Genomic DNA, 72,089 nt, shown 5'->3' with positions numbered 1-72,089 from the left:
GTGTGAACTTATGTGCAAAATTTAACTTTTAACCGCTTTTATCATTTATTTTAAGGAATGTGAACATCGCTTAAAACATGTCTTTGGACTGCGTCACATGAAATGCACCCGCAATCCGAAACATATTTTATTTGACGTTTTGGGATTTGGATTTGGGTCGCATGAAATGCACACCCAAGTTTAAGAAAGTAGATTATTAAACACGCGCCTAAAGAGACTATCGTGTTATTATTTTGGGAAGGCCACGAAATTCGCTAAGCGGCCCTCCTGAATTCTGAGTAAATTTAAAACAAGTATTTACTGAGGGCCCTGCAAGTTGCATTTTTTTTGTTTGTCAAAGCTCGTCCCATTTATTATTTTAAAAATGAATTTGCAACGTCATGAAAATGCATCTCAGACCACGTCACAGTCAATGTACCCGTGATTAGAGACACATTTCGATTTCCTTGAGATTTGGATTTGGGTCACATAAATGTGCACCCGAGTTTAGGGAGATAATATTATTAAGGCGCGCCTAAAGCAACTAGCGCATTATTATTTTTTGGTAGGGCCGTGAAATTTGCTAAACGGCCTGTCCCGAGTTCTAAGCATTTAATACATATATTTTGTGAGGGCTCCGCAATCTGTACATTTTTATTTTTGGCGAAGCTAGTCTCGTTTTTTTATTTATTTTTTTTTTTAGAAAAAGGACAAGGCTAAAATGACTACATTTCTTTGCTACTTCGCGAGGTCATGGATCGTAGATTAAACTTATTTGATGAAACGAGTATTTTTTCCGCGGGATTAAATTACTACTATGATTTTAACATTACTACTACATGTACAAACAACTATTAAGACAAACATTGAGATAACAATAATCTGAGCATGAAGAAACAAAATGCCGAATAACTACTTAACATGACGAAACAAAGGAAATACATTCACGACCAAATTTCAATATCATACGGAGTTAATTAACAAGAAATAGCAACTTACAAACATCATATGAATATGTCTCGCTCATTTGCATACTATTCGCATGAACTAGGATTGTATTTCAACGAACACATGTACATGTTACTAAACAACAAATATGAAGGACACGGACAGAGATGACCTACTTGATATTATCGTCCGATGCGTTGGACCCGCGACGAAACCTCAGACAACAATCTCGACGTACCGGACCTCGACGAACCAAAGACGACCTCAACGGACCTCACCCCGGACAGAACTTCTGGGCTACCTTTTCGTACGTTTTCAGTTAAGCTTCAGCTGGTGTGTGTGTGTGTGTTTTTCGGTCAGCCATGGCAAGGGGGGAAGGGTCGTTCATGGCTGGACGTTGCAGGCAGTCGTTTGGACGTAGGGGTGCGACTGGATGGTCACCTTGGGCAGTGACGACGGGAGGGGCTGCTCATGGTAGCTTTTGGACTGGTGGGGATGATAGTTTGATATGAGGTCGTTTGGGCAGTGTGGTGCAGCAGCAATGGTGGACAACAGGTGGTCGCCGGTGAGTGACGTCGGAAAAGCTGGAAGGGTCGACGGGAGGGTCTGTTTGGTGTAGGGTTTGGTTGCGACAGTAGGGGTGGTGGTCGACGATGGCGGAGTTGGGTTATGGGGTAGGTTCCGGCGTCGGGGAAGGTGGGGGAGCTGAAGGTTTTGGTTGATTGATTATGGCGGGGTAGCGGGCAGCAATGGTGGTGTTTGAACTGGTGGTTTTCGGACAAGTTTTGGGTTAGGGTCGACGGAGTGATGGAACTAGGAGGAGACGGGGTGGTTGCGGATGGTAGTTTTCTAGGTTTTTCTCTTCTTCTTCTTCTTCAGGAAGAAGATGTACAGTAGTTCCTTTTCTCCCTTTTCAAAATCTTCAAAGTCCAATCCGTTTTTAGTTTTTTCCAAAAGTCCCCGTTCAAAATTTTCAGTCCGTGTATTTGTGCCCATTTGCCCAGAAAAATGAGCCCCACGCGTGGTGGGGTTCGAGGCTTGTGTTCCCCACGCGTGGTGGGGTTCCCCATGTGTCATGGACTCGGTTTATTATGGGCTAGGCCCGAAAATTAGGCTTAAAACCGGGTAGTATGAACCCGAATATTATTCTTTTGCCCGGACCCGAGAAATAGGAACACGTTGCTTAACTAGTCCTATGTAAGCAAAATAACTACTAAAATAAGACTAATTATTTAAAACAAAACCATATCTTTTTTAAATATTTTTCAAGATTTAAAATAGCTACCAAATATTAATAAAAACTATTTTTTGTAATTTTCGTTTTTTTATATATATAAAGATAAAATATGAAGTAATATTTTTTGTATTTTTCAAAATTATAATGACTGCAAAACATTAATAGAACTATCTTTTTTTGGTAATTTTCGAAATTATATAAAGCACAAAAATAAAGTGCAATTTTTGTATTTTTTCAAGTTTATGAGAAATACATAAACTAAAATTTATATATATTTTTTTTGTAATTTTTCTTTTGCGAGGAAAATAAAGTAAAAATAGTCAAAATAACTATATTAGACCCATTTCACATATTCACGCTACAAAATGTGAAAATTCTCGGGGAGGGTCAAAAATCCGGTGTCTACAGCGATAACAGTAGAACAATCCCTACGACGTAAGTATCGCTATATCGCCTCTTTTTTCCTTTGTAGTTTGAGTTTTGGAAGGTACTTCATAGTTAAGAAAACATCTAATTTCTGTATTTAAGCTTTTAAATATCAAGAAAGGTTGATAAATTTGTTTCCTAATAGTTAGAACTCACGGGATGGTGATCGGAAGTCGTAAGTTCGATATATTTCACCTTTAGTGGACTATTTTGTAGTCCACTCGTGTTGGCCTATTGTTCTGCTGATTATGGAGTTTAGAAGGATGAAGGGCATGGAGAAATGCCATATGTGGTATGGTAGTAGGTTGGTCGCTCGTCGTTGTAATTTCAGGCTAATTAATAAATTATTGATTGGGTATGTTATGGTATATTTGGGGTTTTTGTTGTATTAAAGGTACCGAATTGTAGTTGGATTGTTTTTGAGTTGTTGATTGTATTGTGTTTATATCTCACCTATAGCAGGCTTGAGTAAAATCAGGGGAAATGATGTCCGGCTTATTTTAGATTCAAGTTATCATTTGAGATACGTGATATACTAGCGCTATCTAAGTTGTACATGTATTTCTTTGTTATAGGGTTGGCACGCTAGTTGTCATAAGCTTGTTGTTGAGTTGCATTGACGACTTAAGGTATGTTAAGGCTATATCTTCTTTCCTTTTGGCATGATCCATATGATACAAACGAAACGAGCAAATGTACAACTTTCATAAATACCTCTATTCAAAGAAGCACTAGGGGTGCCTATGTTCTTGATTCTCCCATGTGTCTTATTATTATATCTTCCGTTCATGGGTCTCAGAGAAATACGTAGTTGATAAAGTTTATCCGAAGGCACATTGATCATATTGACTTACTTCTTATTCACTGCATTCATTTATACATGTACATTGACCCATGATCAGATAGCGTTATATACGCGTATATTATATGTATACGGGGTATGAGGAAAGGTTATAACATTATATACGCACCACCACCGGATCAGCTGGTATACGTGGATGATTTCGCCCACAGTGGCTAAAATGATATGATGGGATGACCTTAGAGGCTTGATGATGTTATGTACGTATATACATATGCATGGTATGGTATTTATACACACATGCATGATATTTTAAATTTATATATATATATATATATATATATATATATATATATGACATATTGATGGAATATTTACATTATAGGGCTATTCATACTTACAGTTTGAGTTATTTACTCCATATTTCTTTTATGTCTTTATATACTACTTCCATGCCTTACATACTCGGTACTTTATTTGTACTGACGCCCTTTTAACTGGGTACGTTGCGTTTTATGCCCGCAGGTCCCAATAGACAGGTTGACAGTCCTTCTAGTAGGCTATCAGCTTAGCGGAAGGTGTTGGTGCACTCCACTTGCTCCGGAGTTGCCTATTTGGTCAGTATGATCTGGACATGCATTGACTGGTATGGCGGGGCCCTGTCCCGACCTTTAGGACGTTTATATACTCTTAGAGGTTTGTAGGCAGATGTCAGGTATATGGATACTTGTATGGCCTTGTTGGTCTATATTTCGAGTTTACAAATTATCGTGTCGGCCTTATGTCTAGTATGTCACATGTATAAGTTTCTATATCATGTTGGGTCGTCCTATGTCTAGTATTCCCTTATATTTTATTCTGGTTATCTTATGACGACCCTTTTGGCCCAATTACCCATGATAATATGATAAGAAAGACATGTTACATTGGTACTCGGTTGAGTAAGGTACCGGGTGCCCGTCGTGGCCCTCCGATTTGGGTCGTGACACACATGCTCGAAACACAGGCCGAAGTATCCTTCATTGCAATCGCAGAAAAATCCTCGCGATCGCGAAGACCAAGCTGCCCCTGCCCAGAAATTCTTCATCGCGTTCGTGATACCCAAGTCATGTTCGCGATGCACACAACCCCCAGCACTTCACATTCATGGTCAAGCCAGTCGCGTTCGTGAAGGCTAAGCCTTCCCGCCTTTCTGCCTCTTCCTTCTTCTCATTCGCGAAAAGGAGCCAGGTCATCCATCACTTTCGCGAGGCCCTCCTCGCATTCGCGAAGAGTAAACCTTTGCCCCCTTCACCAGCCTTCTTTGCGATCGCGGAACCCCTTCGCGATCGTGAATCACACCAGAATCAGCAAAAATCTGCCAACTTCTATCTTGCTCCGGGTGATCCGAACCTCACCCGAGCCACCCGGGACCACGTCCAATTATACCAAGTCCATAAACATAATCCAGCCCTACTCGAAGTCTCAGGACATAAAATAACATCAAAACCAAGAATCGCACTTCAAAACCAAATTAATCAACTTCCAAACTTCAAACTTCTTCCTACTAACTCCGAACGGACGAATCTTACTTAGAAAACTCGGAATGACACCAAATTTTACACACAAGTCTATATGACAAAACAAACCTACTCCCAGACTCAAAATACCAAACAGGATCCAGTAACACCAAGGTCTACTTCAAGTCAAACTTGGAAAACTCTAAAACCTTCAAGATGTCAACTTCTAACAATAAGCGCCGAAATGCTCCAACTCCACCCGAAACTCGATCTGAACATACTTCCAAGTCCAAAATCACCATATGAACCTATCGAAACCTTCAAATCTTGATTCCGAGTTCGTTTACTCAAAGTGTTAACCCAAGTCAAACTTGGCTACCTTAGGCCACTATTATGGAACTAAGTGTTCCGAATTTAATTCGAACCCTTCCAAAATCAAACCAATTGTCCCCACAAGCCATAAAACAAGAAAAATATGTACAAAAAGTCATAAATAGGAGAATGGAGATCTAGAAAGCAAAATGACCGGTCGAATCATTACATTCTCTACATCTTAAACAAACGTTCGTCCTCGAACGGGTTTGGAATCATACCTGAAGTGCTGAAAAGTATGGATACCTGCTCCTTATATCCTCCTCGGTCTCCCAAGTCGCCTTCTTGACTAGTTGACCCCTCCACTAGACCTTCGCTAATGCAATCTCCTTGGACCTTAACTTGCGAACCTGCTTGTCAATAATTGCAACTAGATCCTCTTCATAGCCCAAGCTATTATCCAGTTGAACTGTGATGTAATCCAACACATGGGACATGTCGGCATGGTACCTCTAGAGCATAGACACGTGAAATATCAGATGAACGTTTGATAGACTAGGAGGCAAAGTAAGCTTGTATACAACCTCACTGACTTGCTCCAAAACCTCGAATAGACCGATGAACCTCGGACTCAACTTGCCCCTCCTTCTGAACCTCATGATACTCTTCATTGGCGAGACTTTTAAAAGTACCTTCCCGCCCGCCATAAATGAAAAATCACGCGCCTTCTAATCTACATAACTTGGACTATACTGAGCAAAACCGCTCCTTAATAAACTTTACCTTACCTAGGGCATCCTTTACCAAATCAACACCATATAACCTAGCCTCTTTGGGCTCAAACCAAATGATAGGGGAATGATATTATTGGCCATACAAGGCCTCAAAAGGATCCATCTCGATGATGGACTGATAACTGTTGTTATAAGAAAACTCAGTAAATGGTAAGAATCAGCCCTACTGCCCCCTCAAAGTCACTCACATATGCTCTGAGCATATTCTCCAGAATCTGGATTGTCTGCTTCGACTGCCTGTCGGTCTGCAGATGAAAGGTCGTACTGAGCTTAACCCAGATACCCAACTCACTTTATGCTACTATCCAGAAATGCAAAGTGAACTGAGTGCCTCAATTTGAAATAATGAAAATAGGCACGCCATGCAACCAAATGATCTCCTAGATATAAATCTGGGCCAACCTCTCAAAAATATATGTAGTCATCAGCGGAATAAAGTGCACAAACTTGGTCAGTCTGTCGATAATTACCCAAATGGCATCAATTTCCTTAACGTCCGCGGCAAACCAACCATGAAATCTATAGTAATACGCTCCCATTTCCACTCCGGTATAACCATCTGCTAAAGTAAACCACCTGGCCTCTGGTGCTCGTACTTAATCTGCTGGCAATTTAAACATCTCCCCACATACTCAACTATGTCCTTCTTCATCCGCCACTACCAGTAATGATGCCTCAGGTCACGATATATCTTTGTAGCACCTGGATGAATAAAATACCATAAACTGTGTGCTTTCTCAAGAATCGACTCCCTCAGCCCATCAACATTAGGAACACATAAACGGCCTCGTAGTCGTAGAACACCATCATCCTCGATAGTAACCTCATTGGCATCGCCTCATAGTATCGTCTCTCTAAGAACTAGCAAGAGTGGTTTCGCGCCCCCTTTTTCTCGCGAAATCGGGTTTCGACATTTCTGGGATAACTCTTTTCTAAGAGGATAGGGAATTGAATTTGAAAGAGTCGCCACCTAACAGATTAAGGTGCGTTAGGGCACCTAGAGTAGATAACTCATGTAACTAGTTTACATCACCAGAGACCGGGTAAGGGCTAGAAATTACCTTGAGGGGAAGGTGTTAGGCACTCATCGAGGTCCACAACCGTGGGTCCCGACCGAACTTAAATTAAGCGAATTAGTCTGAAAAGGAGAGAAAATAATTTGGACAAATACAATATTCAATTTATATTTAACAAGGGTATAGGGGGTGGTCCTAAGTCTTTTTAGCCTACAGGATCATTCCATGCAATACTTTGTAGCTCCCTCAAGTCGGGGTGTTACTCATAGCAGTAGCGCACGGGCTATCATCTCCTTACTACCCAATTACTATCTTTAAGTTGTTACTTAAGCGTTCTAGTAGTTTCTAGCTCGTTCCTAATGCATGCACTACCCGTCTCTTACCTATGGCCCTGGAGGTATTAGGACCTCTATTTGGGATAGTTCTAGACCAGCCTATGTAGCTTAAAATGTGAAATCTAGGCGACAAACAAAAACAAATAGGACTTTCAAATAAAGAACAAGTATGGGCTCATATTGACCTCCACATATAAGCAACAAAAGCACATAATTGAATCAGCAAACTTTATTAACTTTGGAATCCTATAAGCAAGATATCTACGTGAGAAAATAGAGTATAAAGGCAGTTTTATTAAGGCCAGCATTAAGACCTATTTGTTTGCCTACTGATTTTATTCAGCATGAATCTGGGCACTTCAGGCAGTAACATGTCATGATTTATAAACCCAGAATCGTTATTAAGTCCTATAGATACGTTGTCTAAGTGATTGATAATAGTGATTGAATTCAGAATCGATTAACAAAATCCTTTAGGCATGATTTCTATGAGCGTATTAATTACAGACCTATATACATGGTTTATAGGTGTAGCACTGATTTTAACTCGTAAAGATAGATAGATTTTTATTTCCTATAGGCACGCTTTCTAATTGCTGGATTGATTTAAGTCCTATAGGCATGATTTCTAGGTTTGACATTGATTTAAATCCTATAGGCATGATATCTATTAACTGTGTACGGGCAGAAATGAAAGAAATTGCCAGGAATGACAGTTAATTCAAACAACAAGATCCTATAGGCATGATTGCTAATGCACATTTGTTGAAAACATGTATGGACCCTATGAGCAGGATTTCTAATGTACAGAATTGAACGAAAGTCCTATAAGCAGGATTTCTAGTATGCAAATACAGAATCAAGATGGTCATGAAAGTCCTATAGGCAGGATTTCTAAACACAACATAATACTCACACAATTCAATCAGCATAATGAAATCCTATAGGTAGGATTTTTACCCAGTTTTAACAAAAGATATATATGAAAGAAAAACCTCAACTTTACTAAATATCCCCAAATATGTTATTACATAGTTATTACAGACCAGAATAGCCGAATGAATTACATAATGGTATCAGTACACTATAGGGAACCTTCATAGGCCCAAATAAACTTGGGAACCAGGCCTTCCCACATAACAGCTTTGAAGCATAGTAGCGATTCATCCACATCACATTAAAACCAGGCTTCTAGTGTGTCAAAGTTCCCAAAGAGCCTCAGGACCCCGGGCAATGCTCACATCAGAACCACACATTCAAAAAAGAGTTCATAAAAGATTGAAAAACTAGCCCCCAATGTGTCAGAGTTTAAAGGAGTCTCAAGGACCCTAGACAGTGCTCACAATGGGGTGGTTGAGAACCTAAGGGACTAAGAGTATAAAAAGAGAGAAGGGCCAGGTTTTTAAAAGATAATTGGATTTAAGAAAAAACAGGATTCAGAACATAGAATTGCAGGTAGAACTACACTAAGGAAACATACAAAATTCATGCTTACACACATAGTTCAAATAGGTTGAAGTCTAGTTAAACTAAATACTCATGCTAGTATTCAAAACAGTTATGGTTTAATCACAACAACAATTAGGCAGAAACATTTGAGTTAAATAAACATGACATATGAGTTAAGCAACAAGCTAACTGATTATATGTCTATAGTGCAAAGTTCAGAACAGGTAGAGGATTAACAAGTAATACAAGAAACAAGTCAAACCTTAGGCTAACTCATGAAAGGATTCATATTAAGAATAACTTAGTCTTAAGTTAATAGTGTTACTAAACGAGGTCACATAATCATGTGAAGGACAGAATCATGCTGAGAATTGAAACAACTAGTCAAGCAAAACATAGATGATGGAATTTGCAAAGGTTAGTGCATACCAGTTAAGTGAGAAAGCAAGTAAGTATACCACATCAATGAGGTTCCAGAATAATTTTGGCCTTGGCTTTCAGCAGGCCAAAATCAAGAGATACTCAACACAAAAATTAGAACAAGAGAGCAAGAGAGAGCTTAAGTTTTTTTTAGTGAGAATTAGAGATTTCGAGTCTTGTCTAGAGGGAGTGAGGAAGGGGTTTAAATAGTACTCAATGAAACAGACAAATAAGGTAATAGGTCAGTCATAGACAAATAAGGAATGAAAATAGAAGTAGAATCAATTCAAGGTCAGCTTCAATCAATTAACAGAACATAATAACATAAAATCAGACAGGTACTATTTAAAATAAGGAAGATATCAATTAACAAACAGAATCATGGTAAATAAGGAAAGTATCAGTCACATATGAGGAAGGAAAAAGTATCGGAAAATCAGTAAAAGATTTCAAACCTTAATTTCCAGTATACCAAAAATCAGCAGTAGAATAAGGTACATAATGTAGACATGAGAATTCAAAAAGGAAAACCAGAATCAAACAGATTTTGTTTGATTCTTGAAGAATCAAAACCCCAAATTTAGGGCAAGTAAGAAGCAACAGTAACAAAGAGTTGTAATAAAATGCATAGAGGTACATAAACGATAGTATTAAAGAAAAGTAATTAAGAAATCGAAACCCAAATTAGATCTAGAAAGATCTGAAACTCTAGTTTTGGGTAAAACACCAAATCCACCAGAATAAAAGAGAATAACGCAGATTCGTACCAAATAAACATATATAAGAGTTTATTAAAGGAAACTCATAATCGAATCAGTTTTATTTCAAGTAAAAGAAAGGGTTTGAAACCCTAAATTTAAGTAAATCACATAATCGGTAAAAAATCAACAGATCTATAAATAACAGAGCAACTATAGAAGAAGAAAATGCTTAAAAAACAGAGTTTGAACCAGATTTGGTTCAAATTAGAGAGGATCTGAAATACTAACATTTATGGCTTAGCCAATTAAGAGAGATATGAGAGAATCATTACAAATAACGTGCTTGGACTTGGAATTGTCCAGATTCAAAAGACAAATACGGATTTAGACGTAACCAAATTGGGGTACTTGCCATATTTAGGCAAGTACCTAAGTTATTCTAGAATCGGATGCCAAATAAAGGAAGAACCCTAGAATGGTTAGGGAGTAATGGGAGAATCCCATTAGAACAGGGATTCTTGGGGTGCTTGGGTGAGACGACAACTTTAGGGTTTGAGAGGGTGAGGGGTGAGACGAGAGTGTTTGAGGACGGCGGAGATGGGATAATGAGGATTAGGGTTGGTTTGGTTAAGTTAAAAAAGGCGGATGTAATGTGAACCGTTGATCTTAGAGATCAACAATCATGATTTAAGGGGTTTCTAGGTCGGGTGGTTTAATTGGGTAGGGGTAATTGAGTATTGGAATGGTGTATATAATTAGGCTAGGTCCAAAATTAATTAGAAAGGGGCTAGATTTTAAATACCCAATTAAATCAACAAAATAATTTATAAAAATAATTAATAAATAATAAAAATGTGATTTGTGCGTGAAAATAATTTAAAATAATTACTTAATATTATAAAAATATAAAAATTCATTTTAAGTATATATAATATAATATGGGCTATTATTGCAAAAATGTGCAATTATAGCCTTAAAAATGCAATTAAAATATTTAAGCACTATATGGGCATAAATGATAATATTAGATGATTAAATCATCGTAAAAATAATATGAGGGATAGTTATTGGATATTTGTATAAAAATGCAGAAATAAATGGATTTAAAGCCTTTAAAATTATAGAAAAATTATAAAAATACTTGGGCATATTTGTAAATCTAATAATAATGTATGTGTACTATTTTGAAGATATGTACGCATATTTAAAATATATGAGGGAAAAATTGGGTATCAACAAGTAGATCATCATGCCGACGAGCCTTAATCCACTCAAATAAAGAAGACTGAGCCACAACACATGCAAGAACTCGACTGGGCTCAGAAATATCCAATCTCACAAGTCGATTAGTTAAGAACTGAATGTCCAAAGCTAATGGCCTCTCCTTTGCTGAAATGGATGCCAAACTACCCATACTCTTGTCCTTTCTGCTCAAGGAATCCGCAACCACATTCGCCTTGTTTGGATGATAAATAATGGTAATATCATAGTCCTTCAGCAACTCAAGCCACCTACCTTGCCAAGATTAAGATCCCTCTACTTAAATAGATGCTGCAAACTGCAGTGATTGGTCTAAACCTCACACGACACTCCATAAAGATAATGCCTCCAGATTTTGAGAGCATGAACTGTTGCAGTCAACTTCAAATCATGCAAATGGTAATTCTTCCCGTGGGGCTTCAGTTGACGTGAAGTATATGCAATAACTCGCCCCTCCTACATCAGTACACAACCCAACACAATGCATGAAGCGTCACAATACACAATATACATCCCTGAACCGGAGGGCAAAACCAATACTGGTGCTGTAGTTAATGCGGTCTTGAGCTTCTGAAAGCTCGCATCGCAATCATCATACCATCTTAATTGAGCACCATTCTGTCACGACCCCAATCTCCCTCTATAAGATGTCATAATGGCACCTAGTCTCTATGACTAGGTGATCACAGCTGACTCAACCTAAGGAAGAGTGGGCGCTAATACTTTTACCCAATAGCGGTATCGGGGTCAATTTTCTACAGGGAGCTTCAATTTGGAGTTGAGTGTTTGTGTGGTCTAGGACTATGTTTTAGCTCCTAATTGATCTTCTAATCATTTTTGGTTTTCTTTTGATTATCAACTCAATATATCAACTACAAATTTAAAGCTAAGTTATACTAAGATATTAATTCTAAGTTGTATGCAATATAGAGAAAGACACTAGGGTCGTGGCATGTACCTAGGTGGTCAACTAACGGGTAAAGATACCTAATGCAAGAATGATGAATATGAGACTTATGCTATAACCATTGCACTTTTGCATCCACTCTCACACCTCTCGGTACAGAGAGTGATTTTGCCCAATTGACTCTCTCGAGACCAATTGGGTAGGCCAATTTGCCCAAGCAACTTATGGTTCAAATTGGGTAATTACTCTCTCGAGGTTTAACCCGTTAATTGGGACTACCATTCTCATGGGTCCATCCCAATTCCTTGTTGGAATTAATCTTGGGGTCGTAGACTCTCTTTCTCAAGAGGAGTCAAGACTCACTAAGCTAGACTTAGTGTTTGCAACCACCAAATCTTAATGAAAACATAAGATTAATCCAAATAACAAATGCCCAACATCATTTATGCACTAAACAATCACACCCTACCCACACTAGGGTTGAGCCACAACCCTAGTTAATGGGTTTAGCTAGCCATAATAGAAAAAGAATTTGAAGAAATAGAAGATGAGACAACCATATTAATTAATTGCTAATGTTAAACTACAATAATCTATGATGAAACTAAGCTAAAAATGCCCAAGATAGGCCAAAATATAAGTCTCACGAGCTCAACTGCTATCCGCCCAAAAACAGAACTAAAAAAAACTCTGCTAAAAAGTAAAATGTTCTATTTATACTACACAGGAGAAATTGGGCAAAAATACACCTGAGGGTCTGGCGCGGACCGCGTACAAATGTCACGCGACCGCGGAGGGCAATAAGTCTTCAAGTCTTGCTTCTGGAACTGAGGTATGCGGACTGCACAGATATGTCACGCGGCCGCATAGGCTAAGACGCGCGGACCACATAGAAATGGGATGCGGCCACGTAGTAGATTTTACCCAAAACTCAACTCTCTGAACTTTTACCCACGCGGACCGCACTAATTTGATGTGCGGCCGCGTGGGCTTTTGCCTTGATTTTCTGGGTCTCTGACTTCCATCAGTGCGGACCGCGTGGAATTGATTACGGACCGTGTGGCTTGACTTCAAACTTGCAAGGTCTCTGAACTCTCCTGCGCGGCCGCACACCAAATCAGTGCGGTCCGCGCAGGTCATCTTGTTCTGTTCCAGCCTCTGAACTCTCCTACGCGGCTGCACACCAAATCAGTGCGGTCCGCGCAGGTCATCTTGTTCCCCACTTTAGTTGTCTTTTGACACTTGACAGATTTCACTCCTTTTTGAGCCGATCTTTGATATTTATCATCTTGTTGCTCAAACCTGCAATCACGTGTAATTTGTAAGCATTTTGGGACTAATATATGGCAATTAATGCACAAAGCTCAGGTAAGAATGAGTATAAAACATGTAGAAATCACAGTTATCAACTCCCCCAAACTTAAACCTTTGCTTGTCCTCAAGCAAATAAAATGAGACCTATCCCTCAATGGAAAACACCCAAGTAATACTTGTTTATCCTAAAGTAACCTCAACAAGCATCAATTGGGACTAACAATTGCCCTCAATGCGAATGCATCATTAACATATTTAAACTTTGAAAACTTGTGGATCAAGTGCGACACAAGAGCATCAAGAGTTGACACATTTCATCAAGGAACCTTTCTCAATTTCTTTGGTCATTGTGGAACCCAAACTCACACATCCTCGACTTTCCCTGAGTGAACCTCACCTTTTAGAGTATTTGCACACAAATCGAGGTGAATGGACTTCTCTCTCATCTCTCACAAAGAAAAGGCCCTAAGTCCGGCTCTAAGTACCATATGCTTGCCCCTTATGTAAGTATACACTAATGTAGGCTTCCCTCAACTCAAGATCATATAGGGCTTTTGAGGAGTCATTGTGAAGGCTTTGGGTAAAGGTAGGACGCGTTTTTGTTCAAATGGGTTCAATCTTCCCTCAAACACTTCTTTTGATTTATTTTGGCACACTTTCTTGACTCAATTGAGTAATTCACTTCTTTTAAGGGGTTAGAGAGACACATTGTCACTCTTTCTTTTGCAATTCAAACCCTTTCTCCTTTTTGTCACTTTTCCACACCTTTTTCACTTTTTTGTTGTCCTTGGATTCCCTTTTTGGTTCTTATTCATTTCTGTCTTTCTTTTTGTCTTTTTCTCTTTTTCATTGCCTTCCTTTTCTTTTTCTTTTGCGCTTTTTTACCACGTTGATGCCTTTCTTGTCTCTCTCCCCCAACTTAGACATTTGCCATTTACTCAAGGGAAGATTTGGGTGCCAAGAGAGGGTTTCGTTAAGAACGGGTATAAGCTTGTAGCTTGGGTCATGAACGAAAAAAGTTTAAGGCTAAAAAGGGTTGAACTAGGGATTATTTCATTGGTAGGTCATGGAAATTGTTCAAATTTTGCATTTTGGATCATGGAGAGCCTATAATCACATCTCAAGTCAAGTTCCACCTATGATTTCGCCTCAACAAACATTCAGGGCAAGTTCTAGACCATCGGCTTGGCACTTGGGTTCAAGATTCGAATTCTCACAACACACACTCAAGGATTTCCTAAGACGGAGTCGAGGGCCCACAACGACCTTAGGTATGATTCAAGCGCACAATGGCCCAAAATGACCACATGATGATTGTTTGGTCAACACAAGAGTCTCAGGGCCACAACTTTCACCATCCTAAACACAACATAATGTCTTTGACCATAGGATCAAAGGAAAATGTGCTAGGCCCAAGTGAAGCTTTGCCTGATGTACGGAACTACAAAAACTTGAAAATCAAAAAAGAAAAATCAAAAACGGACTCAAACCCTTAAGAAGGTTGTCACGCCATCTATCATTGGGAAGAACCACCCGGTTCGCACAACACTCTACCCTTGGAAAGAATCGTGGCATTAAGAAAACCAAGGGCTTATTGCAAATGCCAAAACAAAACAAAAAGGCTACAAACCTGACTTTGCAACTAAAACGAATTTTTTTTACGAAAAATAGAAAACCAAAATGAAAACCGAATGAATATGTACAAAAGGGGAGTAGAATATACAACCAGGGGGAATGAATATATACATAGAGCATCTGGAATGAATAGTTATATACAAGCCATCTATAACTACGAATGTGCAGAAAGTAAAAGAAAGTAAAAGAATATATACAATAATCCAACAGTCAATCCAAATAGTAGGGCCACACCCCCACGAATAAAAGCTAGCATTGTCTCCAATGCTGATAGCATCAAGAACAAGGATATAGTTAAGGACAATGATAGAGATGATAGAGTTTTGGAAGCTCCAAGGCCATTTACAAGATCTCAAGCTAAAGAGTTGCAAGCTAAGGTTGCTAGATTTCAATGGCAATTAAAGATGCTTTTAATTGTAGAGGAAGAGCTCAAGCCCAAAGGAGATGAATTGTCCAAGTTTTACAATTATTTGGTAGTCCACATTGAAGTCCAAGAGGAGGAAGATTGGGTTATCAAATCAACCCTTGAAGTCCACCAATAGGGCTCAAAATGACCTTAAAAGAGGTCCAAAAGGGGTGTTTCAAAAGGAGCCCAATTGGAGTCCAAACCAATGGCCCAAACCAATAGTTTTAAGGCCCAAATCTGCCCCAAAAGGATTTGGCCGCCCCCACTTAATTTTGATGGCTTTTGTTACCCCTTAGGAGCCACCTACCTAAGTTTGATGGCTATTGTGACCCCTAGCAGCCCCCTACCTAATTTAGATGACTTTTTAGCAACCCCCTACATTATTTTAAGTGCTTTTAACTCCTATAAATAAGGAGTTCTTCTCATTCATAAGACAACATTTATTGATTAAGTATATCATACTTTGAGTGTTCTTTTGAACCTTTGTTACTTGTGCTTTGAGATTTATCTTTCAACCTTTACTAATTCTTAGTTCAAGGTAGTAAGATTACTTCTCTTTTATGATATCTTTCATTCTTTTGTGGTATTCTTAGAAGGCGATTAATACTAGTTATTAATTGTTGTCTCAAGTTACTCGTAAAGTGGTCAAGATCCGAATCTATTGTTTTGATTTGCTTTTTAAGTAAAGGCGTTTGTTTTGTTCCATAAATCAAGACGTTGTTACTTTGATCTTGTCAAGGCTATAGAACTTACGTTCTTGGAAGTTCTTGGAATTCTTTCCTTGATTTCTTCCCATATCCTTTATTTTTATCTCTTTAATTCTAGTTGTTTAATTCCTTGTTGTTATTGCTTCCGCATTTACTTCTCAAATTCTTACTCTAATTTGGATTCCCGACCTAGTTGTTATCAAGTGGTATCAGAGCGTTTTTATCAAGATTTCAGTCTTGGGATTTCTTGAATACTAAGAGCAAAGAAAAGAAAAGAAAAGAAAAATTAAAAAAAAATGAAAATCAGTTTTTAGAACAAAAAATAGAATTGCGTGCTCTCCGGGATATTTCTTTTGTATCTAATTTGTTACCAAAAATTAACAAAGGAAACAAGAAGAGGGGATCCTAGATTTTCTTACTCTTTCTAATCTAAACATATATTCCTTTCCTTTTTGTTCGCGTCATGTTTCAACCGAGCCTAATAGTTCTAGGATTTGTTTTTTTTTCATTAGTTCCCCAAAAATCTGAATTTTACTACTAAGAATTTCATACGAGTTGGGTTTAATTATAAATCTACAAAGTATTTTGTTCAAAGGTTATTCCGAGAAAAAAAAAGAGCTAAGTTTTGTGATACAATTTACACTTTTTTTAAAGATGTCGCGTACAGGTAGTGATGATGAACGAAGGGTTCTCCAAGAAGCTGAAATCAAAGCAAGAAATGATTTTACCTTGCAAGCTATGCATCAACAATTTGAAAGGTTGAATTTGCAACTCCAAGAGATGAGGGATACCATTGCTGATCAAAATGATACAATAGCTGAACTTAGGAGGGAAAATAATGTTAGACCCCAAGCTAGGAGAAATGTATCCCATGCTCCCATTGTAAATCAAGAAAACCCTATAGATGATTTTAATGATATTGATTTTGATAGGGTGGGAAGAGATAGGAGGGGACAAAGAGGTAGAGTAGAAGATGATAATATAAGTAGTATAAAGATGAAGATGCCATCATTCAAGGGAGCAAGGGACCCAGACTTGTACCTTGATTGGGAGAGAAAGATTGAAGCCATCTTTGATTGTCACAACTACTCTGAGGGTAAGAAAGTTAAACTTGATGTTGTTGAGTTTTCTGACTATGTGCTATTTGGTGGAAAAAGCTTGCTAGGGACAGATTGCAAGAAGGACAAGCACCAGTTGCTACTTGGGCTGAGATGAAGAGGGTGATGAGGAAGAGATTCGTGCCATCACACTTTCAAAGAGAGCTACAACAACGTCTTCAAACATTGAAGCAAGGGTCCATGTCTGTGGATGAGTACTTTAAGGCTATGGATATGGCTATGATCCAAGCTAATTGTATAGAGGAAGAAGAGGCTACAATGGCTAGGTTTTTAAATGGTTTATATAAGGAAATAACTGATGTAGTAGAATTACAACAATATGTAACAATAGATGAGTTAGTTGATTTGTCTGTAAAGATAGAAAATCAAAATAAAAGAAAGCAGACAACAATATGTAACAATAGATGAGTTAGTTGATTTGTCTGTAAAGATAGAAAATCAAAATAAAAGAAAGCAGACTAGCTCGTGGAAAGGTCGGACAAGCACCATCTCCAAGAAGCCATGGCCATATCATGAGATGAAGAGTTCTTCTAGACCTCAAGAAGACAAGGGTAAAGGTAAATTTGAGAACAAAGAGGGAGGTAAAACCTTTAACCCTAAACCTTTTACACCTTCTAGTTCTATTCAATGTCATAAATGTAAAGGAAGGGGTCATATGATGCATGAATGTCCAAGTAGAAGAAACATCATTCTTAGAGAAGATGGAGGATATGAGAGTGAAAAAGGTGAGGGAGAAGAAGAGGGAGATGTGAGTGATGAAGATGATGTAGAACTACCTAATGAGGGCATGATTGGGGTAGTTAGAAGGATTATGACTATCAATTTGGCAAGCAATAGTGAAGAACAAAGGGAGAATATATTCCATACTAGGTGTGGGATAAAGGGAAAAACTTGCTCTATGATCATTGATAGTGGTAGTTGTGCTAATGTGGTGAGTTCATACTTTGTGGAAAAATTGGGACTTGCATGCATGAAACACCCTACTCCATATAGACTCCAATGGTTAAATGATAGTGGTGAACTAAAGGTAAACAAACAGTGCATGATTTCATTTAATGTTGGTAGATATGAGGATGATATTCTTTGTGACATAATACCTATGCAAGCTTGTCATATCTTACTGGGTCGTCCTTGGCAGTATGACAGGAATGTTTTTCATGATGGAAGAAAGAATAGATATTCTCTTGAACTAAATGGCAGGAAATTTACTCTTGCACCTTTATCTCCTTCTCAAGTGTTTGAAGATCAAAAGAGATTAAGAGAAACAATGGGAAAACCAAGGGGAGAGATAAAAACTGAGCTTGAGGAAAAAGAAAAGAAAGAAGGCCAAGAATTAGAAAAAAAGAGAGATGGCCGAGAGAAAGAAAGAGAGGGCAGCAATTTGAGAGAAGAGATAAAAAAGGGTTTGAATGAAAAATAGACAGTCTTGGTGAGAGGAAAGAGGTTAAGGAAAGAAAAAAAGAGAGTTTTTATATAAAAACCAAAGAGTGCTTAAATGCAAGAAAAGAGGGGCTGCCCATAATACTACTTATTTACAAAGAGACTTTGATTAATTCTGAGCTGCTAACTTCTTCTTTGCCAAGTAGTATTTCTTCTCTTTTTCAGGATTTTGAAGATGTCTTTCCAGAAGATATTCCTAATGGATTGCCACCTTTACGTGGCATTGAGCATCAAATTAATTTTGTACCTGGATCACAAATCCCAAATAGGCCAGCCTATAGGAGTAATCCAGAAGAGACAAAAGAACTTCAAAGGCAAGTTGAGGAGTTGCTTGAGAAAGGTTTTGTGAGAGAGAGCATGAGCCCTTGCTCGGTTCCCATTCCTATTGGTACCAAAAAAGGATGGAACTTCGAGGATGTGTGTGGATTGTAGAGCAATCAACAAGATTACGGTAAAGTATCGCCACCCTATTCCTCGTCTTGATGACACGTTAGATCAATTACATGGATCCAAACTCTTTTCTAAAATTGATCTAAAAAGTGGTTACCATCAGATTCGAATGAATCCTGGAGATGAATGGAAAACTGCTTTTAAGACCAAATATGGGCTTTATGAGTGGTTAGTTATGCCTTTCGGCTTGACTAATGCACCTAACACTTTCATGAGATTAATGAATCATGTTTTTAAGGATTTTCATGGAAAATTTGTTGTGGTGTACTTTGATGATATCTTGGTCTTTTCTAACACTTTAGAAGAGCATGTAGGACACCTAAAACAAGTTTTTGAAGTTCTTAGAAAGCAATTTTTATTTGCTAATCTTAAAAAGTGTACTTTTTATGTGGATCGTGTGATTTTCTTGGGTTTTGTAGTTAGTTCTAAAGGAATTGAGGTTGATGAAGAGAAAATCAAAGCAATAAAAGAATGGCCTAAACCTAAGAGTGTAACTGAAGTTAGGAGTTTTCATGGACTTGCTAGTTTTTATAGGAGGTTTGTGAGAGACTTTAGTACCATTGCTTCTCCTTTAACTGAATTTATTAAAAAGGATAAGATTTTTAAATGGGGAAAAGAACAAGATGATGCTTTTAACTTGTTGAAAGAAAAGTTATGTTCTGCTCCATTGTTACAATTGCCTGATTTTTCTAAATCTTTTGAAATTGAATGTGTGCTTCGGGCAAAGGAATAGGTGCTGTTTTGATGCAAGATTCTAAACCTATTGCCTACTTTAGTGAAAAGTTAAGTGGAGCCACATTGAACTATTCCACTTATGACAAAGAGCTATATGCTTTGGTAAGGGCTTTAGCCACATGGCAACATTACTTGTGGCCAAGAGAGTTTGTCATTAAAACTGATCATGAATCCTTGAAATACTTGAAGAGTCAAGGTAAGCTTAGTAGAAGGCATGCTAAGTGGGATGAATTCATTGAAACGTTTCCTTATGTAATTTCTTACAAACAAGGGAAAGAAAATGTTGTTGCTGATGCACTTTCAAGGAGGTATGTCTTAGTTTCTACCCTGACTTCTAAATTAATGGGTTTTGATCAAATCAAGGGACTTTATGCTAATGATGTTGATTTTGGCAAAATTTTTGCAGATTGTAAGTTGAGTCCTTTTGAGAGGTTTAACCTCCAAGATGGCTTTCTCTTTAAGGAAAATAAGTTGTGTATTCCTAATTGCTCTTTACGTGAAGTATTTGTAAGGGAAGCACATTGTGGAGGGTTTATGGGACACTTTGGAGTCCCAAAGACACTAGACATACTGGCCGAAAATTTCTTTTGGCCTGGAATGAGAAAAGATGTTGAAAGAATGTGCGCACAGTGTTTGGAATGTAAACAAGCTAAATCTAAAGTGTTACCACATGGTCTTTACACGCCATTACATGTTCCTACTTCGCCTTGGATTGATATTTCCATGGATTTTGTGTTAGGTTTGCCTAGAACAAGATATGGTAAGGATAGTATATTTGTTGTGGTAGATAGGTTCTCCAAAATGGCTCATTTTATTCCTTGTTTAAAGACTAATGATGCCTCACATGTTGCTGATCTTTTTGTAAAAGAGGTTGTCAAATTTCATGGTATACCTAGAACTATTGTTAGTGATAGGGATGCTAAGTTTTTGAGCCACTTCTGGCGTGTGTTTTGGGGGAAGTTAGGTACTAAATTGTTGTTTTCTACTTCTTGTCACCCACAAGCTGATGGACAAACTGAAGTAGTTAATATAACCTTAGGAAACATGTTGAGGGCTGTTTTGAAAGGTAAATTAACTTCATGGGAAGATCACTTACCTATGATTGAATTTGCTTACAATAGAACAATTCATTCTTCTACAGGTATATCTCCTTTTGAGGTTGTTTATGGTTTTAATCCCTTCACTCCCCTTGATTTATTACCATTACAAACTAATGATATTGCTAATCTTGATGGTAGGACAAAGGCTGAGATGATGAAAAAAATTCATGAACAAACAAGGCTTGCAATTGAGAAGAAAAATGAGCAAACTGCCTTGAGAAAGAATAAGGGACGAAAGCAAGTTATTTTTAAACCTGGAGATTTAGTTTGGGTTCACTTTAGAAAGGAGAGATTTCCTTCCAAAAGGAAGTCAAAGTTGCATCCTAGAGGAGATGGCCCATTTCAAGTCCTTGAAAGGATTGGAGACAATGCTTACAAGTTGGACCTTCCTGGTGAGTTCCAAGTAAGTGCCACATTTAATGTTGCTGACTTATCTTTGTTTGATGTAGGATCGAATTCGAGGACAAATTCTTTTCAAGAAGGGGGGAATGATAGCATCAAGAACAAGTATATAGTTAAGGACAATGATAGAGATGATAGAGTTTTGGAAGCTCCAAGGCCATTTACAAGATCTCAAGCTAAAGAGTTGCAAGCTAAGGTTGCTAGACTTCAATGACAAATAAAGAAGCTTTTAATTGTAGAGGAAGAGCTCAAGCCCAAAGGAGATGAATTGTCCAAGTTTTACAATTATTTGGTAGTCCAAATTGAAGTCCAAGAGGAGGAAGATTGGGTTACCAAATCAGCCCTTGAAGTCCACCAATAGGGCTCAAAATGACCTTAAAAGAGGTCCAAAAGAGGGTGTTTCAAAAGGAGCCCAATTGGAGTCCAAACCAATGGCCCAAACCAATAGGCCCAAATCTGCCCCAAAAGGATTTGGCCGCCCCCCACTTAATTTTGATGGCTTTTGTTACCCCTTAGGAGCCACCTACCTAAGTTTGATGGCTATTGTGACCCCTAGCAGCCCCCTACCTAATTTAGATGACTTTTTAGCAACCCCCTACATTATTTTAAGTGCTTTTAACTCCTATAAATAAGGAGTTCTTCTCATTCATAAGACAACATTTATTGATTAAGTATATCATACTTTGAGAGTTCTTTTGAACCTTTGTTACTTGTGCTTTGAGATTTATCTTTCAACCTTTACTAAGTTCTTAGTTCAAGGTAGTAAGATTACTTCTCTTTTATGATATCTTTGATTCCTTTGTGGTATTCTTAGAAGGCGATTAATACTAGTTATTAATTGTTGTCTCAAGTTACTCGTAAAGTGGTCAAGATCCGAATCTATTGTTTTGATTTGCTTTTTAAGTAAAGGCGTTTGCTTTGTTCCATAAATCAAGACGTTGTTACTTTGATCTTGTCAAGGCTATAGAACTTACGTTCTTGGAAGTTCTTGGAATTCTTTCCTTGAATTCTTCCCATATCCTTTATTTTCATCTCTTTAATTCTAGTTGTTTAATTCCTTGTTGTTATTGCTTCCGCATTTACTTCTCAAATTCTTACTCTAATTTGGATTACCGACCTAGTTGTTATCAAATGCTAACTATCAAGATAAGCATAAAAATAAAAGAAAGGATATAGAAAGGCCCCTCAAGCCTCATCCGTCACCCTGTGCTGGTTAGTGGCTCCTAAGTCCTCTGTACTGGCGGGGACCTCAGACTGGTCTCCGGCCTGCCGCTGCTGTGCTGCTGGGACAGATGCCTGCTCAAGAACTGTCTCATCAAATAGTGGGGCAGTGGAGGGACTCTCCTGAACTGGTGCTACCTCAATCACAACTCCCTTAGTGCTAGGGAGTTTCCTTTTCTTCCTCGGCCTCTGCTCCTCCTCCTGTACCTGTGCATCTGCTGGCTCTACAGCCAGGTCCCCAAATAGTAAATCAAGTGGCAACTGATCCGCCATGAGCTTGTCCACATCCACTCTCAACTGTGTCACTGACTCCTTGGAAGCCTTCTGCTTCCTCAGCTTCTTGTGCTCTCGAGCCAATTTCTCCAATGCTTTGCCATGTGCCCCAACCGCCTTAGTCAAGGCATCCTGCGTCGCCATCATCTTTTCCTAGTTGGCCAGGATCTTCTTCAATGCATCCTCAATGGAGGAAGGAATCTCAACAGTAGCTGGCGCTCCCTGTGCCTGTACAACAGTGGTCAATGTAGACAACTTGGATGTCGCAACTAATATCCAGTTGTTCAAACTGGCAAGGGAATGGGTGAGCTGGTTTGCGGTGAACCGGTGAGTCTTTGATGAAGGAACTACCGGGTCAGCTGCAATAAAAGGACCAGCAGCTGACGACGGACCTGGAGGCAATGCCTCATCCGTAGCAGGAATGGTGGAAGGCTCACTGGGCTGCTCAATGACCGCTGGCTCCTCAGACTGGCCAGGTGCGGTGGAAGTGGATGCCACATTTTTCTTTCCCCTCCTCGAGTTGTCCAGACCCAACTGACTATACCATGAGTACGGGGCCACCGGAGGTACCATGACATCATATTTCTTTTTCTTCACCTTCAATTCTCTGAAGTACAAAGAGAGTGTATTTGGGAAGGGGTAGTTTGTTTGGGTCTCATTACCCACTGTAGAAATCACTCTCGACATAATATTACCCACATTCAGAGGGAAGCCCGCCATGATAGATGCTACCAAGACAGCACGAGGGAGGGGAATGGAGTGATCATGTGTAGACGGGTCAAGTCGACTACACACGAAAGTCAACCACCCTTTGGCTTCAAAATTCAGGGTGTTCGGAAAGATCTTTTCTAGTGCTTTCAACCAGACTGGGACTGTACCCAGGGCTGCCAAGTGCTCGGCCAACCAAGGACGAACCTCCTCTTTCATTGCTAGCTTTTCTAAATATTGCGATTCATCCTCTTCTCCGAACCCCAGAAATTCATTCAACGATTTGCCATCAAACATCACTATCTTGTCCCTCACTTTAGTTACTTTTGAGTCCCGAACTATATGGTGAACATTGCTGTAGAACTCTTTCACCATATGCTCATTCGCCATTTCAACACGTTCTTTGAAGAATCCCCAACCCTCTCTAGTGCGGAATTGTACTTGCACATGAGGGTTGAGTGGGACAAGATTGGCATCTATGAACCTCCTCTCCGGAATCAGTTTCCTTTTTGGCCACCACTCCCGAAATCTGTGGAAAGCAACCTCACTAACAAACCTGTCTGCCCATGCCTCCGATTTTCTAGTACGCTCAATCCCCCCGACTTGTGGCTCACCTCCCTCAGCATATCCTCCACTCTCCCCTGATATTGAAGCTGTGGGAGATGTGGAATATTGCTCTTCTACTCTTGCTACGGATTCATCAGACGAGCCCGAGATGACATTAACCGGCTTCTTGGAGGAGGCTACATTATCATGATCCGGGGAAGGAGAATCACGGAGCTGAAATGAAGTGGACATGTGGGTGGGGGCAGACTCCGAGGTAATGCTCCGTGAAGGTGCATACTCACTCCCTGTGGAATGAGATGCAGCTCTATCAGCTTCCCGGATTATCTTCCGGGTTTTCTTTATTAGTTCCCTGGTTTGAGGAGTGAGTTGCACAATCCGCCTGCTTTTCCCTCCTCGGGAGGAACCACCTCTCCCGGGTTGTATTTCTTTGCCCACTTGTTTTTTAGCCACTCGTTTTTGAACCATTGTCTGCAAGGAATACATGTCTAATATTGTTAGTAGAAGCACATAAGGTGAAGTAGACAGTTCAGTTAAATGAAAAGAGTGCAGACACAGTTACAAAGGCAGAGGGGAGCGGACCGCACCAAAAGGCACGCGGTCCGCGCAGTATACTAGCACCAACACATACCTCTCTGAATAAACTGACGCGGTCCGCACAGAAATGGTACACAGTCGCGTTGATTCAGCGCGGACCGCACAAAAATGGTACGCGGTCCGCGCAGGTGAAATACCAAAATGTTGACCTCTCTGAACTCTTCACACGCGGTCCGCACTGTTTTGGACCGCGGCCGCGCTGGGCTCACGCGGACCGCACAAAGATGGTACGCGGTCCGCGTAGAGAGGTTTATCATCTCTTTACCAGAGTCACGCAGACCGCGCACAAATGTTGCGCGGCCGCGTAGGGCTACTTTAACTGAGCCGGGATATTTTTCCATTAAATCCCATTTTTGTTCACAATTTGAGTCCTAAGTGTCCCTACTCAATTAATTAACACGCAGTTATGCCCCATGATTCAACCAAAACAACAAAAATCTAAACTAACAGTTAACTAAGAAGAAAAAAAAGACGAAAGTAAGAAGTTATACTAGTAGAGAGTGATTAAAAGAAACAAAATTAGGTTATGAATGAAATAAACAAGAGTTGTTACCAGGGATTAATGAGAAATCAACTAAATGAGCAGGAGATGCGGATGTACAGTGAAAATTAAAACTCCAGATGAAAATTTGCGAAAAGGTTCAAATGAGGCCCAAGGCTTCTATTTATAGAAAAGCCCTGGGGACTCACAACTTACCTACCAGCGCGGCCGCACGAAAATGGCCGCGGTCCGCGCTGGTTTTCCTTCCTTCACATTTGACTGCTCAGCCCACGTGGACCGCACTGTTTTGGACCGCGGCCGCGTGGAAGTTATCAGAGACTTGTTGATTTCAGCTTTTCCCACGCGGACCGCACTGCTTTGGACCGCGTAGGAATTTTATCAGAGAGCATGCCATTTTGAGTTTTCACACGCAGACCGCACAGAAAGGGACGCGAACCGCATTGAATCTTCTGAGAATGAACTCTCAGCTGCTCAAGCCCACGCGGACCGCACTGTTTTGGTATGCGGCCGCGTGGGCAATATTCAGAGACTGCTCATTACCCCTGGTTCAACATTACCCCTGCAACACTTCACAAATTATCAGCTCAAAAATCCTACTCTACAACAGAAAAACAAAGAAAAGGAAAAAAGACATGGGTTGCCTCCCAAGAAGCGCCTGATTTAACGTCGCGGCACGACGCATGTTACCATCACAGTCATTTCAAATGAATGAGTGCCACCACATGGCTATCATCAATCTTTCCCAAATAGTGCTTAACACGATGCCCATTGACTCGGAAAACTTCACCATTCTTATTTTTGAGATCAATGGCACCAAAGGGAGTTACACCAACCACTTCAAATGGGCCGCTCCACTTAGACTTCAGCTTGCCCGGAAATAACCTCAACCGGGAATTGAAAAGAAGAACCATGTCACCAACTTTGAATTTCTTCCCTCGGGCATACTTGTCATGAAGGTACTTCATCTTGTCCTTATACAAGGACGAGCTAGAGTAAGCATGAAACCTAAACCCATCAAGTTCATTCAATTGCTCAACCCAGAGATTTGCAGCTACATCCCATTCTAAGTTCAACTTTTTCAGAGCCCACATAGCCTTATGTTCCAATTGTACAGGAAGATGACAAGCCTTCCCAAACACTAACCGATACGACGACATACCAATCGGAGTCTTGAAAGCTATACGATAAGCCCAAAGAGCATCATCCAATTTCTTCGACCAGTCGGTCCTATTTGCATTGACAGTCTTGGACAAAATAATCTTGATCTCACGGTTGGACACCTCAACTTGGCCACTCGCTTGAGGATGATAAGGAGTGGTCACCTTGTGATTTACCCCATACTTGGCTAGAAAAGAGTCAAAAGCCTTGTTGCAAAAATGAGAACCCCCGTCACTGATGATAGCACGTGGAGTGCTAAACCTCGTAAAGATACTCTTTTTCAAGAACGCCACCACACTTCGAGATTCATTATTTGGCAAAGCTATGGCCTCAACCCATTTCGACACATAATCAACCGCTACCAAGATGTAAGTGTTGCCACAAGAACTTGCGAATGGTCCCGTAAAGTCTATCCCCTAAACATCAAAAATGTCAACCTCTAGAATCGTGTTAAGGGGCATCTCATCTTTCTTCGAAATCCCTCCGGCACGTTGGCATTCATCACATCTTTTCACAAAGTCACCGGCATCCTTGAACAAAGAAGGCCAATAGAAATCACAACTCAACACTTTAGACGCCGTCCTCGCCCCGCCATGATGGCCACCATAGGGTGAAGAGTGACAAGCTTCCACAATACTCAATTGCTCTTCTTCGGGAACACACCGGCGAATTACACCATCGGTGCAAATTTTGAAAAGATACGGCTCATCCCAATAGTAGTCCAAACAATCCCGCTTGAGCTTCTTCCTTTGGTTAGAAGAGAGCTCATATGAAGCCACACCGGTAACAAGATAATTGGCAATGTCGGCGAACCATGGCATGTCTAGCATTGCAACCGAGAGGAGTTGTTCATCCGGAAAAGCATCATTTATCTCAAGGCCGCCTGAAGTCCTCCATTCCTCCTCCAATCGAGACAAGTGGTCCGCCACTTGATTTTCACTACCCTTTCTATCAACAATCTCCAAATCAAATTCTTGAAGAAGAAGCACCCATCTCATTAACCTCGCTTTAGAATCTTTCTTCGTCATCAAATACCTAAGGGCGGTGTGATCGGTATGAATAATCACTTTGGCCCCCATAAGGTATGGGCGAAACTTCTCCATGGCAAAAACAATGGCAAGCAATTCCTTCTCGGTGACCGTGTAATTCCTTTGAGCTTCATTCATTGTCTTACTTGCGTAGTACACCAGATGGAACATTTTGTTGATTTTTTGGCCCAAGACCGCCTCCACTGCAACATCACTAGCATCACACACGAGCTCAAAGGGCAAGCTCCAATTTGGTGCGGTAATGATGGGGGTAGTCGTCAACTTTTGCTTTAGAAGCTCGAAAGCCTCCATACATTTCTCATCGAACACATATTTGGCATCTTTCTCTAGCAATTTACACAACGGGTTAACTACCTTAGAAAAGTCTTTGATGAATCTTCGGTAGAAACCCGCGTGTCCCAGAAAGCTTCTTACCCCTTTGACAGAAGTAGGGGGAGGGAGCCTTGAGATAACCTCAATTTTCACCTTATCAACCTCAATCCCTCTTTTTGAAATTTTGTGACCCAACACAATTCCTTCTTCTACCATAAACTGGCATTTCTCCCAATTGAGAACCAAGTTTGTATCTTCGCATCGGGCCAACCACGATCCAAGTATTGCAAGCAATCACCAAATGAGTCCCCAACCACACTAAAATCATCCATGAAGACCTCCAATATGTCCTCCACCATGTCGGTGAAGATTGCCATCATACATCATTGGAAGGTCGCCGGTGCATTACATAATCCAAATGGCATTCTAGAGAAGGCGAAAGTGCCATAAGGACATGTGAAGGTTGTCTTTTCTTGGTCTTCTGGGGCAATGAGAATTTGGTTATAGCCTGAATACCCATCTAGAAAACAATAGAAAGCCCGGCCCGCAAGACGATCAAGCATTTGATCCAAGAACGGCAATGGGAAATGATCCTTTCTAGTCACCTTGTTCAACTTCCGGTAGTCCATGCATACTCTCCAACCCGTCACAATACGAGTCGGAATAAGTTCATTGCTGTCATTGGTCACCACCGTCATTCCTCCTTTCTTTGGCACACATTGTACCGGAGAAGTCCACGAACTGTCAGAAATTGGATACACCACCCCGGCGTCAAGCCACTTGATGACTTCCTTTTTAACCACCTCTTGCATGGCCTCATTGAGTCTCCTTTGATGTTCAAGATATGGCCTAGCATCCTCCTCCAATATTATCTTGTGCATGCAAAACGCGGGGCTAATACCCCGAATATCCGCCAAGGTCCATCCAATCGCCCGCTTGCGCTTTTGAAGAACTGCCAAAGTGGCATCAACCTGCACGTTAGTCAAGCAAGAAGAAAGAATAACCGGCAAAGTGAAATTAGGACCAAGAAATTCATACCTGAGGTGAGGAGGAAGTGGTTTCAACTCCAACACCGGTGGCTCCTCAATAGATGGCTTGGTGGGTGGAGTTTTGCGATTTTCAAGATCAAGAGATAACTTCCTCGGTTCATAAGAATACGAGCCCATGCCATGTAATGCGTTCACACACTCCACCCTTCTAGCATCATCATCAACATCCATGTTCAATAGCATGGCCTCAAGTGGGTCCTCAACATTTGCCATTACGCTTGTGTCATCCACTATCACTGCCGTGACAATGTCAACAAACGAGCACACTTCGGTGCTATTTGGTTGCCTCATTGATTTGCATACGTGGAACACCACCTTTTCATCACCAATATGGAAGGTCAATTCTCCCGCTTCCACATCAACCAAGGCCTTCCCCGTAGCTAGGAAGGGCCTTCCAAGAATGATAGGCACCTCGAAATCCACTTCGCAATCCAAGATCACGAAATTGACCGGCAATATGAACTTATCAACACGAACAAGGACATCATCAATAATTCCCAAAGGCTGCTTCATTGACCGGTCCGCCATTTGAAGCCTCATAGAAGTTGGACGAGGTTGTCCGATTCCCAAGGTCTTGAAGACCGAATATGGCATTAAATTGATACTTGCTCCCAAGTCACAAAGGGCTTTTACAAAGTCGGCACTTCCAATGGTACATGGGATAGTGAATGCACCGGGATCCTCAAGTTTCGGAGCCGTAGAATGCACAATTGCGCTCACTTGATGAGTCATCTTGATTGTCTCGCACTCCATTGATCTCTTTTTTGTAACCAAATCTTTCATGAACTTTGTGTATCCCGGCATTTGCTCGAGTGCCTCCACCAAAGGCATGTTGATAGTCAAACTCTTCATCATTTCAATGAATTTCTTAAATTGGTTATCACCCTTTTGCTTGGCCAACCGTTGAGGATAAGGCGGAGGAGGTCTAGGCAAGGGTGACTTGGCTTTTGGCACCACCAGTTCGGGCATATCAATGACGTGTTCCCTAGACGGTTCACGGCCTCTTGAGTCTCCTCCTCACCCTCATCAATTTCAATTCTCACATCATTTATTTGCACTTGGTTCAACAACATCCTCAACTACCAACGGGATCTCATCATTTTGCAACTCATCTTCATCTACCGGAACTTGGTTTCCTCTTGAGGCATGCACATCACCGCCTCTTCCACTTTGCGTTGTCACTGCCATCACATGATTATTGTGCCCACCCTTGGGGTTTACTACCGTATCACTTGGTAGAGCACCCTTTGGGCGAGTATTTAAAGACTGAGAGATTTGGCCTAATTGCACTTCCATGTTCCGGATAGATGTGTTATGTGAAGCTAATTGGGCCTCGGAATCTTGACTCTTTTTCATCATTTACTCGAACATGCTCTCTATTTGACCCATGTCATTGCCCGACGAACTCGACTCTTGAGATTGAAACGGAGGCGGGTTATTGGGTTGTTGATACATTGGGGGCCTTTGAAAGCCTTGCCCCCTATTACCTTGTCCACCATTGTTGTTCCAACCACCTTGACCACCATTGTTGTTGTTCCAATTGTTGTTCCCGTTCCAATTACCTTGATTCCCCGAATTATTGTTTCCCTAATTGCCTCCTTGATTGTTGTTGTAACTCCAATTTCCACCTTGTTGATTGCCCCAATTACCTTGGGGTCTCCATTGTTGATTCCCTTGATTACCTCTATTCCCTTGGTAGTTGTTGACATATTGGACTTCCTCACTTTGGTCATCAAAACCTTCATTCGAACATCCACTACCATCATTGTTGTTGTCATATTGTTCACAATTACCTTGAGGTTGTTGTCCTCTTTGCCTCCTTTTCAACATAGAAACACCTTCCATTGCATTGACTTGGCGCGGGTTTTGGACTTGTTGCAATTGCGCCTTTGCCAATTGATTCATAGTTGTTGTAAGCTCGGCTATAGCTTGGCCATGATCGTGCAATTCTTTGTGCAAATGGATGACCGTGGGGTCACCTTGGGGCACGTTTGCTCGGCTTTGCCATGCCGAAGAGGTGTCGGCCATTTCATCAAGTACATCATATGCCTCTTGGTAAGAAAGTTTCATAAAATTCCCTCCGGCCAATTGGTTCACAATGCATTGATTTGTGGTGTTGATGCCCCGATAAAAGGTTTGTTGAATCATAGCCTCGGTCATGTCGTTATTAGGGCACTCTTTCACCATTGTTCTATATCTTTCCCATATCTCATGCAAAGGTTCCGTTGGCTCTTGCTTGAAAGCTAGAATTTCATCCCGAAGAGCTGCCATATGACTTGGAGAGAAGAACTTGACAATAAATTTGTCCGCCAACTCATCCCATGTTGTAATAGAATGATTGGGGAGCCTTTCTAACCAATCCAATGCTTTACCCCGAAGAGAAAACAGGAAAAGCCTCAATCTCAACGCATCCTCGGACATGTTTGTCTGCTTGCTACCCCAACATGTATCCACGAACCCCTTCAAGTGCTTGTAGGTATTTTGATTGGAGGCACCCATGAAATAACCTCTTTGCTCGAGCAAGGTCAACATAACATTTGTGATTTGAAAGTTCCCCGCCCGAATTTGGGGAGGAACAATAGCACTGGCGTATCCTTGATTTAGTAGAACTCTGGGAACCACTCTCGGCGGTGTCGGGGGAGGGTCTGGAATGTTGTTGTTCTCATTAGCATTTATATTGACAGGCCGACCTCTCCGTGGGAGTTGAGGTAAGACCTCATCTTGTTCTAGATCCTCTACCTCCTCTCCCGCTATCACATTGCCGAGAGGGTCATTTGCATTAAGAGCCATTGTACCTGATTGATCGACACAACAAAGTCAGTAAATAAGAAGGAAAGAGAAGCAAAACACAATACTAGCTACACAAATAGTCAACACCGTAAAGCTCCCCGACAACGACGCCAAAAAGTGATCGCAGCGGACTCAACCTAAGGAAGAGTGGGCGCTAATACTTTTACCCAATAGCGGTATCGGGGTCAATTTTCTACAGGGAGCTTCAATTTGGAGTTGAGTGTTTGTATGGTCTAGGACTATGTTTTAGCTCCTAATTGATCTTCTAATCATTTTTGGTTTTCTTTTGATTATCAACTCAATATATCAACTACAAATTTAAAGCTAAGTTATGCTAAGATATTAATTCTAAGTTGTATGCAATGTAGAGAAAGGCACTAGGGTCGTGGCATGTACCTAGGTGGTCAACTAACGGGTAAAGATACCTAATGCAAGAATGATGAATATGAGACTTATGCTATAACCGTTGCACTTTTGCACCCACTCTCACACCTCTCGGTAGAGAGAGTGATTTTGCCCAATTGACTCTCTCGAGACCAATTGGGTAGGCCAATTTGCCCAAGCAACTTATGGTTCAAATTGGGTAATTACTCTCTCGAGGTTTAACCCGTTAATTGGGACTACCATTCTTATGGGTCCATCCCAATTCCTTGTTGGAATTAATCTTGGGGTCATAGACTCTCTTTCTCAAGAGGAGTCAAGACTCACTAAGCTAGACTTAGTGTTTGCAACCACCAAATCTTAATGAAAACATAAGATTAATCCAAATAACAAATACCCAACATCATTCATGCATTAAACAATCACACCCATTAATTACCCACACTAGGGTTGAGCCACAACCCTAGCTAATGGGTTTAGCTAGTCATAGTAGAAACAGAAATTGAAGAAATAGAAGATGAGACAACCATATTAATTAATTGCTAATGTTAAACTACAATAATCTATGATGAAACTAAGCTAAAAATGCCCAAGATAGTCCAAAATATAAGTCTCACAAGCTCAGCTGCTATCCGCCCAAAAACAAAACTAAAAAAAATCTGCTAAAAAGTAAAATGTTCTATTTATACTACACAGGAAAAACTGGATAAAATACCCCTGAGGGTCTGGAGCGGACCGCGTACAAATGTCATGCGGCTGCGGAGGGCAATAAGTCTTCAAGTCTTGCTTCTGGAACTGAGGGATGCGGACCGCACAGATATGTCACGCGGCCGCATAGGCTAAGACGCGCGGACCGCGTAGAAATGGGATGCGGCCACGTAGTAGATTTTACCCAAAACTCAACTCTCTCAACTTTTACCCATGCGGACCGCACTGATTTGATGTGCGGCCGCGTGGGCTTTTGCCTTGATTTTCTGGGTCTCTGACTTCCATCAGTGCGGACCGCGTGGAATTGATTGCAGACCGCGTGGTTTGACTTCAAACTTGCAAGGTCTCTAAACTCTCCTGCGCGATCGCACACCAAATCAGTGCGGTCCGTGCAGGTCATCTTGTTCTGTTCCAGCCTCTGAACTCTCCTGCGCGGCCGCGCACCAAATCAGTGCGGTCCGCGCAGGTCATCTTGTTCCCCACTTCAGTTGTCTTTTGACACTTGGCAGATTTCACTCCTTTTTGAGCCGATCTTTGATATTTATCATCTTGTCACTCAAACCTGCAATCAAGTATAATTTGTAAGCATTTTGGGGCTAATATATGGCAATTAATGCACAAAGCTCAGGTAATAATGGGTATAAAACATGTAGAAATTACAGTTATCACTAGGTAAGCCTAACATGCATAGAGGAGTAGCGGAAATACTACTAAACTTCAAATAAAAACCGTCAAACTATAATAATAAACTCAACAATATAATAACCAATACTCTCCCCAAAACCTGGTGGAATAGAGTCATAAGCTCTACACAATGGTACTATAAGTCTCGAACTACAATATTGTTTGAAACAAGAAAAAAACAGTGGAATGCCTAAATCGAAGTGGACTCCGAGGCCTACTGACGTGGGGCATGTATACCTTGAAGTCTCCAAAGCAGCAACTCAAATCAAGTCTAGCGTCCAGCACGGGCAGACATACCTGGATCTGCACAAAAAGATGTGCAGAAACGTAGTATGAGTACACCACAATGGTACCAGTAAGTATCAAGCCTAACCTCGGTAGAGTAGTGACGAGGCCAGGTCAAGACACCTACTAGGATATAATTAAACAGTATGAAAACATAATAAGGATAAAAAATGGAAGGCAGAGAAATAACTGATACGAAACAAGTTAATAGCATGAACTAATACTGAAATTGTAAGCACAAAGATAACATAAAGAAATCAACTAAAGAGAACCACAATGATCATGTATAGACAATAACTGATAGAGCAAAGAAGAACAAACAACGGGAAGTGTTCCCACCAAAACTCTTTGCAACATGAGACAAATAATAAGAATCACAACGAGGTACCGCCTTGTGTACAATAAGAATCACAATGAGGTACCGCCTCGTGTACAATAAGAATCACCACCGAGGTATCGCCTCGTGTATATATCATGAATCATAATCGAGGTACCGCCTCGTATTCATTCACAATCTCAATCACAATCTTTCCTTATACCGTCGCGTGAGCCTTATATTTAAATAGGTTTTGAAAACAGTTTTCCCGAAATAGCTACGCGCACTTTAGCCCACCTTATGACACCGCGTGGTTTCACGTAATTTCTTTACAAGCAACACGCACATAAGTCCCACCTTATGTCGTAGCATGCACATTGACCCCTAGTTTTATACCGCCACATGTGCGTGAATATCACATCACAATAACAACTCACACCATAAGTGCCCATATATGACAACTTGCCCACAATCAATAATATCAATGTTTCCACAATAATAGCTCATGGCTCCACCATAACGTGTACAAGAATATCAATAATAACAATGAATGTAAAATTTTCAACAAGAAAGATATCTCAACAATTAACAACTTCGCCTCAATGTGATATGACTTTCACAACTTCGACACCAATAACTGAACAATGAGAAGGATAATGTGTAACCACAAACTAAATACAAATAACTCTTAACTAAATACAAATAACTCACAATGAAAGAGATAACATGAACAATAACTTCAAATAATGGTAATAAATAATGAAGAGATAACATGTGACAATAAAAAGGCAACAAGTTCAACTAAAGCATGAGAGCAATTTATCAATTAGGATGTAGAACAAGTGTTAACGAGTCATTTAAGGCATGTAATGATGGACCAACACAAGTAAGAATAAATTGACTATGAGAATTTGGAACATGATATGACAATTCAATTAAAGCATGGAAAGAGTATAAGTAGCCTAAACCGGTCAATTACCACATACAACACATGTACCCACTCGTCACCTTGAGTACACGGCTTTCACATAGCACAAACGACACAATTAATCCCAAATCCTAAGGGGTAGTCTCCCCCCCACGAAGTTAGGCAAGATACTTACCTCAACTAAGCCAATTCAACTCTCAAAAATAGCTTTTCCCCTAAAATTCGCCTCCACATGGCTCAAATCTAACCAAAATCGATTTAATATCATCAAACAATGCAAGAGAAATCAATTACAATAGGTAAAGCTATGGTCTTTACACTTTTCCCAAAAAGTCAACAAAAGTCAACCTGGGGCTCGTCCGGTCAAAACCCGGGACCAATGGTAGATTCCCCATGACCCCACGAGTTCATATATGTGATTAGTTTCAAAATCTGAATCCAAATCGACTCTCAAAACTCAAATTCTTATTTTTCCAAAAACTTTCTAAAGTTTCACAAATTTTCATTTTGATTCACATGATTTTGATGTTAGAATCTAAGATATATTGATGAAATATGATTAGAAATAGATTAGAATCACTTACCTAAAGTTTGTAGGTGAAAATCCCCTCTGCAAATTGCCTTTTACCGAGTTTAGGGTTCAAAAATGAGAGAATGTTTTGAATTTTTTTGAAAAATCCCGTCTTCCAGCCCTTTGTACCAGCTGCATTTGTCGCATTTGAGACACAGGGTTCACATTTGTGAACCCTCACAATTATGGACCATGGCACGCATTTGCGAACCCTGACAGCCTCCTTCATTATCGCAATTGCGAGGCTGGTGCTCGCAGTTGCGATAACTAAGCACCAGCCGCACTAGCAGTTCATTTCAATTTAAAACCATTCCGAAACTCATCCGAGCCCTTGGGGCTCCAAAACAAACATCCATATAAGTCTAAAAATATCATACAAACTTGCTCGCGCGATTAAAACATAAAAATAACATGTAAAACTACGAATCGAACACTAAAACACATGAATTTCAATGTAAAGTTCAAAAATTTCTAGAATTACAACTAAACATCCGAATCCTATCAAATCAGCTCCAAATGGCAGCAAATCTTGCAGACGAGTTCTAAATACCATAACGGACCTATTCCATGTCCCAAAATCAAATTCCAATCTCGATAGCTAAAAGTAAACCTACAGTCAAACTTTTCAACTTCAAATTGCCAAATTTCAGCAAAACAACACAAATCGACCTACGAACTTCTGAAATTAATTCCAGGCATATGCCCAAGTCCAAAATCACGATATGAAACTATTGGTGCCATCAAAACATTGTTTCGGGGTCATTTTAACAAAAGTCAAAGTTTGGTCAATATTTCTAATTTAAGCTTCTAAGTAAAAAATCAAAGGGTCCAAATCAACCTGAAAGCTTCCCAAAATGAAACTAACTGACCCCGCAAGTCGTAAAACCATAAACACACATGTATGAAGCATAAAAAGGGGTAATGGGTGCAAACGGGGTGTAATTACACAAAACGACCATTCAAGTCATTACATTTCCCCCCTCCTAAAACAAACGTTCGACCTCTAACGTGCATAAAGACATACCTGAAGTGATGAATAGATGAGGATAGTGACTCCGCATATTGTGCGATCTCCTAGGTCGCCTCCTCGACCGGATGATCCTTCCATTGAACCTTCACTGAAGCAATGTTCTTTGATCTCAACTTCCCGCCTATTTGTCCAAGATAGCTACCGGCTTCTCAATATAAGTCAAATCCTCGTCCAATTGGACTGTGTTGAAGTCTAAAATATGAGACGGATCACCGTAATACTTCCAGAGCATAGAAATATAGAACACCTGATGAACCGTAGACAGACTAGGTGGCAATGCAAGCTTGTAGGCCACCCCACTTATCCTCTTAAGGATCACAAAAGGTCTTATATACCTAGGGCTCAACTTGCCCTTCTTCCCAAACCTTATCACGTGGGTGAAACCCGGAGCAAGACTCGCTCTTCAAACATGAATGCAACATCACGAACCTTCCGATCCACATAACTCTTCTATCTAGATTGGGTTGTACGAAGCCGATCCTGGATAAACTTGACCTTCTCTAAGGCATCTCAAACCAAATCCCTGCCTAATAACTTAGCCTCTCCCGGCTCAAACCAACCAATTGGAGAATGACACCGTCTCCTATATAGGGCTTTATAAGGAGACATCTGAATACTCGATTGGTAGTTGTTGTTGTATGCAAACTCTGCAAGCGGCAAGAATTGATCCCAAGAACCCCCGAAGTCCATAACACATGCACGAATCATATCCTTCAATATCTGAATGGTGCGTTCGAACTTTTTGTCCATCTATGGGTGAAATGACGTACTCAACTCAACCCGTATGCCTAGCTCAACTGTACAACTCTCCAGAAACACGATGTGAGCAGCATAACCCGGCCAAAGATGATGGATGATGGATATCGGCATGCCATGAAGTCGGAAAATCTTGCAGAAATAGATCTGAGCCAACTGCTCTGAAGAATAGGTAGTCATTACCGAAATGAAATGAGCCGACTTGGTCAACCTGTCCACAATCACCCATACCGCGTCAAATTTCTTCTGAGTCTGCAGGAGCCTAACAATGAAGTCCATGGTGACACGCTCACATTTTCGCTCGAGAATTTCGAGTCTCTGAAGCAAACCGCCCGACCTATAATGCTTATACTTCACCTGCTGACAATTTAGGCACCGAGCTACATACTCCACATGTCTTTCTTCATTCTCCTCCACCAATAGTGCTGCCTCAAATCCTGATAGATCTTAGCGATACCTAGTTGAATGGAACCGCAAACTGTGTGCCTCATGAAGAATCAACTCACGAAACTTGTCCATATCGGGCACACATAACCGGCCCTACATCCGCAACACACCATCATCTCCGATAGAAACCTCCTTGGCACTGCCGTGCTGAACCGTGTCCTTAAGGAGAAGCAAATGGGGGTAGTCATATGATCAGGTCTAACCCTACACCACTACAGAGTAGCGAGAGCGGTCGATGCAGCTTTTACCCGAGAAGGTCGGGATCGAATCCACAAGGAGCTACAACAATGTTTGGAGTTGTATTTCTATCTAATCTAGCAATGCGTAGTGCTCTTGATTACACTTCCAGTCATATTTATTTGTTTGTTACTTCTAACTTTATACTAATGATGTGCGAAATTAAGCTAAGTATAAATGCTTGTAAGGTTTTCTAAATGGGTAAAGAGGCACTAGGGAAGTGACTTTCCCATAGGTAAATACTTGACGGGTTCTAAAGCCTAAGGCAAAGTTGTTATGTTTGGGATCGCGATATAGCCAATGCACGAAATACTCACTCTATACCTCTCGGTAGCATGAGTGACTTTGCTCTGATTGACTTTCTCAAGACCAATTGGGTATCAAAATTGTGCAAGCAATATAGGCTCAAGTCGGGTATCACTATCTCTAGGTTTAACCCTTTAATTGGGGCTATCAATCTCTTGAATATGCCCCAAGTCCTTGTTGGCCTGATTTTCCTAGACTCAAGCTCTCTTTCTCAAGAAAAGCCCAAGTCAAAAAGGCACAAATTAGTGTTTGCAACTACTAATTCAACATGGAAAACACAAATCAGGCCAAATATCAACCACCCATAAACATCTAAGCCTTAAAACAAGAGACCCATCAAATACCCACACTAGGGTTGAGCCACAACCCTAGCTAATGGGTCTAGCTACTCATAATAATGGAAGAAATCAGATATTTAGATGAATAATAACCTCTAAAATATAATTACAAGCTAAGATTCGAAGATTCAATATTAAACTAGCTACACAATTGCTCAAAATAGCTAAAAACGCCGTTCACGTGCTCAGCTACAAATATGATACCCTAAAAATCTAAAAAAGAAGTATTTATACAATGCCGAATTTTCTGGACAAAAATACCCCTAACAGAGGTACCGCGGATCGCAGAAAATGAACTGCGGCCGCAGTGGGGCTTTTAGCTTCAAATCTCTGTTATCTGAATCTAGCCACCACGGACCGCAATAAATGGACCGCGGTCGCGGTGGCTTTACCGCTACCTCACAAAATGCACCGCGGTCAGTGGTGTTTTGAGACTTCCAAAATTCTAGCTCTCTGAATCCCTTCTCTGTAGACCACAACAAATGGACTACGACCGCGATGAAGCTACCGCGACCATGAAGAATCAACCGTGGACCGCATTACTTGAACTTCCAAAATTTCATCCTCTTTGATCTTTGCCACCGTGGACCGCAACAAATGCACTACGGGCGCGGTGGGTCTATTGCAGCCGCAGTGGATTTACTGCTGTAGCGGTGCTTTGACTTGTTCTTGGCACTTGTGTAGGTTTCACTCCTGTTTGAGCTGGTTTTGACTTCTTGTCAGTTTTTTGACCAAACACTGCAAACAAGAACAATATGTAAGCTTTCAGGATTACTTGTATACATTTTTAATCCAAAACTCAAGCAAAAAGGAGTATAAAATATGCTAGCATCCCTAGTTATCAACTCCCCCAAACTTAAGCTTTTGCTTGTCCTCAAGCAAATAAAGTAAGTCCCACCTCCTTAAGAATAAAACGAAGAAAATTCAGCTGACTTAAAGTGACCTCTTCTAGCATCAATTGGGACTAACAATTGCCCTCAATGCAAATGAATCATTAACAACATTCAACCTTTTAAGCACCATGGTTTTAGTGCGATACAAAAGCATCATGAGTTGACTCAACTCATCAAGGAAATTCTTTCTACTACTTTGGTCATTGTGGAACCCAAACTCATACTCCTCGCTCTTCCTTAAGCAAAATCTCACTTTTAGATTGTAGCACTCAGAATGAGGATTGTGGAAAACACACTCATCTCTCTCAAAGAAAGGTCACAAGTCCGGCTCTAAGTACCATAAGATTGCCCCTTATGTGAGTCACCACTAATATAAGCTTCACTCAACTCAAGATCATACCGGGCTTTTGTGGGGATACAATGAAGGCTTTTGGTTCAGGGTAGGAAATATTTGGTCTAAGTAGGTTTCATCTTCCCTTAAGCACTTCATTTGCTTCATTTTGGCACACATTCTCTTGACTCTTTGAGTCATCACTCTTTCTTGTTCATTTCAAACCCTTTTCTCCTTTCTAATCTTTCCACACCTTTCATCTTTTTACTTTTATTGACTCCCTTCATTTCTTCTACATTGTTCATTATTTTTGACTTTTTGATTTCCTTTCTTTTTCTTTTTGCCTTTCCTTTTTTTTCTTTTCATTTTGTACCTTTTACCACTTTTTGCATTTCTCGTCTCTTCCCCCAAACTTATGCTTTTGCCTTGTACTAAGGAAAGATCGGGTGCCAAGAGAGGGTCTTTTTAGAACGGGTAAAGGCTTGTATCATGGTTTTTGAAAGGAAAAGGGCTATGGCTCAAAGGGGTTGACTAGGGATATTATCATTGGTAGGCTATGGATATTTTCAAGATACCATTCGGATCAAGGAGAGTCTATAATCACTTCTCAAGTCAAACTACACTTAGTATTTCGCCTAGACAAACATTCAGGACAAGTTCTAGACTTGATGGCACGAGACTTGGACTTGCAAATCAAATTCTCACCACACAAGCTAGAGGATTGCTAAAGAGACAAAGTCGGGGGCCCACAACAACCTTAGCTAAGATTTGAGCAACACAAATGGTCCTGAAAAACCACTTGATGATTATTAGCCAACACAAGAGTCTCAAGGTCACAACTGTCACCATTCTATACACACCAATTTGTTTTTGACCATAAAGATCAAAGGCAAATGTGTTAGGCCCAAGTGAAGCTTTGCTTGAGGTACCATTACTCCCTAGCTACTATTTACACAAAAATGAAAAGAAAACAGACTCAAACCCTTAAGAAGGTTGTCATGCCATCCATCATCGGGAAGAGCCACCCGGTTCACACAAATTCCACCTTTGGAAAGAACTGATACACTCAAATTACACTTTAATTAAATAGTGTAAGGCGATCAGTGTCAAATATAATAACCCAACAAGGTTGGGGTCGAATCCCACATAGAATAGGTGTGAAAAGGTTACTCGAGTAGTGTGCTACTTGATTTAGGTCATAACTCTATTCCGTTAATTGTAACAAGAGTATGATATAATTGTGATTTGCAGAAATAACTAATTGTAACATTGAGAATATAAATAATTTAATTAAGGAAACCAAGGTTGTGTCCCCTTCAATGAAGTGTAATGCTATCGGTGTTAATTTGATATATTTCTAATGGAAGGTTCTTTAGATATGCAAATGATTTCTAAATGACTACCCAATATTTTCCAATAGTTGGGTAATATTTCCTCTTTATGATTTTTCCAAAAATACAAAAGAGTTGCAATTAAGAGCAATCAATTTATGCCAAATAAAACTCACTTATTCCTAAGCGATTCTATTGAACAAGGTTTAAAGCCTTGAGTCTTTGATATTTACTTCTACCAAACTCTAACTCACTTTTCCAAGTAAAGAAAGAGTTTAATGACTCTTGTTAATATTTGCAACCACCAACAATAAATGAAGAATGAGAAATAAATATATATCAACCAACCATTATATATATATATATATATTCAATGTTAAACACCCATTAACATAACACCCATTTAGGGTCCACAACCTTAGTATTTAAAGCTAGCTACTCATGCTAAAATACAAAAAGATGAAAATATTAAATGCCATAAAGATTACAAGTGCAAGATTCTTCACTCCTAAAGCTTCCAAAAGAGAGGAATATTCAAAGGTTAGAATGTAACTCAAAAACCGAACAAGATGCCCCCACAAAACCCCAATAAATCTATTTATAGTGGGCTAAAACTCGGGACCAATTTCAGACAAAAATACCCTTCCAGGTCAACTATGCGACTGCATTTTCGTCGCATAATAGACATGCGGTCCGCATTCTCATCATAGCCATCGCATCTTAGGTTATGCGGTCCGCATTGTTGATTTGCGATCGCATTTGTCACCGCATTTTCCGCCTTCAGCGACTTCTACAGGGAGTTTGCGATCCATTATGCGGCCCGCAAACTTGTTATGCGGTCGCATAATGGACTACATTTCTTGCACTTGAATTTGGCCAACAAACTGTTGGGATTTGCAATTCCTTTGAGCATTATGCGGTCCGCATGTTGGATTTGCGGTCCGTATTTTCACATCTGCGATGACATTTTGCTCTTTTCTTGTCCTTTTGCGGCTTTTTGATTTCATTTCCATGTTCTTAGGTCCTTAAACCTCATACACTGCAAAAACATTAAAATTACATAAATATAAAAGATAATTGCATTTAAAACAAGCTAAAATCTAAGCAATTTGTATTAAATGTGGCGAAATTCTCCGGCACATCAATACCCCTAACTACTCTTGCTTGTCCTCAAGCAACTAAAACGACACTATTCTATTCTAGACTTCATCTAAACGATATGAAATAATAGTGACCATGGACGATGTTAGTTGTCAGTATTACAAGCATGCACTTTCGTTTATTTACCCTTCCTGAACCATCATTGTTATTTACAAAGAAACTAATCAACTTGTGAACTTTGAGCCTCGACCAACTTGACAAAATGTTACTCTCAGCTGAGTGCACTTGCATTCGACTTCAAGAACTCAACTTCTGTCAAATCTCACAATTCATGTGCCCTCACTAGAAATAAAGTCCCAAACTCACAATATTTACAATGACAACAAAAGGGACAGATACACAAAGACACTTACTCTCAAAAAGAGTTTCAAGTGTTACAACATGCCATACCATAGGCTTGCCCTTATTTTAATTCATCGCTTTATTCTAAGAACATTTGGTTGGAGATCCCATAAGGACTTTTTAAGCTTGTAATGTACGTTTAGGGAAGGGTCGGATAAACATTTGGGTACAAGTGACTACACCCTCCTTGAACACTACTCACATTTTTCTTTCTTGTTGCTCTTTGCTTCTTTTCAAACCACATAGCCCTCATTAGCCCCTAATTTCCAACATTAAACCACCTTAAATACCTCTCTAATTTTCTTCAAGGCTCTATATATATATATATATATATATATATATATATATATATATATATATAAATATATATATATATATATATTTTCTTTTTCTTCTTTTCTCTTGCAATTTTTTTCTTTTTATTTTCCTTTTTGGAGCTTGAATAGTTTCATATGAATATCTTGAGGTATACTTTCCTACACTCACTGTATAACCTTGCCAATTTTCGTCTGGACACCATACCCCCCAACTTAGGCTTTTAGCCTCATTCTCAATGTTCAAGGAGGGACATATTCAAAAGAGGGAATAATTTTACAAAATGGGAAATGTTTGTAATGAGGTGGCCAAAGAAAAGGTTAATGGCTCAAATAGGGTAGCTAGTGATAATATCTATACAATGGGTAGCTTGAAAGGCTAACTGGTTTTCCAAAATCACAAAGACTGCCTAAGGGCATTTCTCCAACCAAATGTAATTATCATTAGCATCGAAAGACCAACCGGACAAGTTCTAGATGGCAGAAGTAAATACAAGAATAATTTATACAAAGATTCACACACATGGCACACGAACTGTTTGACTCAACATATTTTTAGCCCTCGAGTCAACACTTGGCAACTCGAAGCTTTCATCATATTTACATGTATAACTCTAGGTAAACATAGAGTCAAAGAGCGAGCCTCAAGTTCACACAGTTGATTTTTTTTATATTAATGGAAGGGTATAGGCTATTTACAAGCACACATGCTTGAAAACAATTACACCCTTGGAAAAGAACCCGGCGAAGAAAAACCAATGGGGATTCATTGCTAATTACTAAAGATGAACATACAACTATCTACTTGTTTTTGTTTTTTTATATACAAAGATAACCTATATGCAAAAACAACACAAGTACAAAAGTTACAGAAGTTTGCTTATATAACACACAAAAACATGTACAACAGTTCAATTCAAAAAAGGTTTGTACAAGGCTATCCCACCCCCAATTGAAAAGCATGCATTGTCCCCAATGCAAGATAATGTAAGACAGAGTTTAGGGGCTCCCTGCGGCGCACTAAGCGCTATGGGAGTCGGAAGCCGGCTGAATGATGGTGGGGTCACCCTCTGATGCTGAAGCTAGGACCGATGAGATTTTGGCCAGAGGAGTGACCTCCACTAATGGAGGAGGGATCTCCAACTAGCCCGATGCTGGAGCTGGGGCTTGTGAGCTGCTAGCCTCGCCTGCTGATAGTTGAGTGGTCGATGGATTGGCTTTGGCGACCATATCTGCTAGCGAATGTTCTATCGCCTTCTGAACAGCTGCTTGTTCCTCATCTACAACTGTAGGGGCAGCAATCCGCTTACCTTTCTCCTGAGGACCCTCATCCTTCTCGGACCATGACTCCTCATCAGTCTCTCCCTCGTCTGCCTCCCTACCTTCAGACTCTCTAGAGTGTCCGAAATCTTCCTCAGAAGGGATGTCAATATGTGCAGGGGAAGGTGGAGGCTGGGAAGCCCCGACAGTCTGTGGTGCAGGAGCTGTCATCAAGGTGGAGAAATCAAAATTTACTCCAGCCACGGACGTGCCCGCTCCCTGCTCTCCTTCCTTGGTCATGGAGGAGGATAGATCGAACTCCAGAGTTTGCATTTTGTGGATTTCAGTCTTCAATGTGGCAACCTCATCACGGAGCTTTGGCAAGTCGCCAACCTCAACCCGCTCCATCTTTTCAATTTGCGCCTCAAGTTGCTTCAGGGTATCCCCATAAGATGTTTGTTGCTGTTGGTGGACCGTTACTAAGGACTGGATAAGAGTCAATGCTTGCCTGATGAGTGTGGGGAGTTTCTTCAGAAGCTGGTCTACCTTAGCATTTGTATGTTGAGCTAAGAGACCGAGCCTCAAAACGACTGGCAGTGGGGCAGAAGGCTGTGCAATGGTAGCCTAAGAGGTGGGTTGTGGAGTGGAAGTGGAAGCCACTGTGGCCTAAGGAGAGATAGGAATCTGGGAGTCTGAGATCTCTATATCAGCTGTAATTGGGGTCTGAACCTCTGGGGGAGCAACAACTACCGCGTCATTAATGCGCGTGATATCAATATCCTTCAACGCTTTCCCTGTCTTGTTAGTGTGTGGCATTTGAAGGGACTTCTACAACTTTACAGAGGGTTATGATCAAGCACGGGAATGGAAGTGACATGGCTGTCTGGTTGAACCGGATCCCTAACTCTCGAAAGATAAAGTCACCCACATCAATTTTTATCCCAGTTATAATGCATGCAATGAGAAGAGCTTTCTCAATGCTTATATCAGTCTCATTTCGGGATGGTATCAATCGAGAGGTGACAAAGTTGAGCCAGAATCTACCCTCTCGTGTGAGATCTTCCTTGAATAATTTATGCAGAGGGTCAATCCAAGCATGGGTCCCCTTGGCTATCACTGAAGCTATCCAACCACGCTCATTATCTCTGTTGGCCCATTTGGTGTCATACTCAACTATGCCCGATCTCCAATTTGGGAAGTAGAACTCATTTATGGTGTACTGCTACAAAACACCTGCTTCCCCCGAACCAAGACAGTATCATAGAAAACTTTGTTGCACTTGTGGTGAGGGGTCCTAGAGGCTCCATAAGATGCATAAAATTCACGAACCACTATTTCATTTTAATCATCAGGCAGCTCAGTGAAGCACATCCAGTTTCTAGCCTTGATGTTCTCCAGTATGTGAGGGTACTGCTCCTGTAGCCCGTTTAGACTCAGTTGTTTTTCGGCAAGGTTTTTCCATTTTGTTAGCCCTTCTTTATACAGCTCCCTAGAGCCTTCGACCCCAAACTTGAGTTGGAAATCATCTCCTCTTTTCCTTCTTGCCTCAGCTTGTAGGTCAAATAATAGCAATGTCTCTTCCTCATTAGACTGGGAGGGATGTGTAGCAGTAGATTCCAGTCGTGAACGTTTGGCTTGTTGTGCTTGACGACTGGTGGAGGCCCTTTTCTTGGAAGAAGATATATGTTTCTTGGGAGCCATATCTGCAGAGAAATGAAATGTGAGCAACATCGCAGACATCAGGAGAAAAAAAAGTTCAAAGAAATTCAAGTATGCGACAGGTTATGCTGTCGCATAACCACTATGCGGACCGCAAACCTATCACAAACTTCTGTCTGCTGAAAGGTTATAGTTATGCGATGGGTTTTGCGATCGCACATCCATTATGCGGTTCGCATAACCATCAAAAAACTATTTGTATGGAAAGTTCATTCTCACAATGCGATCGCAAAATCCACCGCAAAGATGAATTTGCGATCGCAAATTAGCCGCAAATCATATGTTACAAAAGGCGAGAAACTGTTTAGGTATGCAGTGGCTTTACAGTCCGCATATCACTTATGCGATCGCAAAGCCTCTACAAATTGTCATCTTCCTCAAGCCACCTAGGGTTTGTTATGAGGCAAAAATGCAGACCGCAAAGGTCGTCTTCCTCAACGGTTTGAACTCCACCCTCTACAATGGTGACCCCGGTTTCACTACCTAGCACCCCGAGCCTAACTAATTATCCAAGAACCCCCCTCCCCGTTACGAGCAGATACCCCAAATACAAAGAGGAAAAAGGAACAAAAACTAGAGGAAACAACAACAGGAAAAACTCAACAAAATTTAAACTAAACTTTACATGGATGAGATCGGGAAAGGAGAACATACCAGTAATGGAGAATTGAGAACACTTTGGAGATGAATTCAACAGGTGTTGTTTACTCTTTTCGATTCAACTAGCCATTTTCCTTTCTCCTTTTTTTCGTTTTTTTTTGTCTTTTGTTTACAAGTGTTTGAATGCTGGGGGTTTTGATATGCGAGGGGTAGGAATACTTACCTTTGTAACATTTGCGGTGGATAAGTCACCGCATAACACCTTATGCGATCGCATAAGTGTTATGCGGTGGTTTTAACTAGAGTTGCTCATGGACATAATGCGGTGCACTTGTGCGATCGCATAACTGAAATGCGATCCGCAAAGTGCACGTCCTCGCCGCATTTTTAACACCAATATTTTCCAAAACAAACTGTCTAGGTCTGCGACCACTATGCGGTATGCATAGTTAAAATGCGACCGCATATGTGTAGCAGACTTCCCGTGGTGACTTTTCTTCCCTTTCACACACAATTTTACCCTGTGTTATGATCTTTTAAATTATCTGCACTCTAACACACACTTTAAATTGCTCAATTAAATCTATCTAACAAACGTTACAATTTAAAGGACAAAAAGGGTGTTACCACACATGGGTTGCCTCCCATGAAGCGCTTGATTTAACGTCACGGCACGACGAAGTTGGCCTTTCTTTGGTTTCACTCATTGGTCGGGCATGGACCATCTTTGAGGGCCAACAGTTCCACCAAGTGTTTTTCTCTATCTGTGCCCAAGTAGTGCTTGACTCGCTGACCATTTACTTTGAAGGTTCGAAGCCCATCCTCTGATTCTAATTCCACAGCTCCAAAAGGGGATACATTTACCACCTTAAACGGACCGGACCATTTTGATTTGAGCTTGCCCGGAAACAATTTGAGCCTTGAGTTGAAGAGAAAAACCAAGTCACCCGACTTGAACTCCTTTTTCAAGATCTTTTTGTCGTGGACGAACTTCATCCTTTCAGAACTGCACTTTCATATGCATGGAAACGGAATTCCTCCATTTCATTGAGTTGTGTTAACCTCAAATTTGCAGCTTCAGCCTAGTCCAAGTTCAACCTTTTTAAAGCCCACATGACTTTGTGCTCCAGTTCTGTAGGTAGATGACAAGCCTTGCCGAAAACTAACCGATAAGGAGAAGTGCCAATAGGGGTTTTGTATGCCGTGCAGTATGCCCACAATGCGTCATCTAGCTTCCTTGACCAGTCGGTCCTGTTTGCATTAACAGTCTTTGCTAGAATATTTTTTATCTCCCGGTTAGAAACTTCAACTTAGCCACTTGATTGGGGATGATAAGGTGTGGCCACCTTATGCTTGACGCCATATTTCTCTAGTAACCCCGTGAAAGCCTTGTTACAGAAATGAGACCCACAATCACTAAGAATGGCTCTAGGAGTGCCAAATCGCGTGAATGTGTTTTTCTTTAAGAATGTGGTCACACTCCTTGCCTCGTTGTTTGGTAAGGCAATTGCTTCAACCCATTTGGACACATAGTCCACAACCACCAAGATGTATTTCATACCATAAGAGCTTACAAAGGGGCCCATAAAATCAATTCCCTACACATCAAAGATCTCTATCTCCATCATAAAGTGCATTGGCATTTCATGCCTCTTGGAGATTGATCCTTGCCTTTGACATTGGTCACAAGCCTTGACCATTTGATTGGCATCATGATAAATCGACGGCCAATAAAAACCACATTCAAGCACCTTTGCCGCCGTTCGATTACCCCCATGGTGACCCTCGATCGATGAGTCGTGGCATGCCTTTAGAATTGGCATAATCTCCTTTTATGGAACACACCTTCTGATGATATTATCAGCACAAACACGGAACAAGAATGGTTCTTCCCAATAGTATTGCCAACAATCTCTCAAAAACTTCTTCTTCTGATAAGCTTCCAATCCATCCTGAATAAGGTCGCTAACCAAGTAGTTAGCAATATTGGCGTACCAAGGAGCAAAAGTGTTAGATAATGCCAATATGTGTTCATCCAGGAAAGCATCGTTGATTTCAAGATCTTCCTTTGGTCTCCCTACCTCTTCAAGCCTTGATAAATGATCCGCCACTTGATTTTCCGTCCCTTTTCTATCTTTGACTTCGAAGTCAAATTCTTGCAGCAACAGGACCCACCGAATCAACCTAGGCTTTGCATCCTTCTTTGCCATAAGATAGCAAAGAGCCGCATGGTCTGTGTACACTATCACCTTGGATCCCAACAATATGCCCGGAATTTCTCAAAGGCATAGACAATGGCAAGAAGTTCTTGCTCAATCACCGTATAGTTCATTTGCGCGCCATTGAGTGTCTTGCTTGTATAATAGACCAGGTGGAGAACCTTGTTATGACATTGGCCAAGCACTGCCCTAATAGCTACACCACTGGAGTCACACATGAGTTCGAATGGAAGAGACCAATCGGGTGAGACAATAATAAGTACCGTGGTGAGCTTTTATTTCAATTCCTCAAAGGCATTGAGGCACTTCTCATCAAACACAAATTTTGCATCTTTCTCAAGGAGTTTGCACATGGGATTTGCAATTTTGGAAAAATCCTTGATGAAATGCCTATAGAATCCGGCATGCCCCAAGAAACTTCGGACACCTTTAACTGAAGTAGGTGGAGGAAGCTTGGAAATGATCTCTATCTTTTCCTGGTCAACCTCTATGCATGTTTTGAAATTTTATGCCCCAAGACAATGCCTTCATCCATGATGAAGTGGCTTTTCTCCCAGTTAAGCACAAGTTTGGTCTCCTTACATCTCTTGAGCACTTGTCTAAGATTGTTAAGACAATGCTCAAAAGAGTCATCTACCACCGAAAAGTCGTCCATGAAAACCTCTAGAAAATCCTCCACCATATCTGAGAAGATGGATATCATGCATCTTTGAAAAGTAGCTGGAGCGTTGCACAAATCAAACGGCATCTGGCTAAAGGCAAACGTTCCATAAGGGCAAGTAAATGTTGTCTTCTCTTGGTCCTCCAATGCTATGTTGATTTGTTTGTAATCGGAATGAATATCCATCAAGAAAGAAATAGAATGACCTTCCCGCTAGCCGATCAAGCATTTGATCAATAAAAGGCATAGGGAAATGGTCTTTGCACTTGGCACTATTGAGCTTTCGATAAATACACACCCTCCATCCGGTCACCGTTCTTGTTGGGATGAGCTCATTTTTATCATTTTCAATCACGGTCATGCCTCCCTTTTTCGGCACACATTGCACCGGGCTTACCCAAGAACTATCGGCAATGGGGTAGACTACCCCAAAATCCAACCACTTGATGTTTTATTTCTTTACCACCTCTTGCATGGACGGGTTCAACCGTCATTGATGCTCCACACTTGGTTTAGTCTCATTCTCCAATTGGATCTTGTGTTCGCAAATTCCGACGGGAATCTCTCGGATGTCCGCAATTGTCCACCCAATAACTTGCCTATGCTCCTTCAAGACATCCAACAATTGTCCTACCTGCACATCATTCAACAAAGAAGAAAAGATTACCGGTAAAGTATCATTTGAGCCAAGAAATTTATACCTCAAGTGTGGTGGAAGTGGTTTGAGCTCTAGTTGCGGTGGCTCAATAATAGAAGGTTTTGCGGGAGGAGTGGCTCTATTCTCCAAGTCGAGAGAGAGCTTCGCTGGAGCATAAGTGTAGGACCCAAGCCCCTCCAAATGCATCGACTGATTCCATATACCCCTCCATATCTTCACCATCGAAGTTCACCAAAATAGCCGCCAACGCCTCACCGAGGCATTGTTCTTCCATCTTCATTTCAACTGCATCTTCCACTTCATCAACAATATCAATCACCGAGATGCTTTCATATTCATGTGGTAGTTTCATACCCTTGCTTGCTTGGAATGTAACTTCTTCATCATTCACACGAAATTTGATCTCATTCCGTTCCGAATCCATTAGTGCTCTTCCTGTGGCAAGGAATGGTCTCCCCAAAATGATAGGGATCTCTTTGTCAACTACACAATCAAGGATTACGAAATCGGAGGGTAAATGAAACTTTCCCACTTTTACAAGCACATCATCGACAATTCCCACCGGTCTCTTTATGGAACGATCGACCATTTGCAATCTCATACTTGTGGGCCTTGGCATACCTAACCCTGCTTGCTTGTAAATGGCAAGAGGCATTAAGTTTATACTAGCCCCATTATCACAAATGGCTCTTGCAAAATCATGTGCCCCAATAGTACATGGAATGGTGAAAGCTCCCTGGTCTTCTTTCCTTTGAACGGTAGATGTTGCAATGATGAAACTAACCCGGTGAGTCATATTCACCACTTTATTCTTGGTGGTTCTCTTCTTGGTAATCAAGTCTTTCAAATATTTAGTAAAACCCGACATCTCTTGAAATGCTTCCACAAATGAAATATTCATCGATAACTGCTTGAGAATGTCATAGAACTTTTCGAGTGTTCTATCATCAACCTTCCTAGCAAGTATTTGAGGGAATGAAGGAGGAGGTCTAGGAATATGTGGTAGAGTTTTTGGTCTCTTTTACCTTTTCCTTTACCTCTTCCCGACTTACTTCTTGCACTTTCAACTCTTCCGGAACCTTTTCAACTTCAACAACACTTCGCTCTTCAATCTCAACCTTTTGTTCGGACTCTTCTATTTCAACCACTTGTTCACTTTCTCCTTGTAGTACCTTCCCTCTCCGAGTAGTAATTGCCATGATATGAGAAGTTGGACCACTCCCACTACCCTTTTGGTTCGCAATTGTGTCACTAGGAAATGTTCCCTTTTGCTTTGGATTTTGTTCCCTAGAGAGATCTCTCATTTGCATCTCCAATTTTTGAATGGATGCGGTTGAGAGCCAACAAGCTCGGTCATATTCCTCATAGAAGTGTCAGACTTCTCTTGATTTTGCAATACCCGTTCAAGCATGCTTTCCAACTTGGAATCACTTGAGGAACCTTGATTTGAATATTGACCCTTTGGAGGAACATAACGGTTTGAACTCCGATTTGAGAAGTTGTTGTTGTTATTCCAATTTCCTTGATTTGAGCCACCTTGGTCATTTCACCACTGTTGGTTGCCTTGCCCTTGCGGGTTAGGCCTCCATTGATTTTGTTGTCCTTGAACTTGGTATTGTTGCCTTTGATAGCCTCTTTGAGAGTTGTTGACATAGTTGGCTTCCTCATAATCCTCATTTGATGATGGTTGAACATCTTCCACCACATTTACCTTCTTCGTTTGGCTTTCAGTGAACATTTTTGTCAACACATTGACATTGGTGGCAAGCCCTGTAATTACTTGATCTCTTTCTTGATTCTCCTTAATCATGGTGGTCAAGAAGGGAGAACCATATGCAATTCCACCAGTGCTATCCTCTGAGTGCCAAGCTTGATTATGTTGTGCCATTTTGTCAAGGATTTGTGTGACCATTGCGAATGTCTTGTCCACAAAAGATCCGTCAGCTGCATTCTAGGCTATAGATTGGTTCATAGAGTTTAAACCCATGTAGAATTTCTCTAACAAGATAGAATCCGGAAATCCAAGATTGGGAGACCTCACCAAATATAACTTGAATCGGTCCCATGCCTCATGTAGATGTTCTCCCGGTACTTGCTTGAAAAAGAAAAATTTATCCCGGAGCTCAGATTTCTTACTTTGCAGGAACCATTTAGCTAAGAATGCATGGACAAGTTCAGGCCAAGAATGAATGGCATATTTTGAAGCCATTTCCTTACGTCCCCAGCTAGTGAGTACTTGAACACCGTCAACCTTAGGGCATCATCTGAGATGTTGCTATGCTTATGCATCGCACACACACCCAAGAAGTTTCTAAGATGTTGTGTTGTATCATCAACAGTGGAATTCCTGAAAACCTCTCCGCTTTGAGCATAAGGATTAAACCATGTTCCACCTTGAAAGTTGCAGCACTAATAACCGGAGGTACAATAGCATTTGTATCCTCAATGTACTCATCTATGTCCGCAAAAGGATTCTTCCATTTCTTCCTCATATTCGGCCATGTCTTCCTATCAACACCAAGAAAAACAAGCAAAGTGCGATGGAATAGAATAAGACGTAAAGTAAAGCACACACTATTTAGTAATTTGAAAACTGTATTCCCCGGCAACGACGCCAAAATTTGATACGCTCAAATTACACTTTAATTAAATAGTGTAAGGTGGTCGGTGTAAAATATAATAACCCAACAAGGTTGGGGGCGATTCCCACAAAGAATAGGTGTGAAAAGGTTACTCGAGTAGTGTGCTACTTGACTTAGGTCGTAATTCTATTCCGTTAATTGTAATAAGAGTATGATATGATTGTGATTTGAAGAAATAACTAACTGTAATGTTGAGAATGTAAATAATTTGATTAAGGAAACCAAGGTTGTGTCCCCTTCAATGAAGTGTAATGCTATCAGTGTTAATATGATATATTTCTAATGGAAGGTTCTTTAGATATGCAAATGATTTCTAAATTCCAATAGTTGGGTAGTATTTCCTCTTTATGATTTTTCCAAAAATATAAAAGAGTTGCAATTAAGAGCAATCAATATATGCCAAATAAAACCCACTTATTCCTAAGCGATTCTATTAAACAAGGTTTAAAGCCTTGAGTCTTTGATATTTACTTCTACCAAACTCTAACTTACTTTTCCAAGTAAAGAAAGAGTTTAATGGCTCTTATTAATGTTTGCAACCACCAACAATAAATGAAGAATGAGAAATAAATATATATCAACCAACCATTATATATATATATATATATTCAATGTTAAACACCCATTAACATAACACCCATTTAGGGTCCACAACCTTAGTATTTAAAGCTAGCTACTCATGCTAAAATACAAAAAGATGAGAATATTAAATGCCATAAAGCTTACAAAGTGCAAGATTCTTCACTCCTAAAGCTTCCAAAAGAGAGGAATATTCAAAGGTTGGAATGTAGCTCATAAACCGCACAAGATGCCCCCACAAAACTCCAATAACTCTATTTATAGTGGGCTAAAACTCGGGACCAATTTCGGATAAAAATACCCTTCCAGGTCAATTATGCAACTGCATTTCTGTCACGTAATAGACATGCAGTCCGCATTCTCATCAAAGGCATCGCATCTTCGAAACCCTAGTTCCCAAGTATTCGTCGCATTTAGGTTATGCGGTCCGCATTATTGATTTGCGATCGCATTTGTCACCGCATTTTCCGCCTTCAGCGACTTCTATAGAGAGTTGGCAATCAATTATGCGGCCCACAAACCTGTTATGCGGTCGCATAATGGACCGTATTTCTTGCGCTTGAATTTGGCCAACTGACTGTTGGGCTTTGCGATTCCTTTGAGAATTATGCGGTCCGCATTTTCACATCTGCAATCGCATTTTGCTCTTTTCTTGTCCTTTTGCGGCTTTTTGATTTCATTTTCATGTTCTTAAGTCCTTAAACCTCATACATTCAAAAACATTAAAATTACATAAGTATAAAAGATAATTGCATTTAAAACAATCTAAAATCTAAGCAATTTGTATTAAATGTGCCAAAATTCTCCGACATATCAAGAACCGTGGCATTAAAAAAACCAAAGGCTTATTGAACGCAAAACTCAAAATAAGAAGCTATGAACTGAAAAAAGAAGCTACTAAAATGAAGTAAGAAGCTATGAAAGAAAATGCGGAAGGTAAACTAAATATGTACAATAGGGGATTTAAATGAATATACATAAGAGGGAATGAATATATACATTAGAAAGTAACTTTTTATACAAACCAAGGTTGCAAAATACGAAAAGCGAAATAAACTAGTAAAATTATGTACATACCAAAAGTGAAAAAGCATAACAAAAAGGAAAATAGTATCATAATTACAGTCCAAAATCATCAAAATAGGGCTACCCTCTCAAATGAAAGCTAGCATTGTCCTCAATACTAACTAGCCAAAAATAAGCTCAAAAAGGAGATAGAGAGTAAAAAAACTCCCTATTGGTCCTCCGTCTGCATGGGATCATGACCCTGGGTCCTGTGACTGCTCAGGAACCTGTGACTGAATCCCTGTAACCTGTGCCTGCTCTAGGACCTGAGGCTAGCTAGAGGAACCTCCCTGCGGGTCCTCCAACTCAATCACTGCATCATCTGTCTGGGGGATCACTCTCCTCCTCTTTGGTGCCCTCTCCAACTCCTGCTCCTGCTTAGTCTGAGTTGCTGGAGGCTGGTCATGCAACAGTCGGTCCAACCAATGGTAGATGATCAGCAGCCTTCATCTTCTCCACTTCTACCCTCAACTCCTTCACAGACTCCTTTGAGGTTCGAGTCTTTCTCAGCTTCTTTGTCTCCTTGGTCCGCTCCTTAAGTGACTTTCCATGAGCACCTATATACATAAGCTCCTTGAGAATCTCCTCCACTGAAATTGGAACCTGTGGCTGTGGGGGTACGGACTGGGCTGCCACCGAGCTAGAAACCATAGACAACTTAGAAGTAGCTGTCTGCATCCAGTTGTTGATACTGGCAAGTGTTTGGCTCAAACGGTGGGCAGTCAATGGGTAGGTTGAGGATGAGGGGATAACTGGAGCAGTGGAAGTAAATGGTTCAGAGGCAATATCTGGTGTGGCTATGGGAGGCTAAGAAGAAGTGACTACTACTGGCTCTTGAGACTGGCCTTTAGGATCTTTGGCTTTGGGGTTGTCATCAGCCTTGAGGCTTTACCATGAAAAGGGCATCTTCGGTTTCACCTTCACATCAAACTTCCTTTTCTCCACATCCCGGCCCTCAAAGTACACTGTTAGGAAATTTGGGAAGGGGTATGATCTATCACCTTCATTGACTACCCTTCTGATCACCCTAGACATAACATTCCCGATGTTGATCAGGTACCCGCCCATAATAGAAGCCCCCAATATCGCCCCGGAGACAGGTAGTGAGTTCTCATGGGTAGTGGGGTCTAGCCCGCTGCATACAAAAGTCACCCACCCCTTTACCTCTAAGTTTAAAGTTTTCCTTAGAATTTGAACCCCTAATGTCAACTATGCTGGGGTGGTACCCGGGAGTGCCAGGTATTCTGCTAACCACGGACGGGCTGCCTCATCCAATGCTACCTTTTCTAAGTATAATGATTCATCTTCCTCAGGAAAGCCCGAGTAGTCATTAATTGTTTTCCCATCGAACTTCACTGTCAAATTCCGCACCTTAGTCACTTTAGTGCCCTTTTTGATGTGGGCGTCATTTGCGTAAAACTCCTTGAGTAAGTGCTCGTTTGCATCCCAGACTTTGCTTGTAAAATACTCCTGGCCCGGTCTCTCTCTGAATTGCCTCTTCACATTAGGGTTGTGAGGCAGAAGATCCCTCTCGATGAATTTTCGCTCAAGCATTAATTTCCTCTAGGACCACCACTCTCAAAACTTCTGGTATGCAATCTCACTAACAAATTTCCTTTGCCAAGCCTCCGGGTTTCTAGTTCTTTCCACACCCCCTATTTGGGGTTCTCCCCCTTCTTCTTCATCAAATGGGATCTTCCCCAGGTGTTGAAGCTGTGGGTGAAGTGGATGCTGCACTATCACTGCTCTCTGCTAAGCCCTCAGACGACTCAGAAGAAACTTGAACTGAAGCTTGAGCAGTAGGAGAGGCCGGAGGTGTGGGCACATCTCTCAACCTAAACCTTCCCAAGAAGTCAGGTACATACTACAACACTAAGTCAGACTCAGATGCCTCCCGGGAGGACAAATACTCACTTCCCTCTGAATGGGAAGCAACTCTATCTGCAGCCTTGATTTGTTTTCCTATTTCCCCAATTGCTTTCCGAACCTGTGGGGTCAATTTTATCATTCCTCGTCCCCCACCCCGGGAGGACTCTCCTTTTCCTTTCTGTTTCTCACAACCTCCTCTTGATTTAACCATTGTCTGCAAGGAGAATTCAGTTAATGTTTGTTAGTATCACAGTACCAAAAGAAGCAGTGAAGAATATGAACGGAAATAGTTGACCGCGGGCCACATAAAATGCATTGCGACTGCAAAAGTACCATTACGGACCGTAGTGGGGTAGGGTTTAGACTACCCACCCTCTAATTCAGGTCACCGCAGACAGTGAAAAATTGTATCGCGGCCGCAGTAAGGCACCGCGAATCGCGAAAAATCAACCGCGGCTGCGGTCCTTCAAAATTTACCTCTCTAAAGTTTACCATCGCGGATTGCGAAAAAACACATCGCGGTCGCGGAGAGGCACCGCGAACCGCGAAAAATCAACCGCGGTCGCGGTAGGCAAAACGAAGCAACAAAGACCTAGGGTTTCAAATTTTTTAGCCTTAATCAACACTTTATCAACCCACTAGGTAGTTAATCACCATATTTGACTAATTAAAACCTAATCTAAACAACATTATATAACCCTAAGTTAAAGACTGAAAGAAAAAAGAAGAAGAAGAAGTATGAACTATCAAATTAAAAGAAAATAAAAACAAAATTAAAGACTAAGGATAGATATGAATTACCAGAAATGAGATGCAATACAGATGAAGCTCAATTCTTTTGTTGTGCAAATTAGGGCGTGAGTGAACAATACTCAGTAATGTGTGAGAATTGAAAAAGCGAAAAGTGTAAAAGGGGGCCTGAGGTCCTATTTATAGAAAAAGACCTGGGACCCACACTACTTACCCACAGCGGACCGCGAAAAATCCATCGCGGACCGCGGTAATTAAACACAAAAGGGCACTGGCATGACCTTCACCGCGGATCGCAAAAAATGCATTGTGGCCGCGGTGAAAACTTTATAGAACCTCCACTTTTTACCATTTAGCACTACGGACCGCAATCAAATTTTGCCCCCGAGATAAGGCTATTGTGGCCACGAAAAATGCAATGTGGCAGCGGTCCAAACTTCAGAGCGTGTACCATTTTTTCAATTTGGTCCTGCACTGCATCAAAGTAGCCCTACACACATCTCACAACCAGTTAGTCCAAAAGCAAATCCTACACTAAGAAGAAAATCAAAGAAAAATAAAAAGAAAGACATATAGGTTGCCTCCCAAGAAGCGATTGATTAACATCGCGGCACGATGCAGGTTACCATCAAATCACTTTAGATGGATCATCGCCACCATGTGGCTGTCATCAATATTGCCAAGATAGTGCTTGACTCTTTGCCCATTAACTCTGAAGATCTCTCCATTTTTGTTTTTCAAGTTAAGTGCACCAAACGGAGTCACAAGCACCACTTCAAAAGGTCCACTCCATTTCGACTTAAGCATTTCCCGGAAATAGACATAACCGAGAATTGAACAAGAGAACAAAATCACCCACTTTGAACTCCTTGCCACGAGCATACTTGTCATGAAGGTACTTCATCTTGTCCTTATACAAGGACGGACTAGAGTAGGCATGAAATCAGAATTCATCAAGTTCATTAAGCTGCTCCACACGAAGATTTGCTGCCACATCCCATTCAAGATTTAGCTTCCTCAAAGCCCACATGGCCCTGTGCTCTAACTCAACCGGTAGATGGAAAGCTTTCCCAAACACTAACCGGTAAAGAGACATACAATTAGAGTCTTGTAAGCAGTCCTATAAGCCCATAGAGCATCATCCAATTTCTTTGACCAATCAGTCCTATTTGCATTGACCATCTTTGACAATATACTCTTGATTTCCCTATTTGAGACTTCAACTTGGCCACTTGCCCGAGGATGATAAGGGGTAGAAACTTTGTGATTGACACCGTACTTTGCAAGCAAAGTGTCAAAAGCTCTATTGCAAAAATGAGACCCCCCATCACTTATGATTGCTCGAGGAGCGCCAAACCTAGTAAAAATACTCTTCTAGAGAAACGCAACAACACTCCGGGCCTCATTATTGGGTAAAGCCACGGGCCTCAACCCACTTTGAAACATAATCAACTACCACTAGAATGTATGTGTTGCCACATGAACTAACAAATGGGCCCATGAAATCAATCCCCACACATCAAAGATATCAACTTCGAGAATAGTGGTGAGAGGCATCTCATCCTTCTTTGAAATTCCACCCGCTCTTTGACATTCGTCGCATTTCTTCACAAGTTCACTTGCATCCTTATACAATGTTGGCCAGTAAAACCACAACTAAGAATCTTTGAAGTTGTCTTGCCCTACCATGATGACTACCATAGGGAGAGGAATGACAAGCCTCTAGAATACTTAATTGCTCCTCCTCCGGGACACATCTTCGGATCACACCGTCAGTTCATATCTTGAACAAGTAAGTCTTATCCCAATAATAGTCCAAACTATCCCGTTTAAGCTTCTTCCTTTGGTTAGAAGAGAGCTTAGATGGGACAATACCAGTCATAAGGAAATTGGCAACATCCGCAAACAATGGCATGCTATTCACTGATACGGAGAGGAGCTGCTCATCAGGAAAAGAATCATTAATCTCAAGGCTATCACGGGGCCTCCCCTCCTCCTCCAAGTGGGACAAGTGGTCCGCCACTTGGTTTTCACACCCTTTCCGGTCCACAATCTCCAAATCAAACTCTTGAAGCAATAAGACCCATCTCATCAAATGAGCTTTGAAATCCTTCTTCGTCATCAAGTATCGGAGTGAGGCATGGTCGGTATGGACTATCACTTTAACCCCCATGAGATAAGGCCTAAATTTCTCCATTGCGAACACAATATCCAACAACTCTTTTTCTGTCATCGTGTAATTCACTTGAGCATCAGTTATTGTTTTGCTTTCATAATACACCGGGTGAAACATTTTATTCACTCTTTGACCCAAGACCACCCCAACCGCAACATCACTCGCGTCACACATGAGCTCAAAAGGCAAACTACAATTGGGTGCGATAATAATAGGAATGGTGGTCAACTTGTACTTGAGGAGTTGAAAAGCTATCATGCATTCCTCATTGAACACGAACTTGGCATCTTTTTCCAATAACTTACACAAGGAATTCACTACCTTAGAAAAGTCTTTAATGAATCTTCGGTAGAACCCCGCATGCCCAAAAAAGCTTCTAACCCCCTTGACTGAGGTAGGAGGAGGAAGCTTTGAGATCACTTCAATTTTAGCCTTGTCCACCTCTATGCCGTGCTTTGAGATCTTATGGCCGAGGACAATGCCTTCCTCAACCATAAAGTGGCATTTCTCCCAGTTAAGCACAAGATTGGTTTCTTCACACCGGGCCAACAACAACAATAAAAACAACAATATACCCAGTTTCATCCCAACAGGAGGGGTCTGGGGAGGGTAGTCTATACGCAGACCTTACCCCTACCTAATGCAGGTAGAGAGGCTATTTCCAATAGACCCTCAGCTTAGGAAGGGCAAGAAGAAGAAGAGGAAATCAAGGAAGGAAGAAAGATGTAAGAGGAAAGAAAAGGGAGAGATAAAGGATAAGTAGTACCAAATAATATCAACAGAGAATACAATACCTGAGGCGAGAAACACCACATAACGTAATAAAAAATCTAAGCATATGAAGAGACATGCATGCTACTAAGACTATCGGCGAACAACTACAAACTATCTACTAACCTTCTACCTTAATCCTCGACCTCCACACCCTCTTATCAAGGGTCATGTCCTCAGTGAGCTGAAGCAGCGCCATGTCCTGCCCAATCACCTTCCTCCAGTACTTCTTAGGCCTACCTCGACCTCTTCTCAAACTCTTCATGGCCAATCTCTCACCTCCTGACAGAAGCATCAATGCTTCTTCTCTTAACATGTCCGAACCATTTCAGCCTTGACTCCCGCATCTTGTCCTCCATGGAGGCTACTCCCACTCTGTCTCGGATAGCTTCATTCTTAATCCTATCTCTCCTGGTACACCCACACATCCATCTCAACATCTTCATCTCTGCTACTCTCATTTTCTGCACGTGGGAGTTCTTGACTGGCCAACACTCAGCCCCATACATAGCCGGTCGAACCACCACTCGATAAGACTTACCCTTAAGTCTTAGCGGCACATTCCTATCACACAAAACACTGGAAGCGGGCCTCCACTTCATCCATCCCTCTCCTATGCGATGTGCGACATCTTTGTCAATCTCCCTGTTACCCTGGATAATAGACCCGAGATACTTAAAACTCGCCCTCTTGGGGGATAACTTGAGCATCAAGCTTAACCTCTATGTCTGCATCATGGGTCCCGTCACTGAATTTGCACTCCAAGTATTCTGTCTTGGTTCTATTCAGTTTGAAACCTTTAGACTCCAAGGTTTGTCTCCAAACCTCCAACCTCGCATTTTCAAACATTCATTAAACGAGTCACCCACAACACTGAAGTCATCCATGAACACCTCCAAATTGGCCTCTACCGTGTCGGTGAATATGACCATCATACACTGCTGGAATGTAGCCGGTGCATTACACAACCCAAATGGCATCCTAGAAAAGGCAAAGGTACCATACTGACAAGTGAAGGTGGTTTTCTCCTGATCTTTCGGAGCAATCAAAATTTGGTTGTACCTAGAATACCATCCAAGAAACAGTAGAAGGCATGCCCGGCAAGTCTATCTAGCATCTGGTCAAGAAAAGGCAATGAAAAGTGATCATTGCGGGTCACTTTATTCAACTTGCGGTAGTCCATGCACACCCTCCATCTGGTGACAGTCCTGGTAGGAATCAACTCATTTTGTGCATTGGTAACCACGGTCATACCACTCTTCTTCAGCACACATTGCACCGGTGAAGTCCAAGAACTATCAGAGATGGGGTACACAACCCCGACATCCAACCACTTGATCACCTCCTTTTTCACAACCTCTTGCATTGCCTCGTTCAACCTCCTTTGATGTTCCACGGAGGGCTTTGCATCATCTTCGAGAATAATCTTGTGCATGCAAAAGGCGGGGCTTATTCCCCGGATATCAGCTAAAATTCATCCAATTGCCTTCTTCTGTTTTTGGAGCACCGCCAATGTGGCATCTACCTGCATGTTAGTAAGACAAGAGGAAGAATAATTGGCAAAGTTGAACTAGGGCCTAAGAATTCATACCTGAGGTGTGGAGGCAACGACTTCAACTCCAAAACGGGAGGTTCCTCGATTGAGGGCTTTGTTAGTGGAGTATTCCTATTCTCAAGATCCAAAGAGAGCTTCCGAGGCTCATAAGAGTAAGAGACCATTCCATATAAAGCATTAACACACTCCACCCGGCTTTCATCCTCATTTACATCAAGATTCAACAATACCACCTCTAGAGGGTCTTCCACATTGATCATTGCACTAGTATTATCAACTATCACTGCCGTGACAAGATCCACAAAAGAGCACACTTCAGAACTGTTGGGCTGCTTCATTGACTTGAACATATGAAAGACCACTTTTTCATCACTCACCCGGAAGGTGAGTTCCCTTGCTTCCACATCAACTAAGGCATTCCTAGTTGCAAGGAAAAGTCTTCCCAATATGATCGGAACCTCATAATCTACCTCACAATCCAAGATCACAAAATCAACGGGCAAAATGAACTTGTCCACCTGAACAAGAACATCATCTACAATACCAAGCGGCCTCTTCATAGTTCTATCCGCCATTTGCAACCTCATTGAAGTAGCCCTCGGTTTCCCAATACCCAAAGTCTTGAAAACGGAGTAAGGCATCAAGTTGGTACTAGCCCCCAAATCACATAGAGCTTTTGCAAAGTTTGCACTCCCAATGGTGCAAGGAATGGTGAAAGTGCCGGGATCTTCTAGCTTCGGAGCCATCGAGTGCACTATTGCACTAACTTAGTGGGTCATCTTGATGGTCTCATAATCCATGGATCTTTTCTTTGTCATCAAGTCTTTCATGAACTTGGCATACCACGACATTTGTTCTAAAGCCTCCACAAAAGGCACATTAATTGATAAACTCTTCATTATGCCAACAAACTTCTTAAACTAGTTCTCATTTTTCTACTTTGCAAGCCTTTGAGGATAAGGTGGAGGTGGCATTGCCAAAGGAGCCTTGTGATAGCATCAAGAACAAGGATATAGTTAAGGACAATGATAGAGATGATAGAGTTTTGGAAGCTCCAAGGTCATTTACAAGATCTCAAGCTAAAGATTTGCAAGCTAAGGTTGCTAGACTTCAATGGCAAATAAAGAAGCTTTTAATTGTAGAGGAAGAGCTCAAGCCTAAAGGAGATGAATTGTCCAAGTTTTACAATTATTTGGTAGTCCAAATTGAAGTCCAAGAGGAGGAAGATTGGGTTACCAAATCAGCCCTTGAAGTCCACCAATAGGGCTCAAAATGACCTTAAAAGAGGTCCAAAAGGGGGTGTTTCAAAAGGAACCCAATTGGAGTCCAAACCAATGGCCCAAACTAATAGTTTTAAGGCCCAAATCTGTCCCAAAAGGATTTGGCCGCCCCCACTTAATTTTGATGGCTTTTGTTACCCCTTAGGAGCCACCTACCTAAGTTTGATGGCTATTGTGACCCCTAGCAGCCCCTACCTAATTTAGATGACTTTTTAGCAACCCCCTACATTATTTTAAGTGCTTTTAACTCCTATAAATAAGGAGTTCTTCCCATTCATAAGACACAACATTTATTGATTAAGTATATCATACTTTGAGAGTTCTTTTGAACCTTTGTTACTTGTGCTTTGAGATTATCTTTCAACCTTTACTAGTTCTTAGTTCAAGGTAGTAAGATTACTTCTCTTTTATGATATATTTGATTCCTTTGTGGTATTCTTAGAAGGCGATTAATACTAGTTATTAATTGTTGTCTCAAGTTACTCGTAAAGTGGTCAAGATCCGAATCTATTGTTTTGATTTGCTTTTTAAGTAAAGGCGTTTGTTTTGTTCCATAAATCAAGACGTTGTTACTTTGATCTTGTCAAGGCTATAGAACTTACGTTCTTGGAAGTTCTTGGAATTCTTCCCATATCCTTTATTTTCATCTCTTTAATTCTAGTTGTTTAATTCCTTGTTGTTATTGCTTCCGCATTTACTTCTCAAATTCTTACTCTAATTTGGATTCCCGACCTAGTTGTTATCAAGTGGTATCAGAGCGGTTTTTTTTTATCAAGATTTCGTTCTTGGTAAGTCTTGGGATTTCTTGAATACTAAGAGCAAAGAAAAGAAAAGAAAAAAAATTAAAAAAAAAACGAAAATCAGTTTTTAGAACAAAAAATAGAATTGCGTGCTCTCCGGGATATTTCTTTTGTATCTAATTTGTTACCAAAAATTAACAAAGGAAACAAGAAGAGGGGATCCTAGATTTTCTTACTCTTTCTAATCTAAACATATAATCCTTTCCTTTTTGTTCGCGTCATGTTTCAACCGAGCCTAATAGTTCTAGGATTTGGATTTTCTTTCATTAGTTCCCCAAAAATCTGAATTTTACTACTAAGAATTTCATACGAGTTGGGTTTAATTATAAATCTACAAAGTATTTTGTTCAAAGGTTATTTCGAGAAAAAAAAAGAGAGCTAACTTTTGTGATACAGTTTACACTTTTTTTTTTAAAGATGTCGCGTACAGGTAGTGATGATGAACGAAGGGTTCTCAAAGAAGCTGAAATCAAAGCAAGAAATGATTTTACCTTGCAAGCTATGCATCAACAATTTGAAAGGTTGAATTTGCAACTCCAAGAGATGAGGGATACCATTGCTGATCAAAATGATACAATAGCTGAACTTAGGAGGGAAAATAATGTTAGACCCCAAGCTAGGAGAAATGTACCCCATGCTCCCATTGTAAATCAAGAAAACCCTATAGATGATTTTAATGATATTGATTTTGATAGGGTGGGAAGATATAGGAGGGGACAAAGAGGTAGAGTAGAAGATGATAATATAAGTAGTATAAAGATGAAGATGCCATCATTCAAGGGAGCAAGGGACCCAGACTTGTACCTTGATTGGGAGAGAAAGGTTGAAGCCATCTTTGATTGTCACAACTACTCTGAGGGTAAGAAAGTTAAACTTGCTGTTGTTGAGTTTTCTGACTATGCTGCTATTTGGTGGAAAAAGCTTGCTAGGGACAGATTGCAAGAAGGACAAGCACCAGTTGCTACTTGGGCTGAGATGAAGAGGGTGATGAGGAAGAGATTCGTGCCATCACACTTTCAAAGAGAGCTACAACAACGTCTTCAAACATTGAAGCAAGGGTCCATGTCTGTGGATGAGTACTTTAAGGCTATGGATATGGCTATGATCCAAGCTAATTGTATAGAGGAAGAAGAGGCTACAATGGCTAGGTTTTTAAATGGTTTAAATAAGGAAATAGCTGATGTAGTAGAATTACAACAATATGTAACAATAGATGAGTTAGTTGATTTGTCTGTAAAGAGAGAAAATCAAAATAAAAGAAAGCAGACTAGCTCGTGGAAAGGTCGGACAAGCACCATCTCCAAGAAGCCATGGCCATATCATGAGATGAAGAGTTCTTCTAGACCTCAAGAAGATAAGGGTAAAGGTAAATTTGAGAACAAAGAGGGAGGTAAAACCTTTAACCCTAAACCTTTTACACCTTCTAGTTCTATTCAATGTCATAAATGTAAAGGAAGGGGTCATATGATGCATGAATGTCCAAGTAGAAGAAACATCATTCTTAGAGAAGATGGAGGATATGAGAGTGAAAAAGGTGAGGGAGAAGAAGACGAAGATGTGAGTGATGAAGATGATGTAGAACTACCTAATGAGGGCATGATTGGGGTAGTTAGAAGGATTATGACTATCAATTTGGCAAGCAATAGTGAAGAACAAAGGGAGAATATATTCCATACTAGGTGTGGGATAAAGGGAAAAACTTGCTCTATGATCATTGATAGTGGTAGTTGTGCTAATGTGGTGAGTTCATACTTTGTGGAAAAATTGGGACTTGCATGCATGAAACACCCTACTCCATATAGACTCCAATGGTTAAATGATAGTGGTGAACTAAAGGTAAACAAACAGTGCATGATTTCATTTAATGTTGGTAGATATGAGGATGATATTCTTTGTGACATAATACCTATGCAAGCTTGTCATATCTTACTGGGTCGTCCTTGGCAGTATGACAAGAATGTTTTTCATGATGGAAGAAAGAATAGATATTCTCTTGAACTAAATGGCATGAAATTTACTCTTGCACCTTTATCTCCTTCTCAAGTGTTTGAAGATCAAAAGAGATTAAGAGAAACAATAGGAAAACCAAGGAGAGAGATAAAAATTGAGCTTGAGGAAAAAGAAAAGAAAGAAGGCCAAGAATTAGAAAAAAAGAGAGATGGCCGAGAGAAAGAGAGAGAGGGCAGCAATTTGAGAGAAGAGATAAAAAAGGGTTTGAATGAAAAAATAGACAGTCTTGGTGAGAGGAAAGAGGTTAAGGAAAGAAAAAAAGAGAGTTTTTATATAAAAACCAAAGAGTGTTTAAATGCAAGAAAAGAGGGGCTGCCCATAATACTACTTACTTACAAAGAGACTTTGATTAATTCTGAGTTGCTAACTTCTTCTTTGCCAAGTAGTATTTCTTCTCTTTTGCAGGATTTTGAAGATGTCATTCCAGAAGATATTCCTAATGGATTGCCACCTTTACGTGGCATTGAGCATCAAATTGATTTTGTACCTGGATCACAAATCCCAAATAGGCCAGCCTATAGGAGTAATCCAGAAGAGACAAAAGAACTTCAAAGGCAAGTTGAGGAGTTGCTTGAGAAAGGTTTTGTGAGAGAGAGCATGAGCCCTTGCTCGGTTCCCGTCCTATTGGTACCAAAAAAGGATGGAACTTGGAGGATGTGCGTGGATTGTAGAGCAATCAACAAGATTACGGTAAAGTATCGCCACCCTATTCCTCGTCTTGATGACATGTTGGATCAATTACATAGATCCAAAATCTTTTCTAAAATTGATCTAAAAAGTGGTTACCATCAGATTCGAATGAATCCTGGAGATGAATGGAAAACTGCTTTTAAGACCAAATATGGGCTTTATGAGTGGTTAGTTATGCCTTTCGGCTTGACTAATGCACCTAGCACTTTCATGAGATTAATGAATCATATTTTTAAGGATTTTCATGGAAAATTTGTTGTGGTGTACTTCGATGATATCTTGGTCTTTTCTAACACTTTAGAAGAGCATGTAGAACACCTAAAACAAGTTTTTGAAGTTCTTAGAAAGCAATTTTTATTTGCTAATCTTAAAAAGTGTACTTTTTATGTGGATCGTGTGATTTTCTTGGGTTTTGTAGTTAGTTCTAAAGGAGTTGAGGTTGATGAAGAGAAAATCAAAGCAATAAAAGAATGGCCTAAACCTAAGAGTGTAACTGAAGTTAGGAGTTTTCATGGACTTGCTAGTTTTTATAGGAGGTTTGTGAGAGACTTTAGTACCATTGCTTCTCCTTTAACTGAAGTTATTAAAAAGGATAAGATTTTTAAATGGGGAAAAGAACAAGATGATGCTTTTAACTTGTTGAAAGAAAAGTTGTGTTCTGCTCCATTGTTACAATTGCCTGATTTTTCTAAATCTTTTGAAATTGAATGTGATGCTTCGGGCAAAGGAATAGGTGTTGTTTTGATGCAAGATTCTAAACCTATTGCCTACTTTAGTGAAAAGTTAAGTGGAGCCACATTGAACTATTCCACTTATGACAAAGAGCTATATGCTTTGGTAAGGGCTTTAGCCACATGGCAACATTACTTGTGGCCAAGAGAGTTTGTCATTAAAACTGATCATGAATCCTTGAAATACTTGAAGAGTCAAGGTAAGCTTAGTAGAAGGCATGCTAAGTGGGTTGAATTCATTGAAACGTTTCCTTATGTAATTTCTTACAAACAAAGGAAAGAAAATATTGTTGCTGATGCACTTTCAAGGAGGTATGTCTTAGTTTCTACCCTGACTTCTAAATTAATGGGTTTTGATCAAATCAAGGGACTTTATGCTAATGATGTTGATTTTGGCAAAATTTTTGCAAATTGTAAGTTGAGTCCTTTTGAGAGGTTTAACCTCCAAGATGGCTTTCTCTTTAAGGAAAATAAGTTGTGTATTCCTAATTGCTCTTTACGTGAAGTATTTGTAAGGGAAGCACATTGTGGAGGGCTTATGGGACACTTTGGAGTCCCAAAGACACTAGACATACTGGCCGAAAATTTCTTTTGGCCTGGAATGAGAAAAGATGTTGAAAGAATGTGCGCACAGTGTTTGGAATGTAAACAAGCTAAATCTAAAGTGCCACATGGTCTTTACACGCCATTACCTGTTCCTACTTCGCCTTGGATGATATTTCCATGGATTTTGTGTTAGGTTTGCCTAGAACAAGATATGGTAAGGATAATATATTTGTTGTGGTAGATAGGTTCTCCAAAATGGCTCATTTTATTCCTTGTTTAAAGACTAATGATGCCTCACATGTTGCTGATCTTTTTGTAAAAGAGGTTGTCAAATTTCATGGTATACCTAGAACTATTGTTAGTGATAGGGATGCTAAGTTTTTGAGCCACTTCTGGCGTGTGTTTTGGGGGAAGTTAGGTACTAAATTGTTGTTTTCTACTTCTTGTCACCCACAAACTGATGGACAAACTGAAGTAGTTAATAGAACCTTAGGAAATATGTTGAGGGCTGTTTTGAAAGGTAAATTAACTTCATGGGAAGATCACTTACCTATGATTGAATTTGCTTACAATAGTGTTCATTCTTCTACAGGTATATCTCCTTTTGAGGTTGTTTATGGTTTTAATCCCTTCACTCCCCTTGATTTATTACCATTACAAACTAATGATATTGCTAATCTTAATGGTAGGACAAAGGCTGAGATGATGAAAAAAATTCATGAACAAACAAGGCTTGCAATTGAGAAGAAAAATGAGCAAACTGCCTTGAGAAAGAATAAGGGACGAAAGCAAGTTATTTTTAAACCTGGAGAGATTTAGTTTGGGTTCACTTTAGAAAGGAGAGATTTCCTTCCAAAAGGAAGTCAAAGTTGCATCCTAGAGGAGATGGCCCATTTCAAGTCCTTGAAAGGATTGGGGACAATGATTACAAGTTGGACCTTCCTGGTGAGTTCCAAGTAAGTGCCACATTTAATGTTGTTGACTTATCTTTGTTTGATGTAGGATCAAATTCGAGGACGAATTCTTTTCAAGAAGGGGGGAATGATAGCATCAAGAACAAGGATATAGTTAAGGACAATGATAGAGATGATAGAGTTTTAGAAGCTCCAAGGCCATTTACAAGATCTCAAGCTAAAGAGTTGCAAGCTAAGGTTGCTAGACTTCAATGGCAAATGAAGAAGCTTTTAATTGTAGAGGAAGAGCTCAAGCCCAAAGGAGATGAATTGTCCAAGTTTTACAATTATTTGGTAGTCCAAATTGAAGTCCAAGAGGAGGAAGATTGGGTTACCAAATCAGCCCTTGAAGTCCACCAATAGGGCTCAAAATGACCTTAAAAGAGGTCCAAAAGGGGGTGTTTCAAAAGGAGCCCAATTGGAGTCCAAACCAATGGCCCAAACTAATAGTTTTAAGGCCCAAATCTGCCCCAAAAGGATTTGGCCGCCCCCACTTAATTTTGATGGCTTTTGTTACCCCTTAGGAGCCACCTACCTAAGTTTGATGGCTATTGTGACCCCTAGCAGCCCCTACCTAATTTAGATGACTTTTTAGCAACCCCCTACATTATTTTAAGTGCTTTTAACTCCTATAAATAAGGAGTTCTTCTCATTCATAAGACACAACATTTATTGATTAAGTATATCATACTTTGAGAGTTCTTTTGAACCTTTGTTACTTGTGCTTTGAGATTTATCTTTCAACCTTTACTAGTTCTTAGTTCAAGGTAGTAAGATTACTTCTCTTTTATGATATCTTTGATTCCTTTGTGGTATTCTTAGAAGGCGATTAATACTAGTTATTAATTGTTGTCTCAAGTTACTCGTAAAGTGGTCAAGATCCGAATCTATTGTTTTGATTTGCTTTTTAAGTAAAGGCGTTTGTTTTGTTCCATAAATCAAGACGTTGTTACTTTGATCTTGTCAAGGCTATAGAACTTACGTTCTTGGAAGTTCTTGGAATTCTTTCCTTGAATTCTTCCCATATCCTTTATTTTCATCTCTTTAATTCTAGTTGTTTAATTCCTTGTTGTTATTGCTTCCGCATTTACTTCTCAAATTCTTACTCTAATTTGGATTCCCGACCTAGTTGTTATCACCTTAGCTTTAGGCACAACTGTTTCCGGCATGTCTATTACATGTTCCCTAAACGGGTTCACGTCATTCTGGTTTTCCACCTCGTTATCTTGGATATCAATCCTCACTTCCTCATTCAAGTTCTTATCAATCACATTCTCAACCACCAAAGGGATATCATCCTCTTGCAACTTAACTTCATCACTCAAAATTTCTTTTTGTTTGGAGGCATTCACATCACCACCTCGTCCACTTCTTGTAATCACCAGTATTACATGCCCGACATTGTTCCCACCCTTCGGGTTGACTATCGTATCACTAGGTAGAGCCCCCTTAGGGCGAGTATTCAAGGATTGTGAGATTTGGCCTAATTGAACCTCCAAGTTTCTAATTGAACCTCCAAGTTTCTAATTGAAATATTGTGGGATGCCAACTGAGCATCAGAGTTAGCATTCTTTTTCATCATCTGTTCACACATCATTTCGATTCTCCCCATATCATTATTGGATGAACTAGGACCTTAGGATGGAAATGGGGGTGGATTGTTCGGTTGTTGATACATCGGGGGCCTTTGAAAGCCTTGCCCCTGATTTTCTTGATTGCCATTGTTCCAACCACCCTGATTGTTGTTTCCACCCCAATTGTTGTTGTTGCCACTCCAATTACCTTGATTGTTCTGATTATTGTTTTGGTTGCCCCAATTTGAATTTTTGTTGTTGTTTCCCCAATTACTATTACCTTGTTGTTGTTGATTTCCCCAATTGCCTTGGGGTCTCCATTGTTGTTGGTTAGAAGAATTGCCCCTTTGGCCCTGATAGTTGTTCACGTGTTGCACTTCTTTATTCTGCTCATCATACCCATCATCTTGGAACCTACCACTATCTTGGTCATATTGATCCGAACTCACTTGGTTTTGTTGACCTCTTTGTCTTCTTTTGTTCACTAACATGTTGACACCCTCCATAGCATTTTACTTGTTGTGGAGTTTGAACCTGCTATAATTGTGCCTTTGCTAGCTGGTTCATTGTTGTTGTCAGTTCTGCTATTGCCTGCCCATGATCATGGAGCTCTTTGTGCAAGTGAATGACCGTGGGGTCACTCTGTGGCGCATTGGCTCTACTTTACCAAGCGGAGGATGTGTTATCCATCTCATCCAATATTGCATTAGCCTCATCATACGATGTGTTCATGAAATTGCCTCCGGCGAGTTGGTTCACTATGCACTGATTTGTTGTGTTAATGCCCCGGTAGAATGTCTGTTGTATCATTGCCTCACTCATATCATTATTTGGGCATTCCTTTACCATAGTCCGGTATCTCTCCTATATCTCATGCAGTGGTTTGTTGGGCTCCTGTTTGAAAGCTAAGATTTCATCCCTCAAAGTTGCCATGTGGCCCGGCGAGAAACACTTTGCAATGAATTTATCCACCAACTCATCCCAAGTAGTGATGGACTTTTAAGCCAGTCCAAAGCCTTCCCTCTAAGTGAAAAAGGGAATAGTCTCAACCGAAGTGCATCCTCTGACACATTTCTTTGCTTGCTCACCCAACAAGTATCAACAAATCCTTTAAGATGCTTATAAGCATTCTGCTGGGGGCTCACCTGTGAAATACCCTCGCTGCTCAAACAAAGTCAGCATCACATTTGTAATTTGGAAATTGCCCGCCCGAATCCGGAGTGGGACAATTGCACTAGCATATCCTTGATTTGGAAGCTCCCGAGGAGCCACTCTTTGAGGTGGCGGGGGAGGGTCTGGAACATTATCATTGGTCTGACGGCCTCTCCTTTGTCCTTGAGGTACTAGAGGCACCTCATCTTCACCATTATCCTCCCCCGGGGTCACGTTTCCAAGAGGGTCATTATTGTTGTTTGCCACCATTTTGTACCTGAATTGGCGACACACACAATTTAGTATCACAAAAGGAAAGAAAAAAAATACACAAAACTATTCAGATAGATAGCCAAAACCGCTTAGCTCCCCGGCAACAGCGCCAAAAAGTGATCAGGTCTAACCCTACACCACTACAGAGTGGCGAGAGCGGTCGATGCAGCTTTTACCCGAGAAGGTCGGGATCGAATCCACAGGGAGCTACAACAATGTTTGGAGTTAGATTTCTATCTAATCTAGCAATGCATAGTGCTCTTGATTACACTTCCAATCATATTTGTTTGTTTGTTACTTCTAATTTTATACTAATGATGTTCGAAATTAAGCTAAGTATAAATGCTTGTAAGGTTTTCTAAATGGGTAAAGAGGCACTAGGGAAGTGACTTTCCCCTAGGTAAATACTTGACGGGTTCTAAAGCCTAAGGTAAAGTTGTTATTTTTGGGATCGCAATATGGCCAATGCACGAAACTACTCACTCTATACCACTCGTTAGCTTGAGTGACTTTGCCCTAATTGACTTTCTCAAGACCAATTGGGTGTCAAAATTGTGGAAGCAATATAAGCTCAGGTCGGGT

General features: G+C 40.6%; 1 pseudogene; it reads right to left on the bottom strand.

Annotated features, from left to right (window-relative positions):
• Positions 1–23,039: 23,039 nt before the first annotated feature.
• Positions 23,040–59,229, bottom strand: LOC142178901 (uncharacterized; annotated as a pseudogene).
• Between the last annotated feature and the right edge of the window lie 12,860 nt (positions 59,230–72,089).

The sequence above is a fragment of the Nicotiana tabacum genome, unplaced genomic scaffold, assembly GCF_000715075.1.
Source record: "Nicotiana tabacum cultivar K326 unplaced genomic scaffold, ASM71507v2 Un00029, whole genome shotgun sequence".
NCBI lineage: Eukaryota > Viridiplantae > Streptophyta > Magnoliopsida > Solanales > Solanaceae > Nicotiana > Nicotiana tabacum.
The sequence above is the reverse complement of the archived record's forward strand: the minus strand, read 5'-3'. Positions and strand labels throughout refer to the sequence as shown.